The sequence below is a fragment of the Salvelinus fontinalis genome, chromosome 16 (genome assembly GCF_029448725.1).
Source record: "Salvelinus fontinalis isolate EN_2023a chromosome 16, ASM2944872v1, whole genome shotgun sequence".
NCBI classification, from domain to species: domain Eukaryota; kingdom Metazoa; phylum Chordata; class Actinopteri; order Salmoniformes; family Salmonidae; genus Salvelinus; species Salvelinus fontinalis.
In genome coordinates, this window is record NC_074680.1 from 29,722,841 (window position 1) to 29,794,929 (window position 72,089).

A 72,089-nucleotide genomic window follows, 5' to 3' on the forward strand; every position below is an offset into this window, starting at 1 on the left:
GTAGTAATCTGGGGCACCACGGGAAACGTTATTTAACGTTTAACTATCTCCCGACTAAACTCTAAAGATATAAATATCTATTACATCAGTCACAGTCAATTCATTCATTCTTATTTACCTTCAGTCTCATTCTGAATGTCGCAAAACTCTTACCATAAATGATGAATCAGCGATATACAAATTGGCGGAGTTATTTATTTACTAACTAAATAATCACACAGAACTACATAAACACACAAACAGGATAGCTTACACATTTATTACTACACAATGCAATGAAAAGTCCCTAGTGGACTAAACCGATATGATGGCTTGTTACACAAAATGGCACATTCAAAATAGAGGGAAAGGGAGAGACAAAAGAATTCCACTATTGTACAGACAGCTGATAATTATGCTCATGGAAATGCAAATACTTTGCACATGAACGACCGCTCATTCGAAAGAATTGCAATGTACATATTTACTTGTGTATGTCTTTGCTGTCTCTCTGTTGAAACACTCGGTCCATCTACGGGGATTAATTCGACAGAAAGTCTCTGGTTGTGTAAGTCTCTGGTTATCCACCAGAGATCACCATGTCTTTTGTAGTCGTAGATTCTTGATTTCGGAGTGTCTGTGAGAACGGATCTTCCAGGTTAAGTGTTCGTTAGAATGGATCTTTCAACGTATCACCCAGTAGTTTTTGGTCGAGTTTACTAGACTAAAGTACTTAAACAGCTGCAGACTGAATGTTCCTGTGTAGTCTTCTTCTTTTTTGTTTCAGAGTTTCTAACCATTTCAACGTGCCACCACGCTCCACGTTTTTCTGGTCTCAGAGTCTAACTATTTGTGACGTCCGGTTCAACAACCTCCGCCTGCTTGGTCTTTAGTCTTGTCGTTTTCTTAACCATTTGTAACGTATTCAGCTGGCACTGCACGTAACTGATCTATAGAGAGTTCTTCAGCGGGTCCTTTAAAACACTTGGGGGAAAAAGGGCGTTCCATTATGTTTGGCATAATGTCTGTGCTCAGGTGGTGTGGTTACTGACTGGATAAACTTTACATTAAAAAACATTTTCTCACTTAGAAGGCCAAGATCACATTTAATCTTCTCACAAATAGTTTCATATTTAATCCTATAAAATAATATAATAAAATCATGTGCGTGTCGTGTATATTAAGTACTGACAACCAAGTTTCACATCCTCTTAACTACATACCGAGATCAAGTGATGCAGTCATGGGGATTTCGCGCCCCGACTTCATCGTTTCAAATGTTACTGCTAAACGATGTAGAAGTTAGGATTAAACCCCCCCCCCCCCCCCATTTTTTGGTATGCAAACCCAAAGTTTCATCAGATGTCCAGTTGGCTGGTCTCAGACGATCCCGCAGGTGAAGAAGACTGATGTGGAGGTCTTGGGCCGGCGTGCAAGGCCAGGATGTACTGCCAAATTCTCTAAAACAACATTAGAGGCAGCTAATGGTAGAAAAATTTGCATTCAATTCTCTGGCAACAGCTCTGATGGACATTCCTGCAGTCAGCAAGCTAATTCCACGCTCCCTCAAAACTTCAGACATCAGTGGCATTGTGTTGTGTGACAAAACTGCACATTTTAAAGTGACCTTTTATTGTCCCCAGCACAAGGTGCACCTGTGTAATGATCATGCTGTTTAATCAGCTTCTTTTTTATTTTTTTATTTTTTTATTTATTTTTTTAACAGTATTTTTATTGGAATTTCACAATTTTCACCCATATTAAAGAGATACAACAACAGAGACCAGGCAAAAAAAAACAACAAAGAAAAACAGCACCCGCCTACACATACCTGCGCATACATATATATATACACATATACATATACATACACACACATACGCACACCATCTTCCTCCCCCCGCTTCTCCCACCCTATCCCCATCATTGCGTCTCTCAATACACACATTTTAAACAAACTTACAAACAGAAATTAAACAAAAAAAGCTCGGTTTAAACTAAGAAGTTAGGTTCCACACATGGAACATAGTGTAATTCTGAATACATAGATCACCACCATTCTAAGAGAATCCTTGCAGCATAATAGCTGATACCTCAGGTTCTAGGTAATTTAGATAGGGTTCCCACACTTTGTAGAACTGATCTGTTTTAGAATGCAATGTACATGTCAGATATTCCAGAGGCACCCATTCAAAAAGTATCTTATGCCAATCTTTAACCCTCCCGTTGTCTCGGCGGGTCAGAGCGACCCCGGGCAGTTCCGAGTTGATTGCCCGTGTCTGTGTGTGGGTCGGAGTGACCCCGGCAGCCTTAGCAAGGTGTATGTTGTAACCCTCCTGCCCCTGTGTGGGCGGGGTCATAGTGACGTCAGAGGGGTCAGAGTGACCCCGGCGGCGTTAGCAAGGTGTATGTTGTAACCCTCCTGCCCCTGCCCCTGTGTGGGCGGGGTCATAGTGACGTCAGAGGGGTCAGAGTGACCCTCGGCAGCGTCACCTGTCGCTTCCCCCGTGTCTGTGTGGGTCAGAGAGACCCCGGCAGGCCGGGGTCACAGTGACCCAACACCACCACCTGCTGGATACTAGTAAAAGGTCCTGCCCCAAAATTGACATTCTCAACATTCCGGGCAAGGGCCTGTGTCGAATACGGCGTGTCTGCCCTCCAACGGGCCCTTGGGCCCCGTGTGAGTTTGGATATCGAATCTAAAAACGCCCCCCTACAAACTACTTTCCCTTGGTTGTGGAAATTGTGCCTTTCGGGTATGGCTGTTGTTAGACAACCTTCCCCTTGCCTCGGCGGGACAGAGTGACCACCGGCCAGCGTTCTGAGTCGATTCCCAGTGTCTGTGTGGGTTAGAGAGACCCCGGCAGCGTTTAGCAAGGTGTATGTTGTAACCCTCCTACCCCTGTCTGGGCCAGGTCACATTGACCCGAGCCCTGTTGTAAGCCCTGCGTTATGAGTTGTTCCCCTCTGTTCCGGGGGCCTGGGGTCAGAGAGACCCCTGCGGCGTTAGCAAGGTGTATGTTGTAAACCCTCCCCTCCTACCCCTGTCTGAGCCGGGTCGGAGTGACCCGGGGCCTGTGTTAGGAGTTGTTCCCCTCTGTCTGGGCCGGGTCGGAGTGACCCCGGCAGGGACCAGTTGTCCCCACCAACTCTGTGCACGACCTCGGTGCTATCACGCGGTTAGTCCTGCCGAGCGTCCCGGATGGGACCGAAGGGGCCAAGGGGCCGAAGGGCCGAAGGGGCGAAGGGCCGAAGGGCCGAAGGAGCAGGCAGGGCCGACCACGCGCCTCGTCCATTCGCGTGCCTCGTTCCATTCACGTGCCCACCGTAAGCAGGGCGTAGAGAGGCTACTAATATTGTCAGGAAGAAGAAGAAGAAGAAGAAGAAGAAGAAGAGGACGACGACGAGGACGACAACGAGGAGGAATACGACCCCGCCGAGCGTGAGCCCTCCGCCTACGACAGTAAGCAGGGCGTAGAGAGCCTACTAATATTGTCAGGAAGAAAAAGAAGAAGAAGAAGAAGAAGAACAACAACAAGAACAACAACAACAACAACAAGAAGAACAAGATGAGGACGATGATGAGGACGACGACGAGGACGACGGCGACGAGGAATACGACCCCGCCGAGCGTGTTGCCTCCGCCTACGACGCCTCGCAGTCCCGGTTTCAGCGCGGCTCAGGTCCTGGAACAGATATCCTCCAGCGTCGACCAAGAAGACGAAGAAGACTACTGCGATTCCGAAGAGGAGGACGTTTCGGAAGATGAAGACGGTGAGGAATACAACCCCGAGCGCGACGCGGACGACTACGGAGACGACTCGGCCTCGCGGTCGTGCTCCTCTTCGGAGGAAGAGCCGGAGGAAGAGCCGGAGGGAGACGCGGCCGCTGCCCGAGAGCGAGACAGAGAGCCAGACAGAGCCAGAGAGCCAGAGCGAGAAAGGGAGACGTTGCTGTCGAAAAACGGCAAAATCAAATGGTCCTCCGCGGCCTATCGCGGCCCGGACCGACCCCGCGCCATCCGCCCGCCCTGCCCCGCCGTGACGCCGGGCCCCACGGCCTACGCCGCGTCGCGAGCGCTCGACATCGAGTCCGCCTTCCGGCTGTTTGTCACACCGGCGATAGAAAGGATCATCGTGGACATGACCAATCTGCAGGGGGTGAGAAAATACGGCGACGGCTGGCGACCCATGGACACCACCGACCTGCGCGCCTACGTAGGGCTGCTGATCCTAGCCGGCGTCTACAGGTCCCGAGGCGAGGCCGCGGCCAGCCTGTGGGACGCCGAGAGCGGCAGGACCGTGTTCCGCGCCACCATGCCGCTCAAGGCGTTTCACAAGTACTCGAGGCTGCTGCGATTCGACGACCGCCAGTCGAGACCCGCGAGACTCGCCACCGACAGACTGGCGGCCGTGAGAGAGGTGTGGGACCTGTGGGAGGAGCGGCTGCAGGCCCTCTACAACCCGGGGCCCGAAGTGACGGTGGACGAACAACTGGTCCCGTTCAGAGGTACCGTCTATGCATCTGTGTACGTACGCGTAGCGTAGAGAGCACGGGCAGTCTATGTATCTGTGTTTGTACGCGTGGCGTAGAGAGCACGGGCAGTCTATGTATCTGTGCATAGAGAGCGGTAGCAGTCAATGTATCTGTGTTTGTACGCGTGGCGTAGAGAGCACGGGCAGTCTATGTATCTGTGTTTGTACGCGTGGCGTAGAGAGCACGGGCAGTCTATGTATCTGTGCATAGAGAGCGGTAGCAGTCAATGTATCTGTGTATGTACGTGTAGCGTAGAGAGCACGGGCAGTAGTAGCATGGGCAGCGGTAGCAATCGGCAGTAGTAGCAATGGGCAGCAGTAGCAATGGGCAGTGGCACGGGCGGCGGCGGCGGCTGCGTGTAACGTAAACGCAGTGCGCCCCGATGGTGAGCCTGTAACGATGACGCTGCTGCTAATCTCCTGCTAATCTCCTCTCCCTCTCCTCTCCCTCTCCTCTCCCTCCCCTCTCCCTCGCCTCAAGGACGCTGTCCTTTCCGACAGTACATTCCCAGCAAGCCGGCCAAATACGGCATCAAGTCGTGGGTGGCCTGCGACGCCAAGTCCAGCTACGCTTGGAAGATGCAAGTGTACACCGGCAAGGCGGCCGGCGGATGCCCCGAGAAGAACCAGGGCGCGCGCGTCGTCCTCGATCTGACCGAGGGACTGCCGGACGGTCACAACGTCACGTGTGACAATTTCTTCACCTCCTACGAACTCGGGCAGCGGCTCCTCGAGAGGAACCTCACCATGGTGGGCACGGTGCGAAAGAACAAGCCCGAGCTCCCTCCCGCGCTGCTCCAGTCCAAGGGCAGACAGGTCTCGTCCTCCAGGTTCGCCTTCACGACCACCGCCACTCTAGTGTCCTACCTGGCAAAGAGAAATAAGAACGTGCTGCTTCTGAGCACGCGGCACGCGGAGCCCGACGTCAGCGATCGCCGAGACCGGAAGCCGGCCCTCATCCTAGACTACAACTGCAACAAGGGCGGCGTGGACAACCTAGACAAGGTGGTCGGGACCTACAGCTGCAGACGGATGACCGCCCGCTGGCCCCTGGTCATCTTCCACAACATCCTCGACGTGTCCTCCTACAACGCCTTTGTCATATGGCGAGAGATCAACCCCGACTGGATGCCCGGGAAGCGGAACAAGAGGAGGGTGTTCCTGGAGCAGCTCGGAAAGGCGCTCGTGAAGCCCTTGATCCAAAGAAGGCAGCGTCTCCCCCGCACCGAAGCCTCGTCCGCACTTGTCAAAGTCATACGGGGCGAGCGTGTATCCGCCGAGGCTCGTCCGCAGGCCCGCGAGCGAGCCGCCGGCCCGGCCGCCGCCGCCGCCCCGGCCGCACCGCTGGGGGCGAGTAAGAGGAAGAGGTGTCAGGTCTGCCCACCCAAGAAGGACGCCAAGACACACACAGCGTGCTGCAGGTGTAAGAAATACATCTGCAAAGGCTGTTCACACCCATACTGTCACACTTGTGCCCACTGGGCCTTTAGCCAAGACGGGACAGAGTGACCCGGGGGGGACACTGTGTGCTAGGCATAATAGAAGGACAACGGGAGGGTTAATAGAAGGAACCTTATCACTAATCCACCGTAAAAGGATGTTTTTCCTTGCAGCAAAGGTAAGGATGTTGTAAAGCCTCCTCTTACTCACAGAAGTAACATGCCTACTAGGGCGACCCAACAGTAACGAAACTGGGTCCAATTCTAGATCAACCCCTAGGATCTTTTCAATTTCTTGCAGAACACCAGACCAGTATCGTTGTATTTTGGTACATGACCATAAACAATGTGTTAGGGTGCCTGTATCAGTTTTGCATTTAAGACACTGAGGAGAAGAGGAAGAGGGGCTAAAGGCATGTCTGCGATTTGGGGATATATGCAATCTGTGTATTATTCTTAATTGGATTGCTTTAGTACGATTACATATAGATATTGTTTTTGCATATCTCCAAATGTCCTCCCACATCTCTTCGTCAATAGTCACAGACAATTCTTTCTCCCACACTTGTTTCACCCTCTGTGTGTCGACAGCAGGAAAGGACCTTAAAGCATCATAAAACAGACTTACAGACATTTTCCTTTGTGGAAAAAAAAGCATTCTCTCAATGACAGACATATCAGGGTTACCAATTAAGGTGGTGCTCTTCACAATATAATGTCTTACTTGTAGGAAGCGGAAAAAGTCCTGCTTTGGGAGTCGATATTTCTCCACCATCTGCTCAAATGACAATAGAATCTTATCAGCAAATAAGTCATTTAGTCTGCGTATGCCCTTATTAAGCCAAAAGTTAAAGCCAGCATCCAGCAATCCTGGACCAAAATCTGGGTTGTTAAGAATTGGGGTAAGAGCAGAGGTTAGTTTGGACCTTCCCAGGAAGCGCTGAACTGACCTCCAAACCTTGAGTGTGTTAAGTGTAATAGGATTATTGCAGTGATCTTCTACAGACTTGAAACTTCTGAAAAATAAAAGATCCTGTAAGGGGTATTTTGAAAGAGAAGTCTCAATGTCTAACCAAATAGAGGAGTCATCGTTTGTGATCCAATCAGAAATATAACATAGGTGGGCACACCACTGATAGAACCTGATATTGGGCAGATCCAAGCCCCCCATAGAACTTGGCAGCTGCAATATTGCCATCTTAAGCCTTGGCTTGCGTTTACTCCATATGAAGGAACTTAGCCATCCATTTACATCCTGTATTATCTTATTGGAGAGTAATACTGGGATCATTTGGATTGGGTAAAGTAGTCTAGGTAAAATGTTAATTTTCAAGAGGGATATTCTACCCAACCAAGAAATCGGGAGAGAGTTCCAGCGCTCCAGATCCTGTCTTATTGTATCAAACAAGGGAACAAAATTGGCTTTGTACATTTGCTGGAATTTAGGAGTTACAAATATACCCAGGTACGTAAAGCCTGAGGGAGACCATTTAAAAGGGAAGGGGGGAGAAGTATTAGGTACAGAGTGAAGGCTACCAAGTGGCATAGCCTCTGATTTAGTTAAGTTAATCTTGTAGCCTGAGAATTCGCTGAATAATTGAATAATATTAATAAGAGATGTAGTTGAGGTCTCGGGATTAGAGATGAATATCAGGACATCATCAGCATACAAGCTTATTTTATGGTGAACATCACCAATGAGCAGCCCCTGTATAGCAGGCGTTACCCTGATGGCCTCGGCCAGTGGTTCCATAGCGAGTGCAAATAGGAGGGGGGACAAAGGGCAGCCCTGTCTGGTACTTCTGTATATAGAGAAGCTATTTGACCTTAGCCCATTAGTAAGGACAGCAGCCTGAGGATCATCATATAAAACTTTCACCCATTTTATAAAGTTGTCCCCTAGACCAAATTTATTTAGAGCAAAGAGTAGGTAAGACCACTCCACACGATCAAATGCTTTCTCAGCATCTAGGGAGAGCACAAGACCATCCCTAGCACTTTGTCGGTAGGCTTGAATTACATTAAGAAGCCGCCTGACATTGTTGCACGACTTACGGCCCTTAATAAAGCCAGTTTGGTCTCCTTTCACAATTAGTGGCAGTGAGTCCTCTAATCTTGTGGCTAGAATTTTAGAAAGTAATTTTCTATCCACATTCAGAAGGGAAATTGGTCTGTACGAGGAACAAGACTCTGGACATTTTCCCTTTTTAAGAATAAGTGATATGTTGGCTTCCCTCAGCGTTTGAGGGAGCTGGTCATTTGAAAATGAGTGGTTAAACATATCACGCAATGGCTCAAGGATCAGGCCATGAAACTCTTTATAGAATTCACTACCAAACCCGTCTGGTCCTGGAGCCTTACCGTTTTGCAGATTCTTAATTGCGAACATTATCTCTTCCTCGGTGATAGGGGCATTAAGGAGAGACCTCTGTTCTTCGGAGATAGTAGGGAGCTCAATCTTAGAAAATAAATTCTCCATTAATTTGGGTGCGTCATTTGGCAGTTCTGAGGCATAAAGATTTGCATAAAATTTCTTAAATGAGTCATTTATCAATTTATTTTCATATAAATGATTGCCATCCGAATCAGTAATAGTAGCAATTGACTGTGAGTCAGCTCTCTTTTTAGCTAGGTACGCCAAGTACTTTCCTGGCTTATCGCCATGTTCATATAGCTTTTGCCTGACAAATCCCATTTTCTTTTCAGCGTCCTGTGTTAGGAGAGAGTCCAACGTTGATCTAAGAACTGATATTTCCTTTAATAGGGCAGGCGTGGGAGTTTTAATGTAGTCCTTCTCTTTAGTTCCCAATTCACCCTCTAACCTTTTTTGCTTTTCACGCTTTTTCCGCCTCTTAGTGGCTGTGTATGACATAATCAGACCCCTGGCGTACGCTTTACAGGTTTCCCAAAGGAGCGAGGGATTATCTGTTGATTGAGAGTTAATAGAGAAAAATGCTTTAAACTCTGTAATAAAATATGATGTGAACGTATGGTCTTTAAGGATGGTTGTATTCAACCTCCAATGTCTTGACAGATTGAATGCCCCGTTGAGTTTTATGTCCAGGATCACCTCCGCATGATCAGATATGACTATACTTCCTATCCTAGCGGATAAAACAGACTGCAAAGATGTCCTGGGCATAAAAAAGTAATCTATTCTAGTCTGACATCCATGAGGTGCAGAGAAAAAAGTGAACTCTCTGTTGGAGGGGTGAAAAGTTCTCCAAACATCCGCATACCCCAGATCATCACAAATAGCTTTAAGTGACTTAGCTCGAGGAGAGAGTGAAGCTATACCGCTGGGAAACTTATCAATAAGGGGGTTCAACAAACATTTAAAATCTCCTCCAACCACTGCAGTGTCTGAGTTTAATTCTGAAAAGTCTAGAAATACCTTAGTGAGGAAATCAGGGGGGTGGGCAGGGGGAAAGTAAATATTCATTATGGAGATTTTCTGCCCTTGTAAAGTACCATTAATTATAACAAAGCGACCAAATTTATCTTTCACACAATTCAAGACCTTAAGTGGTAAGTTCTTTTTCACAAGAATTGCTACACCTCTACTTCTGGATGTAAATGATGAGAAAAACACTTGACCAAACCCCCCTTGTTGTAATTTCAGATGCTCCTTATCATCCAAATGAGTTTCTTGCAACAGGGCAATATCAATATTTTCTTTTTTCAAAAACGACAGTACCTTCTGGATTATGGCTCCCTCTAATGTTCCATGTACATACCCGCAGTGTGCTACCTGCCATTGCACTTTGACCGTTTCATATTCAGACTGAATCCCACCGTAAAAATGGGGTGGTACCTTTTTCCATGTGTTGAACTCTCTTCTATCTCACCGAGCATAAACAAACGATATGAACCCTGAACTCTAACTATACTAAACCCAAAAATTAAACATGTAAAGATCCAAAAGGGGGTTTTCCCACTAGCTAACATGCAGGGGATTTCAACTTTCCAATGTAGACTCTTAAGTCTGCATTGCCACTCAATAGCCTCGTCCTTTATACATATGAAAATGAAAATCAATATATGAAGATTGAGGCTCTTCCACCTAAAACCAAGCCTGGGCAACAATGTAGATTCACCCATATCTCAGCCTGAGCTATAGCGGCAGTTACTTTAGCAAGAAAAATAATAAAAATACGAATATTACTGAACCGGAGCATGTGAGAACTCACACCACTGTTTCATGATCAGATTCAAAGAAGATAATAAAGTTATCCAATGCTGCGGCGGCGCAGCTTAAAGTTATTTACCCGAGAGAGTCAATAAACGCAGCAGCCTCTGCAGGTGTGGAGAGTTTCTTAGGCGATCCGTTGACCATAATCTTCAATGTGGCCGGGTACAACAGTGCGTAGTCCATCTTCATTCTCCTGAGTCGAGCCTTCGCCTCATCAAACCCTTTGCGTCTTCGTACAACCGCTGTGGAGTAATCATTGAAGAATGAGACCTTTGGACCTTTACGTTGGCTACCGTCAGAGCCGATGTTTCTAGCCGCATCCATAACGCGCTGCTTGTCGGTGAAGTTGTGGAACTTTATAACCACTGGCCGTGGGCGCTGGTTGGGACCGGGTATCGGTGCTTGAGAGCGATGGGCTCTGTCCAGCTTCACACGACCAGCCTTAGTGCCCATTTGTAAGTAGTCAGGGATCCATTCCTCAAAAAAATTTTACGGAACGTGTTCCTTCAGAATTTTCCGGGAGTCCCACAACACGAATATTGCATCTGCGTCCTCGATTATCCAAGTCGTCAATGTGCTCCGCCATTTCGCGCACCTGTTTTTCAAGTGCTTTCATCTTAGTGTCCATAGATGTAGTTGAAGCTTCCACTGTAGCAATTCTTCCTTCCGCCTCATCGACACGGTTGACCACCCTCTGTAATTCAGCTGAATGGCCTGCTATTGCTTCCAAGACCGTTCTTATCTTAACATCGATCACTTTAGTAATGTTGTCCGTCATCTTTTGAATCACCAGGTCCATTGTGCCTGGATCCGCAACGGTGTTAGCTTTCCAATGTAAGCTAGCTCCTCCTGCACCTCTACAGGGATGGTGGTTTTGGTCGAGTTCTTAGTAGTTCTGCTGGGCATGTTGTCGGAGATTTTTGAGAAATAACCGTCAAGACTCATTGCAGGATAACTTATTTAGCCAATTCTACCACTTTTTCAAGCTAGGAGATTAATGAAAGAATATACATTTACGAATGCCACGGGAGCTCGCTGAAACACAGTGTTCTCTCTACGGCGCCATTTTGTCACCCCTAATCAGCTTCTTGATATGCCACACCTGTCAGGTGGATGGATTATCTTGGCAAAGACGAAATGCTCACTAACACAGAGGTAAACAAATTAGTGGCACAACATTTTAGAGAAATAAGCTTTTTGTGCATATGGAACATTTCTGGGATCTTTTATTTCAGCTCATGAAACCAACACTTTACATGTTGTGTTTATATTTGTGTTCGGTGTACATGATTCCCTGAGAAGACTTCTCTATGAGTGAGTGGTTGCAGTCATATCATGTGCTGAATGTATGAGACTACGTTAATTGTATTTCGTTCCCCTATGGTACCATCATCCACCATACCTGCTATGTAAAGACCACTCTGTTTCCTTAGTGCCCTATTCAAACTTGAGATAAGTAGACCTTTATCCAATCTGTATTGGAAGTTCAGCGTTACAGCGTGATTGAAATTTAAAGGTAATGTTTTTTGACTGAAGTTCATGTTTAGGGCTCAACTCAATCCGTATTGCTGAAGTTCAACATTATAGCATGATTGAAATTTTAAGGTATTTTCCAATTGAGCCGACATATGCAGCGATGATTGTGAATGTAGTTTCCACACACGCAGGAACATTGCCTATACATTTCAATCGCGCTATAGTGCCGAACTTCAGCGATACGGCTTGAATTGAGTCTAGTCTACTTATCTTCCTCTACTTATCTGCAGTCTGAATCCAGCCCTAAGTGCACCGTGTGGGCCCAGGCAGCCACCTGCTGTTTGTACAGAGTTTATGTAAGATGTTCCAGCTGTTGGATCTTGGTGAAGATGTGTGTTAAGAGAGTGAAGATGATTAAAATGAACTCTTCAGACTAACATGTTTCTGCCTGAAGACAATGGAGCAAACAAATGAAAAGATGCCTTGTAACATTTTGAGTTTTAAGAGACCTATTCTTTTCTCTTTGTTATTTAATGAACACCCTTGAAACCGAGCTAATAGAATTGTGTCTGATCTGTGTACATGTCTTGACCAAACCCCCTGGTCTGCCACAATGTATTAAAGATGTCAATACCGTCTCAGCAATTCACCAATATCCCTCAAGTAAAATGAAATCCAAATGTTATTTTTTTATTTGAACCTTAAACTAATTGTAATTGGTAATGCATGATCTCTGAGGTACTTGAACTCTAATATTGTCATTTGTCAGAGAGGATGCAGAGAGAGAATGATCAATCTTTATTAAATCATGTTTATTTTTTACATTTATTAGAACAATATCTTCAACATGAAAAAGTGGAAAAACATGTTACTGTATTTTTGTGAGCATTTAACAATAATATGGTTATCTTTTTAATTGATTATTCAAAGGAATTATTGAACCACTACGTGTATAACATACTCTCAGTAAAGCATAAAATCACAACATGAAAGTTACATGTAGCATTTCTAAATCAAGTGAAATAGCCTTTAGCATTTTATGTAGCATTTCTAAATGAACTGGGTGTCATGTTTTTGTTTTCTATCAATGCCCAATTGCAATATGTAAGCGATGTCTTCAATCAATGAATATATATTTCTATTTTGCACAGAAGCTTTGATGCCATGTCCAGCACCTTTGATTCGTTCTCATAGTTGAACCTGTTATTGGGAATGTGTGGTGATGGGTGGTAGTTTGGGTATTGAGTGGTCTTGGGGTCGACTCCCAGCTGTTTCAGTTTGCTCACAATGTTGGGTAGAATGTCTAACTGGGGGCTGTAGCCAGACACCCGCTCAGCTAGGCTGGAGATGGAGCTGTCTTTGCAATGATGTCCATGTCTTCTGTACTCTGCTGCCACCAGAGCCTTCTCCACAGCCTGATGTACCTTGAACAGAGTCCACTCTGTGGTCTTGCCTCCTGTGTCGTTGTCAGCAGCGGCTAGGTCACACTGTGCTTGTCTCAGCCAGCGCTCAGCCTCTGCTCGGTTGGGTTGTGGTACGTTTCCATGATGTGTCCAGAAGTTGTATCTAGTATTGTGTCCCCTGTAGAACCTCTCTCTCCCACACCGGTGGCGATGAGCTTCTTGGTTCCACTGGTTGTAGAAGTTTCTGAAATTTGTGTTCCACTGCTGTGAGGATGGTTTCCCCGTCCTGTGTGAGGATGGTTTCCCCGTCCTGCCGTTTTCAAGATCCTCAATTCTGTTTTTCAGATACTTGAATGCCTCCGTGGCTAGCTGTTGGCAGTCAGGGTTTTTGTCAGGGTGCCACCTCAGGTAGAGGCGTCTGATGGCCTTGAACCGCTCCTCTGCAGACAGAATCCAAATCTCTGCCAGACACTTGTCTATTTCCTTTTTGGCTTCTTCCAGAGACTGTGGTGAGGTCTTTGCGGATGAAGACCGCTGCACAGATTCTCCCAGTTGTACCAGTTCCATGCACGTTGCTCCAGTGGAAGAGTATGAGAAAGGCTTCTTTTCCCGTTTAAATTGGTAGAGATCAAGGGCACTGACTTCTATGACTTCATCTTTCCCAATCTGTATTTTGTATCTGTAGGGACCCTGTCCTGATTGGCCAGATGGCACACACAGCTGTTCCACTATAACTGCATAGCAACAATGCTCCTCCTCTGCCGTATTCTTAAAGCCAACATATTCCCCAGATTCATAGTTGTTGAGGAAGCTCATATCCAGGGCATCATGCCACTCTTCAGGAACAGGACTTCCTGGTTCCGGTGGCCCTTTCAAGGAGTCCTCAGTATCAGCACTGTCATGGATTCCATTCTGTTCTAGAGTTGTCTTGACATCCTTCATGCTATCACACGAAAGAAGGTGTCCTAGAACTAGCAGGAGGTTTGAGCCAAGAATGTTATTAAGAAGGGCATTAATCTCTTTAGTAAGTCTCATGATGATCTCACTCTTCACTTTGTGGGCCTGGTCATCATTGTGTTTCAGGTAGAAGGTACAACCTTGCTGGCCCTTTTTTACATACACCTGTGTGACAGCAGTGGTGTCCCTCAATAGCTCCTGGCCAAGTTGAAGCACTGTTTCAAGGCTGTTGCAGCAGGTGATCTCAATGCCGCCAAAGGTTTTCTGACACATGGTGGCAGCATCGCCTTGTGATATCTTGCCCTGACACTGCTCTCTGATGAGACACACTAGACCATGCATGAAGGGAGCTGAGGACAGGTGTGCCCCAAACCATCCGCTGAACTCGCAGCCCTCCCCGTACTCACACAGTTGCATGTTGGATTCCACCACATTCTCTACAGTAATCTGAGAGAGCATTTTGGGTTGTATCTCCAGGGGCAACAACTGCATCATTTTACAATGTTCATACATGTCGTTCTCTAAATGGCAATTGCTCAGTTTCTCCAAGAGTTTCAATTTGTCTTTAATGGCACCCTCCAATCTACTAACCTTGAAGACTGTGTCATTGAAATACAGTGTGGCTGAAGGGTACAGTCTGCCATCGGTTGAAGGTAGATACAAGGTCTTGGGAATTTCTGAGGTTAACTGATTTTCTTGCAATTTGATTATCAGACGAAAAAGCTGCTCCACAGCACGCTTGACAGTTTTCTCCTGATTTGGCTGAAGGGTCTGCTTGTCGGTGGAATCTGCATGGATTTCTTGTAGAACATTGCAGTACTGCTCTGCAGTAGGCTCGTCTTTGACGCCAATTTTCTTGAAGAATTCTGCAAACCTGACATCCTTTGGAGGAATGCAGTACAAATATGGCCTGAACTCCACATAATGAAGCAGTACCAGAGCTGTTTGCTTGGTCTTTACAAGTGCAGAATCTTCCTCCACAAGCACCACAGGGAGATCAGTCAACGGCTTGGGGTCAAACTCTATTGTTTGTAGATAGGTGTAAGATGTCCGGAACACTTCAGCTCGTGTTCCAACCAAGTCAGCAGTTTGGCATGGTGACTGACAGATGTTTCTGAGGTTCTCTGTCACATATTCAGAAGGGGGTTCGTCAACTGCACCTGCTTCTCTAATAATTTGAATATGCTTTTCATTGCAGTTTCCTAAGTGCAGTATTGGCATGGATGTCCAAATCAGGCATTGGTGGAGGACATCTTTTTCAATCAGACAACCTCTGATTGAAACTACAGTCCTCTTTCCTGCAAATGACTGGTGGTAGTTGCACAACCTCGTTTGAATTTCCACAGGAAAAACAAACTTGATGTCAGCAATCGTTTTCAGAAAGTCTGGTGCTTGCTTTTTGACATTTATTTTCAAAATAGTTTCAAACAATGTAGACGACATCAGTTTCAGCTCTTTGAGGCTGGCAGTGCCTTTGGCATCCGATTCAATTTGATGAGCAAATTCAATTATTTCCTGATCTGACACAGTGCACTTCATTCCAAGTTCTTTGAGCAGTTTCCTTGCTTGACTCTTGACATTTATGTTCCCTCTAAGATTAAATTCATTCCAGAAGCTTTCTGGCACAAATCTTTCTTGCGGCAGCATCACCTTGTACAACTTTTGATTCTCATCAAAGAAGTAGGAGGCCATCTGCAGATTCCCATGGATGTCCTGAATGAATTTCACATTTTTCATTATAGAGATGATTTTATCATGGTACTGCAGATAGTCGTGTTTGAGTTGTAGTGACAACAACAGCTGGACAGAGTGGATCATTTGGTTGTTGTTTAGCTTGTGCAGGAAAGGCAGAATGAACTGGATATAGTACTCCAAATCACTTAAGATCTTAATGCTCAGGTATCCTGACAAGCTCTCATTTACAAAGTTGTATTTCAGGAAAATGTTGTTGTCATCTGCCATGTACACATCTGGAAAGCTTTCCCTGAACTCTGTTTTGAGGATGTATACATCTCTGGGTCCATCAATACGCTGCCGTCCACCCTGTATGGTTTCAAATAGTGGCAATGACTTGAGCTTTCTCTGGTAGTCCTGTTTGTTTTTACATTGGAATATCCCAGACTGTAGGACATTTTGAAGTGTCTTCAACTCATCATCTGAAAGATGCAGAAATTCTGAATGTTCCAGCTGGTGGACTTGGTCTAACACAGCACTGCTGTCGCTTGTCCTCAAGAGCTCAGGGAGTAGATATTGATGCAGATGCCTGTTCACTTCTTGGAAGAATGTAAGGTCCAGTTTCATGAGACCAAGTTTCATGAGAATTAATATAATTTCTTCTTTTGAGAACAGAATCACACTGGACATCTTCCTGATTGTTTGTAGAACATGTTTGTTGTTTAGTCTTGGGCACACAACAGGCAACATAGGGCAGTCAGAGAACAGCTCCTTGATGGCTATCAGAGCCTGGTTACCATCTCCATCCGTTGAAGCTGTAGGATTTATGTGATAACTAAAGAATTTCCATAGTTCCTTCAGCCATGAGTGTATTATCTGGTTTGGTACATGTAGCCTACAGTGTGGATCGGTTTCACAGTTTTGAAGGAGGTGCAAAAGTATAGGTTTCAAATACTTTGCTGCGACTGGAATTGTCAATTCTTTAAGAAAGTTCCCATCTTGTAGAACCTCAAAATGTTTGGTGTTGGTTTTGAAATCAGCGAAATCCTCATGATGTCCATGGAACATTCTGTAAAATGTTGACAGAAGCTTGGGAGAGTCAGGGTCAAACACTCTAAGAATCTGATCTTGAGTGAGAAGCAGTGGAAGTCCGGTGACTGAACTGGAACTCTTCTTGTTAGGATCTTTTTTAAGTCTACTGACTGAACTGGAACTGTCCTCACTAACTACAACATTTTTGATACAGTACTCCAAGAGAATGGAGCATCTCTCTTGGTCTCTGATCAAAGTCTGGCCAATGGGTAGAGGTAAACCCATTTCAGTGTGAGTTGGATCATTCAGTGGTTTCTTCCTCAGGTAGTTACCCACTGTCAAGGGACTGACTATTCTCACTTCAACCCCAGCCGTTTTGAAGCTGGTCCATATTTCTTCAATTTTTCTGGATGAAGGAACCAACTGCATTCCAAGATCATCTAAAATAGAAACCATAGATTTATTTTCTTTGCTCAAATGAGGTGCATCACTTGGTTCCGTCTTGCTCACACTAGACCACTCAACAGTGTACTCTATTATTGACCTGTGTTGAACTTGTCGAGTTGAGCCGTGTAGCACTGGAATAAGGTCAAGTTTTCTGTCATTGACTGACCTGTACACTTCATGAATCATTTCATGCCAATCTTGGCCAGTGTCTTTGGTGATGGTGGGGAAGAAACACAAGTATGAGCTATCAAGGACTGAATCAAGATGTATGGAATTGACTTTCACTTTCTTTAGGTCACAACGGATGTAATTGAGAAGGTCAGCATACAATGGGGCGATGACATTCAATTTCAGGGACTCATTCCAATCCATCTTCAGACTTTTCCCATCTTCTTTCCAGAAACCCCGTCTGGAGGAATCTACCTCAAAGTTTCCGTTGACATGGACTGGAAGTCCAGTTTTACCAGGCAAGGGCAGGGAGCAGAATGCTTGTCCAATGAAGTCATCCTGTTTAGGCAGAGAGCTTGTGCTGACAATTGTTCCTCTTTCTCTAGGCTGAGAGCTTACACATGCTGCCAAAGCTGCCTGGGGAACTCTGCCAGTCTGTCCTTCCGTATCAGTGTTTCCTTTAAAAGAGCCAAACTGCTCTGCAATGATCCACTGGCTTTGCCTTTTACCGGATGATGAAATCTTGACACTGTAAATGGCTTGCTGTGGTGTTTGTCCATGGGACAGCAGCGACTGTTGTACGTGGTTTTGAAAATAAACCCATTCTGCAATGCTCTTCTCATGTATACTTTTTTCAATCGAGAAGGTAGTCTTGAGAGTTCCTGTGCCTGGGTTGATTTCATGAAACTGGATTTTTCTGATGTTCTTCAAGAACATTATCAATCCCTCAGGGTCTTCACAGAGAGCTGAGGACAGTTCCGCCATATCTGTAACATTGACCCCATTGTCGGATATTTCTGAGGTTTTTGCCATGGCATCAGTCCTGATAGGCAACCTAAACATGGTGCCTTCTTTAAGAGAGAATTCTTTTGGGAGAAATGTATTGTAAACATCCATGAAGGTGTTCTTACATTCCTCTTTCCATAAGATTTTGACTCCTGGTGATTCTCGTGATCCTTCAACATACTTCAGATTGGGATCAGATATGCAGAGCCATTTGTCACCGGTCAGGATCGAAGGACAGTCAGTCAGGTGGTAGACTGAGTTAAACCCAAGTCCATATTTTCCGGTTTTCCCTGGAATGTGGTGCTTTCCACCTTCTCCCAGCTGCTGAATACCTTGCAGATCAGCATGAGAAAACACCTGGTTGTTGTACACACACAGTGCAGGGCCCTGAAGTGGATTCCATCTCTTTCCAAATGTTTTCTCTGTGCTGTGCTGTCTTTTGTCCCAAACAAAGTGAATTTCTGTGGCCTCTGCATCATCAGCATTTTGGATGAGTTCTTTCAGGATGTCCTTCTTCGAAGGATAAGCTGAGATTATGTTTTTAATGCGAACTGTCAGTTTCTCACGTTGTCCAAACTCTTCAGCAAATGGTGAGAAGTTTTCTACTGAATGCTTTAGCAGGGTGTGATGTCTTGTTGTGATCACCCCAAAATGAAGTGCAATGGCGCGAGATATTTTTGTATGGCACAAAGTGACATCTTCTGACACTTCCATCCAGGGGCTGTCATTGAAATACAGCTGGTTAGATGGCTGCAAAACATCCCTTTCATCAGGTATGAGACAGTCATCTTGTTTTTCATATTTGGCCTCATATAATCCCCTTTGGAGTATTGTCAGACAAATTTCTAGATCATTATTGGAAAGTGGGCTGATGCCATAGGCTTGGCTGAGTTTCTTCAGTACACCATGAAACTGTTCTGGTGTGAATTGCTTTTGGATGCATAGACATTTCCAGAGCTTCTTGAAACTGGAGAAGGCAGTTGGAAGCACATGAAGATAAGGTTTAGCATCAAATTCCTGATTCTTAGCCACAGACTTTACATCCACAAACCTGTCTTCAACAAGGATAAAGGGGAATGAGTGTGCCCTCTCAAAAATGGCAGTCAATTCCTTCTCATCATGCAGCCATTTGTTCAAAAAGTTGTAGCAATTATGGGCTGTGTTGAAGAGCGTCTGTTTGTCACATGTTTCCGAGTGCTTGGATGCTTCCTGTAGCTGCTGAAGCACTGTCTCGAGTGATGGGCTTTCACAAACTCCCAGTATGCATAGCACTGCATCGTCACTGTGTATTTTCAGATTTAAAGAGTCTACCACAGACTGTGTCATGTCAACTAGATGGCGACATCTGTCACTGTAAATGTCAATGGGCTTTTGAAGTCTAACTATTCCATCCTTCACTGCCCCACCCTTCCCTGCGTATGTATTAACTGGAGGACATGCTGGAATGAACAAGGTGTTTCTCAGAGTCTCCCAGTGAGGCGAGGCTTCATCCTTTAGGGAGTCCCTCATCAGCTCCAGGATGCAGTGAAGATGCTTGTATGCTTTGCTTTTGTCTTTTTGCCAGATGTTGGCAATGGTCTCTGCTCTTTCTGTGATGTCCTCCAAAGGGAGCTGGTCACTCAGCATCCCCAGTTCTGACAGACGTTGAATCCTTTTAGGAGAATGAAAGTCATTTTTGGTTCCACCGAGGAACCGTCCTTCCTCTTGCTCAAACAAGTGTGCCACTTTTCCAGAAGTATTCACAAGTTTTTTGATGTACTGAAGTTTTTCACTTTTCTTTGTAGGAATGCATGGGTAGCTCCTTAGTAGATTGTCAATGGCATCGTCCTTCAGGTCAATAGCATGCAACACAAGAGCATTCCTACTCTTCTGGTCCATAGTGTTCAGGTTGTTGAATACCACTTCTTGGTAAAATGCTTCCCAGTCAAATGTTCTCTGCTGGAGAATCTCATCTAAACCGGTCTGTATGAAACTCTGTCTCACCCACAAAGGCAGAGGAACAACAAGATAAGATGTGCTTGAATTGCTTTGACAGACCTTCATTGCAAGCTCTCCAACAGCTTTGTCCTCTTGAATAGTTGGGTGCAGAAATCTGGCTTTGTCCATTGAGCACCAGTTTTCCCCATCACTGAAGAGCTTCAGAGGTTTGCCAGAGAAGTGCTGACTGATGACCAAGTAAAATGTATCAACCAAGGGTTTGAAGGGTTTGTTCACGTTCTCTCCATTAGGCCAAAAGGTATAGTACTGATAACGTTGAAGGGTTCCATTTCTTGACATCTTCTTCAACACTAGCAGTGTACTGACATATGCGGTTGTAACAGCATCCTGAAGGAGAGCTCTATTCCAGTCGTATTTCACTCCACTCTCCCACAGACCTCTCCGATTAGAGGTCACAGCAAAGGATCCGTTCAGGTTCACTGGGAGCCCTGTGGCAACAGAGAGAGGGAGGAAGCAGAACGCCTGGCCAACCAGGTTGGTTTCTCCAGGGACCCATTTCCCTGTCTTTGGTTCTTTGTTTAAAGGTACAGCAACACCTCCGATTGGCAAGGAGAGCACTGTCTGCTTATTGTCTCTCTGGACCATTTGTAAAGAATTCTTTGTCCCAAAGCAATTGTATAGGAGCCAGAACTGGACATCAGATCCATCACAATGTTGTTGTGTTAGTTCAGCTATGTTGGCTCTATGGCAGTCAATGACCTCTTGGCATTTCGCATCACGCTTCATCAGACATTTCAGAGCATCATTCTGTAATATTCCTAGAGGAGTGTCCTCTGGAATCTTGATTGTGCTCACAACCTTTCTGGTGGCAGTGAAAATCTTCTCTATCTGGTCATCTTGAGGAGGAGTGGAAGCATCAACCGAAAGGTTTTGAAGAGATACCGTGTTGATGTTCTTCAGAAAGAGGAGGTGAGTTTGTGAGTTGTTTTTCAGGTTCTGTTGAAATGTCACTATGTCATCTCTGTCATAGACATTTCTGCTGATTTCTGACTTGACAGCCTCCTCTTGTGTCCTGAAAGGTAGTTTAATGAGCGTGCCCGGGTAGAAATTCTGAGTGCTGTCTCTTGAAAGATTGCAATTAAAAATCTGCTCATATGGTCTGAATTGACCAGGAAACCTGTGCAGAAGCTGCTCCCGAGATAAGTTGAGCTTGATTCCAGGAGTTGCTTTGTTTTGTATGTGCTTTTGCAGGTGTGTAACATTTGGATCAAGTATCAGAAGCGTGTTGCCACTGAGGATTGAGGGAATATCAGTCACATGGTACACCGCATTAAATCCAAGTCCAAATTTCCCTATTTTTTCAACCTGGTTTTCCTTTGAGGCAGATCCGAGTTTGACAATGTTTTTCCAGTCATCCTCTGTGAACAGCCCGTTATTGAAGGCCCAGAGACACGGTCCCTGACAGAGAACCATGCCTTGGTCTATGAGGCTGTCAGCAGGATCTTTGTGGTCCCTGAAATCCACCATGAACTTACAGGTGTTTGCCCCAGCATCTTCTGCATTCTGAATTAGCTCTTTGAAGATGTCATTTTCTTCGTCATACTCTTTCAGAATGTTCTTAATCCTCAGAGTTATGGGCTCTGACTGCCCACACTGTTCTATTCCAATGAACTCTGGACGCAGGATCCGGGTGCTGAGGAAAGGGATGTTCAGCCACTGTGCCGTCGCCGGTGGAATCTCCTCGTGGATAACATGAATCTCCTCCTGGTCATTCTGTAGATCCTCCAGACCATCCCTGCTTATATCACAAAACACTGTCTTGGACAGTGGTTGCAGGGTAAATCTCTGACTTCCTGCCATGACCGGCACTGGGATATTGCCCCTGACTCTCTTCTTCTCTCTCCACATCCAGTTCAGAATGGCTATTGACACTTTCAGCTCTGAGGGTTTTCCAAAAGATTGGGGCCTTTTTTCAATGGTCTGTTTGATGTCATGAAGGATGTACTCTATTTCTTTCTCTGAGAGTGATGTCTTCACTCCAAACTCTGTCAGCAACTTTTTGTATGGAAGAAATTCGTCTAGCACCTTCTCAATGTACGAGCTCAGATCCAAATCAGATGGGTAGTCCAAGACTACATCATGAGGAAAAACAAAATGATTGTGTATCCACAGCCAAGGTATGACTCTTTTGTTCATCACTTCCCTGACCTCACAGATGTGATCTTGCATGTATTTGTAAATGCTATGCAGCTTGATTTTAAACTGCACGTCTTTATCTGGATCTGTCATTGCCTTGGCCACAGCTGCCAATGCTGACAGATTCTCCACAACCTTCTCAGCAGGAGGTAGACGTAGAAGACCAAGTTTTCTGCTTACTTTCTGACTAAAGTCTCCTGTAAGAGGCATGACATGCCCTACAATGCCATCGTACTCTGAATGTCGTATCTCCTCCAGCTTGTAGAAACTTTTCTCCCTGTTATTTTCTTTCGTGATGTAAGGATTCTCACAAGGGACCCACTGCAGCTGTGATAGGTGCTGCAGCTGCTGATGTGAGAATTGGAAAAGCAGGTCATTGCCATTCAATAGTCTTTGAAGTGCTTCTGCTTTTTTGAAAGCCTTTTGTGAATGAACATGTGATTTATCAATATGGGTGCCAACATGCAACACGTTGTCTGCTGAGACGTCAGTTTCCTTTGTCTGCAATCCAAGACGTATTAAGCTGTCAAGCTTCTCTGGAGTATTTGTGAACACTGCGGGAGGAAAGAATTCTCTTTCAAAAAGGACTTTGAAGGCTTCATTGTTTGGATCAAAAATACTGGAGGTCTTCTTCAGCTCTCCATCTATTTCGATGAAGCTCAAATCTTGGCATTTTTTGTACAAAGTCCTATTCTGTGAGAAGAGGATACTGCCATGCTGTAATATCCAGGTCATGATTCCCTCTCTCTCTTGTTTCTTGAAATACTTCTTCTCAACTCCATCAATCAAATGAACGGCCACCTGAGCAGTATTCAAGAGATCAATCTTGAGCAACAATAGGAGCCTGCGATCAGCCTCAGTTGCACACCGGACAATGGAATCCGGCATGGGGAGCTCTGTGGGGAAAGCTGGGGTGGAACCCAAAACCACTGCTTGCTTGTTTTGGGTGGGGACATATTCTCCGGCCATTGATTGGAAGAGAGGCATCTTTGAGAGCAGGTCTCTCTCATGGACTGTGAGAGAATCCAGAGTAGAGAGGTAGGCTTTGAGTTCCTCTTTCTCATGGTAAGGAGCAGACCTGATTCCACTGATGACCTGACTAGCAGCTAAGTTCATGAACACCTGTAGAGTGTTCTGTGGCGATGGTGGTAGTACGTACGAGTCAAGATCTTGGTGTTTCAGGCATTTGTCTCTGTTAACGACTGTTCCCCCAACCTTCTTCATGACTTTCTCTATTTTGTCTGGTAAGATGGATTGCTTGCTTTTCTGAAAGATCATGGTTGGATGCTGTTGTAGTCTTGCAAGTATGACAGAATGGCTAGTATCATGTAGTGGTTCGATGGGTATCAGTGGCATGCCTTCAAAACGTCTCAGATCTATGCAGTGAGTGTTGAGACATTTCCAGAACTCTCTGAGCCATTTCAATGGTGGGTGCTGAGCACTCCCTACCTCCCAGGTGACATGACCTGTCTGTGTGACATGACCTGTCTGTGTGACATGACCCAGGTGACATGACCAGTCTTTTGGGAGAGTCTTCTTGGCAAATGTAGCCACAATTTCCACATCTACATTGAATACGTTGAATATATCTAAAAAGATGGAGATATGAAAATAATAGCCATGTGACAAACATGCAGGTATTTGCAATTTTACATGATATCCAACACCTTTCATTGTTAAACATAATTGTACAATATATTCCCTTACTTGTTGCGGCTAGTTGCTTCAAATGTTGGATGCTAGTGGTGCTGAGATCATCAGGCAGAAACAGGTCTTTGCAACCTGGCAGCAATACTCTGTATGAAGAGAATAGTTACTTGTAAATTATTAATGGAGAAAGGGAATGGATTATCTATATGAAAAATACTATAATGTATACAGGGATGGAATTTAAGGATTTTGCGCATGGGCCAGCCGGGATAGAAGACTACAATGTCTAATAGCCCAGATGGAGAGCAAAGGGTCCAAAATCTATGCAATGTGATATTTAAGAAGACACATTTCTGGCATATTTTCTACTAGCCCTGTCTAGCTTTATTTCCATACCTGACTAAGACAATTGAGAATTTACCTTGGAAATGCGTCGTTGTCAATGAGAGTGATGTCCTTCTCTTCATTTGTGAATGTCTTGAAAGTCCCGTCACTGAGAGGCAGCATCTTCAGACCCCTGAGGTCGTGGTAATTCTCATCAGTCAATATGTACTGCAGCAGAGACAGTTTGTCATTGTTGGAGAGATTAGACACAACACCTCTGCGGAGAACACCCCTTACAAGAGCTGGAGTCACCCATGTCAGTGTGTCAGGGCCTGGGAAGGCCAGCTGGACAGCTCTGGAGACATGATCTGGGAAGGTGACAAGTTTTTCTCCACCTGCAATCAAGGCCCTGGTCACGGCAGCCATCATTTCAGGTGGCATGGTGTCGTCGGATGGGCACACAGCCACGGCGGGAGAAACAAACTGTCTTTCGTCTTCAGCTAGAGAGAAGATGGCGGTATTCTGTTTGAGTAGACGTTTTAGAAGGTCTTCAGCAATTCCATGCCACTTGTCTTTGTGTTTGGTCTGACTGAGGTCTGGCCAGATGTTGTACACATATGAGACGGGGAGTGTGGAGCTCTTGGCTAGGTTGGTGGCATCCTGCAGCATCAGGAGGTATGTGTGAGGGAGGACCTCCTTCACCAGCAGCTCATTCCACTTCGCAGCTTCATCATACTTCTGGTCTTCCTCCTGCCATTTGATGTGTCTCCTGTTGTCAGTGAGGCCGAAGCAGGCGTTCACATGGACCGGGTAGCCAGTCTTGTTGGAGTCATTGTTTGGGAGGGGCAGGAAGACACTCAGTCTGCCATCAGTCAGGATACTCTCCTGGCTACACCGGAATGCCAAGTCAACTTGAGGGCGGAAACTCAGCTTCTTGGCCAGTAAATCTAGCTCCGGAACATTTCCCTCTTTCATGCAGCATGTTGTCACAAGCCACTTGGTCTTTGTCTGCTTCTTGCCTTCGGAAGTAGAGGTGATGGTTTTAAAGCAGGTTGATCCATCAATGTTTGACTCGTTCATTGTCTTCAGACTCAGATCAACTGTGGGACTTGAGGTCACTGTAAGCCGGACATTAACGGATCCTTTGGTGTTGATATGCTGCAAGGAGACTGATGACACATTCCTCAGGAACAGAGTGCTTATGTCTGCATCCGCAATGAAGCTGTCGAAAAGCTGAACTACTTTATTGGAGTCATACAGGTTGTCTGAGATCTCTGAGGCTTCACTGCGTAAAGGAAACCTAAAGAGTGTCCCTTTAAAGTGCTGCTCCTCCTGGATGATATCCTTCCACCTTTGGCCACTCACTAGTTTGACAACGTCTCTGAATGGTTGGAACTGATCTTGCAGATTCAGTAGAGTTTCCTTGTCTTCCTCTTCCTCCAGAGACCACCGGAAGCCTCCAGTTCGCTCCCCAAAGAGCTTCTCTTGGGGGTCCAGGAAGCCCAGGTACTTGGAACTGAATATGGATGGCACATCTAGAAATGATGAATATTACTGAGTGTGAATAAAATGCTCTAATGTAATGAAAAGCTGGCTATGAAGAGAAATTAAAACTTAGCAATGGGTGGTATGACTACATTTACAGTATACCGGTATAGATCCATGTGCTGTGATATGGATTTTGGCATATCAAGCAGACCTTGTGATATAGCTAGCGCATATTCATGGTTAGATTCTTTCATTGTAATAATAATACTCTGAGGTTCACCTGTTATATGGTAGACCGAGTTGAATCCGATCCCAAACCTGCCAACTTTATTTGGGTCGTTGCGTTTGATGCTCCGTCCGGTGGTCTGGATCCCCTGCCAGTCCTCTGCTGTGAACTCTGCATTGTTGAAGGCATACAGAGCAGGACCTGCTCACAGACACACCAACGTTCATAAACATCAGTAGAATAATTAATCAGGCTGTAATATACAATTCCTTGGTATACACAGCCTGAAGCTAATGCCTGCTAAATTATGTAAATGTTCCTTACAAGCCAGAATGTTAAATAAAATGACATTTACACTTACTCTATCGATTTATCTGTGCGGTTTGTCCTTCAGCTGCTCAAAATTTGCATCTGAATCTGAATAAAGGTATATAGTTTGGTTTGGCACAGAGGTAAAATTATATTGGATATTCGGGTTTCTCTTGCTATTGAACCAAGCACGCCATGACAATGACAAAATGTATATTCTGAATCAGGAGGATGGAGAACAATAAAGACAATTTTTTGTGTTCATCTTTTTATTTAAAATATTTTCTGGAGAATCCTGCATGGAATTCTGGGGAAAGGCTGTTTGCTGATCAAGCTCTGTGACAATTTTGTCCTAAATTGAACTTCACGAGTTAAAAGTACATATTTGACCTTCTAAATCGGACTGGCAATGAGTCAGGATAAGTATTCAAATGAAAGACGGCATCAAAGAGAAGATACTCCGCTATGTTATTATTTGAGTTGGAAGCAACCGTTCCCTGTTAAATAAGCCAGGTAAGGACCGACTAGACTGTGGTTCCCATAGACCAGTAAGTACAAATTGTGACTATAAAATCATTGAGGTAGTAACAAAATGATTCAAACCAGGTTCATTAAAGGACGTCACTCAACGTCGAATATAAGACGACTTCTGAATATTATCAATTACTCTAAGACCCAACTCAAACAAACGGTTATGCTATCTCTCGATGCTGAAAAGGAATTTGACCGCGTCGACTGGTCTTTCATTTAGCAACGTTAAAAAAGTTTGGTTTTGGGGAGTGCGTTTTGAAATGGATAGTAAATATATTCATGTCCAAAATCATCTGTTATAACGAATGGTAATATGTCGCATTCCTTTTCGCTACAACGAGGAAATCGTGAAGGAGATTCTCTATCGCCACTGTTATTTGCCCTTACCCTCTGTTCGGAAGCTGTTCGAAGTGCCATAAACATTCACAATATATCTCTATATACAGATGATGTCATCCTGTACTTGAGGCTGAGACAACAATTCCAAATATATAAAAATGAATAGGTGCTACATCAGGCTATAAAATTAACGTTGGTAAAACTATTGCAATGATGACATTTGGTGATGCACCCTTGAGTATAAAAGACAACTATGCATTTAAGTGGACTGATACAAGCATGCGTTACTTGTGTCTTAATATTACGTCAGACTATGGGAAACTATATGCTTTGAACTACCCTGTGATTAGTAAAATCACTGAAGACCTATACCGTTGGATGCCACTCTCTATATCTCTAGCAGGTCGGGTTGCTTCAGTGAAAATGAATGTCTTACCAAGACTGCTTTATCTGTTTTCAATGCTTCCTGTTAAAACTCAAGCTAAAACCTTTACTCGCCTAAATGCAGCAATAGGCTAATTTTAATGGCAAAATAAGAAGGCTCCTATTAGTTATAAAAAACTACAGTTGTTCAAAGAATTGGGTGGGCTTCGCCTCCCTAACCTTAAATCATATTACTGGGCGGTGCAACTTAATCCCATAGCAACAACCAAAGGATTTGTCATGGCTTGAAATTGAGAGTCAATATTGTGATATGCCTTTACATTGTATTCTCTTTATAGCAGACCCTATTTCTATTGACAGGGATAAACAAAACCCAATTATTACTCTTACATTGAAGACATGGAGGGAGGTTCAACGCCAATATTAAATGAGTAATGACTCACCTATATTCCACAACCCAGCCTTTCTTCCTGCTACTATGTCCCAAGGATTTAGGGACTGGGAAAAGAGACGGCTTTGTAGTCTCTCAACTATTCAAAGGCTCACTTGTTAAATAATTTCAAGAAATCCAGGAAAAATTCATTGTATGCCAAACAAATTTTTATAGGTACCTTCAAGTACTTGTTAAAACATTATTGTTACAAAAATGACAGACGATTACTCCTATTGACGAGATTTAATGACTTTATCAAGGGGAAAACATTGGAACCGTTTCAAATTTTTATCACAATATCCTTAAAACTTCTTAAGGCTAGGGTTTCCGCTAGCGGAACCCCTCGACAACATCTGCTGAAATGGCAGAGCGCCAAATTCAAAAATAGGCTTTACAGCGAAAGCACACCATACGATTATGTTAGGTCAGCGCCTAGTCACAAAAAAACATACAGCCATTTTCCAGCCAAAGAGAGGAGTCACAAAAAGCAGAAATAGCGATAAAATTCATCACTAACCTTTGATCTTCATCAGATGGCACTCATAGGACTTCATGTTACACAATACATGTATGTTTTGTTCGATAAAGTTCATATTTATATCCAAATATCTCAGTTTACATTGGCACGTTATGTTCAGTAATGTTGTGCCTCGAAAACACCCGGCGAATTTGCAGAGAGCCACATCAATTTACAGAAATACTCATCATAAACTTTGATAAAAGATACAAGTGTTATGCATAGAATTAAAGATATACTTCTCCTTAATGCAACCGCTGTGTCAGATTTCAAAAAAGGTTTATGGAAAAAGCACACCATGCAATAATCTGAGTACAGCGCTCAGCCACAAAAACAAGCCATACAGATACCCGCCATGTTGTGGAGTCAGTAAAAGTCAGAAATAGCGTTATAAATATTCACTTACCTTTGATGATCTTCATTAGAATGCACTCCTAGGAATCCCAGTTCCACAATAAATGTTTGTTTTGTTCGATAAAGTTCATATTTTTGTCCAAATACCTCCTTTTTGTTCGCGCGTTTAGTCCAGTAATCCAAAATGCACAAGGCACAGGCACTAGGTCCAGACGAAAAGTCAAAAAGTTCCATTACAGTTCGTAGAAACATGTCAAACGATGTATATAATCAATCTTTAGGATGTTTTTATCATAAATCTTCAATAATGTTTCAACCGGAATGAAAATGAACGGAGCTTGTGTTCACGGCCGTGCGCGTGACTAAACTAATGGCTTTCTGCCAGACCCCTGATTCAAACAGCTCTTATTCGCTCTCCCTTCACAGTAGAAGCCTGAAACAACATTCTAAAGACTGTTGACATCTAGTGGAAGCCTTAGGAAGTGCAATATGACCCCATTTACACTGTATATTGGATAGGCAATCACTTGAAAAACTACAAACCTCAGATTTCCCACTTCCTGGTTGGATTTTTCTCAGGTTTTCACCTGCCATATGAGTTCTGTTATACTCACATACATCATTGAAACAGTTTTAGAAACGTCCGAGTGTTGTCTATCCGAATCTACTAATAATATGCATATATTAGCTTCTGGGCCTGAGTAGCAGGTAGTTTACTCTGGGCACGCTTTTCATCCGAACGTGAAAATACTGCCCCCTATCCCAAACAGGTTTTAACATGCTAATATTAACTTTAGATTATCTTAGAAACTCGTGGCAGGTTGAATTACAGGTACAGATATCAGAGGAGAGGTGGGGCAATATATGGAAAAGACTACAGTGGAGAGAACAAGTATTTGATACACTGCCGATTTTGCAGGTTTTCCTACTTACAAAGCATGTAGAGGTCTGTAACTTTTATCATAGGTACACTTCAACTGTGAGAGACGGAATCTAAAACAAAAATCCAGAAAATCACATTGTATGATTTTTAAGTAATTCGTTTTCATTTTATTGCATGACATAAGTATTTGATACATCAGAAAAGCAGAACTTAATATTTAGTACAGAAACCTTTGTTTGCAATTACAGAGATCATACGTTTCCTGTAGTTCTTGACCAGGTTTGCACACACTGCAGCAGGGATTTTGGCCCACTCCTCCATACAGACCTTCTCCAGATCCTTCAGATTTCGGGGCTGCCGCTGGGCAATACGGACTTCCAGCTCCCTCCAAAGATTTTCTATTGGGTTCAGGTCTGGAGACTGGCTAGGCCACTCCAGGACCTTGAGATGCTTCTTACGGAGCCACTCCTTAGTTGCCCTGGCTGTGTGTTTCGGGTCGTTGTCATGCTGGAAGAACCAGCCACGACCCATCTTCAATGCTCTTACTGAGGGAAGGAGGTTGTTGGCCAAGATCTCGCGATACATGGCCCCATCCATCCTCCCCTCAATACGGTGCAGTCGTCCTGTCCCCTTTGCAGAAAAGCATCCCTAAAGAATGATGTTTCCACCTCCATGCTTGGTTGTGATGGTATTCTTGGGGTTGTACTCATCCTTCTTCTTCCTCTAAACACGGCGAGTGGAGTTTAGACCTAAAAGCTCTATTTTTGTCTCATCAGACCACATGACCTTCTCCCATTCCTCCTCTGGATCATCCAGATGGTCATTGGCAAACTTCAGACGGGCCTGGACATGCGCTGACTTGAGCAGGGGGACCTTGCGTGCGCTGCAGGATTTTAATCCATGACAGCCTAGTGTGTTACTAATGGTTTTCTTTGAGACTGTGGTCCCAGCTCTCTTCAGGTCATTGACCAGGTCCTGCCGTGTAGTTCTGGGCTGATCCCTCACCTTCCTCATGATCATTGATGCCCCACGAGGTGAGATCTTGCATGGAGACCCAGAACGAGGGTGATTGACCGTCATCTTGAACTTCTTCCATTTTCTAATAATTGCGCCAACAGTTGTTGCCTTCTCACCAAGCTGCTTGCCTATTGTCCTGTAGCCCATCCCAGCCTTGTGCAGGTCTACAATTTTAGCCCTGATGTCCAAACACAGCTCTCTGGTCTTGGTCATTGTGGAGAGGTTGGAGTCTGTTTGATTGAGTGTGTGGACAGGTGTCTTTTATACAGGTAATGAGTTCAAACAGGTGCAGTTAATACAGGTAATGAGTGGAGAACAGGAGGGCTTCTTAAAGAAAAACTAACAGGTCTGTGAGAGATGGAATTCTTACTGGTTGGTAGGTGATCAAATACTTGTGTCATGCAATAAAATGCAAATTAATTACTTAAAAATCATACAATGTGATTTTCTGTATTTTTGTTTTAGATTCCATCTCTCACAGTTGAAGTGTACCTATGATAAAAAATGACAGACCTCTACATGCTTTGTAAGTAGGAAAACCTGCAAAATCGACAGTGTATCAAATACTTTTTCTCCACACTGTATATAAAGCCACTACATGTAACCGAACAAGGGAGTTTCAATTCAAAGTACTACATTGTTTTTTTATGAGCCCTGATAAACTTAATAAAATGAAAAAAGGAATATCTGCTACGTGTTGGAGGCAGTGTGGACAAATAGGTACTTCATTACATATTTTGGCAATGTCCGAAATACCAGTATTTTTGGTCTGAAATTCTCCATGTTATACAGGACATCACAGGTATTATTATTCAACCAGACCCATGTCATCTCCTTCTAGGTATTGTTCCTATGAATACACTGCAATCCTCACCACTTTAATTGATAGCTTATCTTTTAGCAGCAGCAAGAACATGTGTAACAAAATGCTGGAAAAATGAACATGCACCCTCAAAAGATATGTGGTTACGTCTATGTGGGGAACTTGCTGACATGGAGAGAATGACATAAATCTTGCAACATAGACAGTATAGGTATGAAGGTGTCTGGTCAGAGTTCCAGACATATCTTACTGGTCTTATTCTGTCATTTCTTTTTGTTTGTTTCTGTTGTTTTTCTGTGGCTTTATCCAAATTGTATTCTTATTCAGACTCTTGAAATATTTCCACTATTCAGCCTAAATGTAACCTTAACATGTGAATGTAATTACCCTAATTAAAGACAGCAAAGATATGTTGTGTATGTATGGCACATGTTCTTTATGTGCTCTTGAATAAAAATGTATAAAAAACAAAATAAAACACAATTTTCAGATTTAATCTTTTAAAAAAGTTGAAGATTCTAAAAATAAACAAGTGTGGATTGTTCTCCATCCTCCCCTGATTCAAAATATACCATTGTCATGCATACATTGTCATGGCAATCTTGAATATTCAATATCAAACAAACTTTACCTTGGTGGCTTTTGAACAGCTGAAGGACAAACCACACAGACAACCGGTAAAGTATGTTTAAATGTAATTTTATTCAACATTAACTAGGTTTCCATCCAATTGGCGACAGATTTTCATGCGAATATTCTCAAATCTGCATAGAAAAAAATAGCTTGATGACATAGTGCACATAAAAGCACTTTTGCTCTTACGCTTTCATGTACCAAAAATGTTAAATACGTTTGTTTCCATCAAATGCTCAGTTCTACCATGGTTTTGTTACAAAAACTTGTGATAAATAACATACTTGCCCAATCTGGTTTTGTCCAATCATGCTCTATAGACAACAGTTTGCAGATAAAGTGGACAAGGTAGGTTATATGATGAGATACGGATAAAAACAAGATCATTTTATTAATTGGCAGCCAAGAACCAATCATCATGTCACCAGCATCATTCATATGATAGGGCCTAGCCTACCCTCAATATTTTTGGGAAATTTGCATGAAGCTCATCACCGTGCAGTTAACCACCATGAGTTAAGTTATTCAATAAATTATCTTCATGATAACTTATTCCATATGCATATGAACTCTGTATGCTTTTCCATGTCTTGGTGGTAGTATGCTACAACCATAGAGAATGATAGAGGCCTCTAGTGGCCAAAAGGCAGTTTTAGCATGGGCAGTGCCATAGAGCCCCACAGTGGAGGTGTCATTATACCCATAAAACCTAGAGGTCAACAGGGGTATGGTTCCAATCGTTTTCCCACCATCTTTCACATAGGGGATTTCAGAAACACTTCAAATAAGGGCTGTGTTTCGTGTAAGTTAACCCGGGCGTGACGCTTTGATAACCATGTAAATGTCTCTCGGACAATGTGACTTTTCTCAATATATTCGGCTCTATTTACTATCAGATTTGAAAATGATATAGTATTTGTCACATGCGCTAAATACAACAGGTGGACCTTATCGTGAAATGCTTACTAACAAGCCGTTAACCAACAATGCAGATGTTTTTGGCAAGAAAAAGTATGTGAACCCTTTGTAATTACTTGGCTTTCTGCATAAATTGGTCATAACATTTGATCTGATCTTCATCTAATAATTTAATAGTTTGTAACATTTGCAAGCCCTGCCACATCCGACGAGCGTCAGTTCTGGTGTAGTAGTTTTTAATCTTAATCCTGTATTGGCGCTTTTGCCTGTTTGGTGGTTCGTCAGAGGGCATAGCAGGATTTCTTATAAGCATCCGGATTAACGTCCTGCTCCTTGAAAGTGGCCGCTCTAGCCTTTAGTTCAGTTCGGATGTTGCCTGTAAATCCATGGCTTCTGGTTGGGATATGTACGTTTACGGTCACTGTGGGGACTACGTCGTCGATGCGCAAATTCTTGAAGCCGGTGACTGATGTGGTATACTCATCAATGCCATCGGATGAATCCAGGGAAAATATTCTAGTCTGTGCTAGCAAAACAGTCCTGTAACTTAGCATCATCAGACTACTTCCTTATTGAACGAGTCACTGGTACTTCCTGCTTGAGTTTTTGCTTGTAAGCAGGAATCAGGAGGATAGAATTGATGGCCAGATTTGCCAAATGGAGGGAGTATGAGAGCTTTGTACGCGTCTCTGTTTTGTAGTAAAGGGGGTCTAGAGTTTTTCCCCCCTATGGTTGCACATAGAAATGAGGTAAAACAGATTTAGGTTTTCCTGCATTAAAGTCCCCGGCCACTAGGAGCACCGCTTCTGGGTGATCATTCTCTTGTTTGCTTATGGCCTTATACAGCTCGTTGAGTGCGGCCTAAGTGTCTGCATCGGTTTGTTGAGGTAAATAGACAGCTACGGGAAATATAGTTGAAAACTCTCTTGGTAAATAGTGTCATCTACAGCTTATCATGAGGTACTCTACCTCAGGCGAACAAAACCTCGAGACTTCCTTAATATTACAGATCGCGCACCAGCTGTTGTTAAATGGATCAGACCTTTTTTTTCAATTTCCACCTAAAATGACATACCCAACTCTAACTGCCTGTAGCTCAGGACCAGAAGCAAGGATATGCATATTCTTGATACCTTTTGAAAGGAAACTTTGAAGTTTGTGGAAATCTGAATTAATGTAGGAGAATATAACACATTAGATCTGGTAAAAGATAATACAAACAAAAAAACATGCTTTTTCTATATATTTTTTTGTTCCATCTACAATCAGATAGGAGATTAGGTGTAATTTAGATTATGGCCACCAGATGGCAGCAGTGTCTGTGCAAAGTTTCAGACTGATCCAGTGAAGCATTACATTACTACACTATATTTTGTATCAAGTCTGCCAGTTTGCCAAAATGTGCCGAATTGGTCAATTGTCAATTTAAAACTTGCACAAGACAGTTTACAGAATTGTCAATTTAAAGAAATGTAGCCAATTTATTAATTACTACATTTAGCTAACATTAGATAGTTGATCCATAGATTCTTACCTTTGCCTCGATTTGGCAATCTCGTCCAGATCATCATGGCATTTGCATTTCTTCATGATAGCCACATTAGCAGCTAATTAGCATTTCATTTTTGGGGGGTAAATACAGTTGAATATATTGATAAAAGTCACCTTGTTCTAGAGAGATTTACACGGTTATCAAAACGTCACTTCAGGGTGTTAGGATTTATGTTTATGCACTATAGGCTATTAGCATATTGGTTTAAGGTGAATGATGTTTTGTTGCACACACACACACAATATAGAGGGGTGTGTATAGGTGGGTAAGGATTGACCACCACAGGCCATAAAAGCTGTGGACAGTCTGGAGAGGGGAGGGGTGCATCTCTCTAGACCAACCAGGATGGTGAAGAGACTGGACAATACCATATTAGGAATTGTTTGAGTGAATGGTCGAGGGGGACACAAGATGGAGCTGCTCTACCCAACAACCAGATGTGGAGAAGGAAAACGCCAAGGGGCTTGGACAAGTTTGGAGGCCCACAAAGGAGGAGCAAGAGTATGAACCATGCTAAACCTCTACTATGATAGGCCAACTGGACAAGTTGAGAATAAACTTGTCATAGTATAAAACTACTATTTTGAGTACATTCCACAGTTCTCTGATCTACCCTGCGCGGAGATCCAGTGAACCCGTATATACGAAAATTGCATTTACCATTTATCGTTTGAGTTTAATTAAAATACTTAAAATATATTCGGTGACTATGAATCACATTTTGTCCTGATGCCAGATTTGAACTGACGCAAAGCTCTTTCAAGGGTAAGCCTTCACGAAACACAGACCTTATTTTATTTTAAGTATTTCTAAAATCCCCTATTGTAAAAGTTAATTGGATCAAAAATGATTGGAACTATTTCCCTGTTTAATCGCTAGGTTTGATGGGTATTATGACACCTCCACTGTGGGACTCTATTGAGGGCTTCCACCATGCTTCCACCATTTTAAAGTAGTCAAAGTAGTCAACTGGGTGGGGATTCCTATGGTTTATAGCTTCAATGGCATTGCCCATGCTGTCACAGAAGCCACGATGGCACAGATATAAAGATTAGTCCTCTATCTATCTCTATGCCTACAACATAATTGCTTGATTCCAATATTTGCGCATAAAAGCATTCCCACTGCAATTGTTGCATCATGTATTTCACAGACCTCAAAAAATATCCCACCTTGTCTAACGTATTTATTTTGTCGACATTGGGACATTTTGTCGACAAATCTGATGTTTCCATAAGGTCTGTAGTGACTTTTTTATGCAGCAGGTCATTCATCCGCATTAAATGGTTGGATGGAAACCTGGTTATTCTGGCTTGTACATTTACATGATTTTGCAAGCATTAGCTTCTGCCGGTATATACCAACTAATTGTGTATTACAGCCTGATTATGAGAGTAAAACATCAGGACCTGCTCTCAGACACGACAACATTCATACAGGACAACATTCATACAGATCAGGACCTGCTCTCAAACAGGACAACAGTCAAAGTTTATCCCTCTTTTCAACGCTTTTGCTTCAATATTTGTTTTGTAACCAAATCAAAAGTGATGGGGCATTGCCACACCGATTTTAACGTTTTTGGAAATTGCCAGCTCACCACATGTTTGCTAGTGGCACTGCATGAGCCAGGGCAAGCATGTTTCCTAATACTGTGACCACTTGTATTTTTGCATTCCAGCATGATGATCAAGATCCTAATCAGTTCTGCACCTGATATTAATCTGGGCATCTTGCCCTCTGTTTTATGCCTTTTTTTCCAGATGTTGTGGTGGAAACCCCTTTCTACATTTACGGCCTAATGTGGGGTTATTAAAGTGAAATCACAACACTTTCATAAACCCACTGTCAAACATCAATGTTATTTATTTTCTAACTTCGCAAATATGAAACAACGGTACCTTGGTACTTCCCCAGGCCTTCAGTCTTGAGGCTCTGTCTGCCGTAGCATCTCTCATCATGGAGGAACACAACCTCCGACGCCCCAGCATCATCCGCATTCTGGATCAGCTCCTATAGTCACAGTACAGATAAGAATAGGGATGTTTACATAGGTGTCTTTAACTAACGTTTGCATAGTAAATTGGTCTATGGCCAACTTATACAAAACAAGATACTCACACTTCTCCTTTAAATATAGTGACTGTGATGATATTTAAGTTAGGTTTACATTTTGGTGATTTCGCAGATCAGATGATATGATTAATTGATTGATTGATCAAACTCACCTTTAATATCTGTCCTCCATCAGGGTACCTCCGCAGGATGTCCTTCAGGTAATCAATTAAAGGGGGCGCTGTTGCACCAAATGAATGTCTTAATAAAAACAGGTTGAAGTGAAAAAGTTGGATGTTTTAGTTTTCACAGTATTGTTGAAAATGTAAACTCATTCTTCTACATCTCTACATTCTATCTACTAAAATCGGAATAAATTGTTTTAATTCTATAAACTCGTAAAATATAACTGACATTTCCACACACACCAAGCAACTAGTTCAACTGGTTTAAAATAATTATACTGGTAAAAGTATTCTTCTTACTGTGTTTTTCTCTTACTCAAACTCATCCTTCCACATCGTAGGATTCTACAGAAACCAATGAATGAATTATAATAAATCAGGGTTATAATATGGCAGGACAAATATAACCATACTAATCAGACAGAAAAAAAAATGTCACTATAGTTCAGAAATGTAATAATCAATGTTCAAGTATCCTAGTCATAATTATAACCTATAACTAAATGAAAGTTATCATAAGACATTTGTTGTATTTAAGATACATAAATTGATCAATTTACCTCAATCATTTCACGGAGTGTGAAGAAGTCATCTGAAGCCACCTATGTCGTCAGACTAAATATTCTTAGTAGGCTAATGGTTTTATATGCCCATGTCTATACGTATGAGCCCCTCCATAACCCATCCCTACCAGACTGTTCAACAGTTTCAGTTTATCAACATTTCCTCCACAGTGGTGAAATGAAACTTTACAGACCATTTATCCTGTTCTGTCCGGTCAGATTCTGAATAACAAAGTTGTTTCGTTTTCATGCAATTCCGTGTATGAAACGAAACTTTGATCAGGATGTGAATGTGATTCAAACAAGGGAGCCTGTGAAAGGCAATAGCGCGGCGACTCCCTACGAAACACGCCACTTTGATACATGTGACTTTTCGTGACGCAAATCTCAGGCCATGCATATGCACAACTTCTAGTGATCAATTGTATTGCAAGCAAATATTGTTATTTTGAGGGGAATTGAGGCGTTTGGTGCACAGGAATTATAATAATGGCAGGCTAATAAAAACATTGAACATAGGCCTTATGATAAAACATGCATTTGCCATTGGTAAGGAGATCGCATAGCAGTTTGTAGCCTAATGTGTTTCTTTGAGTTTTATTGTAAAGGACCTACATCAAAATAATATTTTCTGACACGACTGTTATATTCCCACTACACAACAAATATCAGGCTACAATTTATCTATCCATTGCTCATTCAGCTAAGCATGCTCAAAAGTAAATAGACCGGTAGCCTAGACAGGGTATGCTCCAGTATTGCTGTGAGATAGTTCAAGGTTTATTTAAACTCAGAGCCTATACCATGACAGGCGATAGAAACAAACATCTATTGACAAACAAAATATTGAACAACAATTATTATTTTGCACAATGTGGGCTGTAGCATTTACTTTTAAATTGTTTCTATATATAATCAATCATGCCGTATGCCAGGCCAGTGTTTGGCACTTGCTATAGGCGGCATGCATTTTTTGTTTGAAAAAGTCAATTGCAAAGAGATTAAAACATTCTGCCCACACCTCTACAGAAATGTGCTAGAATTTGATTAATTAAGATACACCTAATTCCAACATTTCCAAATCATACAGCAAATTAGGACGTTTTATAACCATAAAATGAGAATTATGGGCGTTTTCCAGGCAGGGTAGCGCTCATTCACGAGTGCACATTTATAATATGGTTCTGATTTATCAATGGAAACATGCTTATGTTGTGTGCGACAGTTTAATAAATCCCAATAATTTGTGTGGCAAGCAAATCCAAGAATCTCCACTTGCCAGAATTTAGTAAGGCATTTATGTACGTTTCATAAATAATGCAGCAGGTGCCCAAAATTATGACGTGGTGGTTTGGAGTTAAAAGCCCCCCTCCCTGCTATAATTTGCACTTTGTCACCTAAAAACATTTACACATTTCTCCTGGATGGCACTAGTCTTGCTCAACTAAAAATGTAATGTGTCATCTCAACTTTTTAAATTAGGTTACTCCCAAAATATTTTGAGGTAGGCCTACATTGAGCTAATAATTTGTAGTTTAGAAAAATATATATCTAATTAAGTTTTAATATATACCAATGGGGAGCCTAAAGGTAAATAATCCACTTGGTTAGAGTCCCCAATTGAAAAAATATTTCTCACATGACCCTCCTCTTCAACCTGGTCGCAGAGCATTTCATATTATTCACTATGTAAATCCGAGACACTCCATTTAGTATTATATATTAAGTTTAATATGGTATGTATTAATTTATACATGTCCATCACCCATTTCTTAAATGTTACGAAATTACGAATTACAATTCGTATTATGTGTTACGAATTTGAAAACGTACTATAAGTTACGAATTTGCTAAACAAATGATTCAGTATGTTACACATCCTACCTAGGTGGTTAGGTTTAGGAAGTAGGTATTTTAAGGGTGAGGATAGTGACGCCCCAATGATCCAGAATAGCGCTAACCATGCGACCACAGACGTTTATTTCGCCTAGGCGAATTATGCTAGAAGCAAACCGAATCTATGTATGCAGACTCGTTTGGGACTATGCATCCCACTCGCAATTTTTTTCTGGTTCATATAGTCAATGAACTACGCAGACCAGACCCAGCTGCTATCGCATTAGTGTCAATAGGAGAGCCACCATGTTATAAGCAGACTGGAACTGACTTTTTAAAATATTTTTTTGTTATCGTAAACGGCCTGAGTAAACGATCTTCATTTCACCACCATCTTTGGTGAAAAAAAACAACACCGATTTTAGCCAACCATTGGAGCAGCAGCAGGCACAAACCCGCTGTCGCCTTTTCTCTGATTGCGGTCATTACCCTAATTATGGGAGTCGCCAGGGAAGGTGCGTCGTAAGTAGCCTATGCTAATAATATAGCCCACTACAGAATATGTATTCAGCATGGTTTATTTGTAGCAGTCGCTGTATTTAGCAGCATCAGAAAGGCTGGGTCTATTTTCCTTCTCGCTACACGACCATTTATGTTGTCCACTTCAAGCCAGGAAACAGAAGGCGCACACATAAGACAGTGTAATATGCGACCTCAACATTACATAGGCATATAGGCTACTATATGATTGTCGGTGAAAATGTTCCGTTTGTAGAAGAATCAGTGCAGTGACTGGTAGTCTACACCAGAGAGGAGGATGCGAAGCGAGAGGGTCTAATCCCGTCTAAATCTGTTTTAGCGATAAACAGACCTCCTACCTTCCCGCCTTTGGGACAACGACTCCCTTTGTAATGGCGGAGACAGACCGTCTCGTTATAATATACACCATCTCTGGCTACACCCGCCATGTTGGCCGCTTCTCATCACCCAGGCAAAAAATAGAACAAATATAAGGAAAGATGCATGTTGTTGTACAGATGCTCGTTGTATCAAGGCTAGATGGCGTGATTTCATGAACGTGTGCGGAAAATGTGATTCCTTGCCTGCCATGATTGGCATGCATTTTTTATTTTATTTAACTAGGCAAGTCAGTTCTTGCCTGACTGCTGTGCTAGAAGAGCCTTAAACCGAGAATTAAGTACATAAACATTTAAATAATCGTGCAACAGCCAGTGGTGTAAAGTACTTAAGGAAACATACTTTAAAGTACTACTTAAGTCGTTTTTTGGGGTATCTGTACTTTACTACTTATATGTTTGACTGCTTTTACTTTTACTTCACTACATTCATAAAGAAAAGAAAATACTTTTTACTCCAAACATTTTCCATGACACCCAAAAGTAATCGTTACATTTTGAATGCTAGCAGGACAGGAAAATGGCCCAATTCACACATTAGCAAGAGAACATCCCTGGTCACCCCTACTACCTCCGATCTGGCAAACTCCCTATGTCTGAGTGTTGGAGTGTGCCCCTGGCTATCTGTAAATAAAAAAATAGTATCTTCTGGTTTGCTTAATATAAGGAACGTGAAATTATTTCATATTTTACTTTTGATACTTAAGTATAATTTGGAAATTACATTTACTTTTGATACTATATTTAAAACCAAATACTTTTAGACTTTTACTCAAGTAGTGTTTTACTGGGCAACTTTCACTTTTACTTGTCATTTTCTGTTCATGTATTTTTACTTTTACTCAAGTATGACAATTGGGTACTTTTTCCACAACTGGCAACAGCTACCTCATATAGGCTAACAATGTCAGTGGTTAGATGGCACTTCAGTCCTTCACACACTTTACCCAGTAGGCTACTGTAGTGATTGGCAACCCAATTATTGGTCAAAAGAGACAATTTGATGCTGCACTGTGCATTGTTACCAATCTTATCAGCACATTTTGTTGTTAGAGCATTATTATAAGCAAGTTCCCATAGAAATTTCAACAAAGGTTAACATTGCTGCTTCGCTTGATAGCGAGAACTATCACTAATGCATACCTATATGTTTTTACTTTCAGGTTTGAAGAGGAAGAGAAACGCCTTGTCATGATGAAACCTTTGACTAACCTTCAGCAGGGTTAACGTGTGTTTCATCCAAACACAAACCCAGGTGTTAGTGCCACTACCAAACGCATGCCCAGGAGTAGATACAGGTGTTAGTGTCAACCCCATGTCAAGTAGACACACCTCCTCTCCAACCATGAGGCCTGACAATAACAACAACAACAGTATGCTGGATGGAGACGGAGTGGAGGACGGGTCTGGACCAATCAGCAGGCCCCGTCAGCCGCAGTGCCGTTCTCTCTCCTCCGGCCGGGCGCGTCAGGGCCACCGCCGCAGCAGCAGCAGAACAGACAAGCAGCCTCACACCTGTCCTCTCTGTTCCAAAACGTTCATCTCTTCCTCTCACCTGGCCTTACACCTGCGCTCCCACAGCGGGGAGAGGAAGTATAAGTGTGGCGTGTGTGGGAAGCTCTTCCTGCAGTCAGCCCACCTGATGCGCCATAAGACCACTCACACAGGGGACAGGCCCTTTAAGTGTCCAGACTGTGGGAAGGGCTTCGGTCGCGCTTCTCACCTGAAGACACACCGACGCCTCCACACAGGGGAGAAGCCATTCCAGTGCTCTGTCTGTGACAAGGCTTTCACCCAGAAGGCTGGGCTGATCATGCACCACCGCCTGCACACTGGAGAGAGGCCCTACAGGTGTGATCACTGTGGTAAAGCCTTCCGCTCCTCCACACACCTGCTGGCCCATCAGGCCCTGGAGTCAGCCAAGCAGAGCTTCACCTGTGACAGGTGTGATCAGAGTTTCAGGTCAGCCTCGTCCCTCAGACAGCATGTTAAGACACACAGCAGCACCATTGAGGACCTCTGCTGTGGGGTCTGCTGCCGGTCCTTCGTCCGCTCCTCCTACTTGCAGCTGTACATGAGGCTCCACAGAGGACAGAGGCCCTACCACTGCAGGGTCTGCAACAAGACTTTTGCTAAGATGACCACCTTCCAGAGACACTGTGACAAACACCTGAGGAGGAACGGGGACATGGACCAGGGGCAGCAGGAGGAAGAGGAGGAAGATGTCAAACCTACATTGCCCCCACCCTCCACCCCTCCTTCTCCTGCCCTTCTACCTCCTCCTGTTCCTCCATCTACCCTTCCTCTCTTGTCTGAGGTCAATACACGCTCTAAAACTAGAGCCAAAATTAGGATAGAATGACTGGACTTGGAGTATAACAATGGGGAAAGAACATAAGTGGCAACCTTAAACGTGCAATTACTTGCAACAGTCATATTATGTATATTTACTGATAGGGTATTGCAAATTATTTAAAGTTTTTAATTATACAAACTCTACTGTAATGTAGTTTATAGTATTGTTACATTTTAAGCATGCTTTTGTATTTACTAATACACACTTAGACTTTCCCTGTGTGACTTCAACACTCTTCAATGTGCTATACAATCCTGATGCTTTTCATACCATGGTCCATATCGTACAGTACCATACTATACCATAACGTAAAGTCTGTATGATCATATCACTCCATCCTTGGACCAAGTATTAACTTTTTTATAACAATACATGTTGATTGGACACGTTACAGTATTTTATCTTCTCAATCATGTGAGTCTTTAATGTTGCTCAGTATTCTGTGTATCTGATCTGAGTTCCACAGAAGAAACAGACATTAAACAGATTATCAGTATTAGAGGTCTGCCTGCTACATCCATAACTATGATGTCATGGGGAAACTCTTTGTCAAGACCTACAGGGGAGAAAATAGCTACAGGTTAGGTGGCTCATATCTATAACTTATTGTATATTTAGATCTACAAAAAACGATTGAATTTGAAATATGTTAATGTCAGAAGACAGAGAATGCTAAGTAATTAAGTTACTGTACACACTGGGACAAGTTGTAACTTCCACTTAAGTAGAATTTTCTCAAAATTACCCAGGGCCGGCTCCAGGCATAAGCGGTCACTTAGGGCCCCAGGCTGCTAGGGGGCCCCGAAAAACAAAAACAAATTTAGGAACTCAGTCAGGGTCTCAACTTACTGTTGAGAGTTAGAATAGTATAATACACAAGGTGCAAGTTAGAAATATGGTTGTGCATCAGCAATTTCTCTTATGTCAGTCACTGACTATCACTCAATTAGTCATTCCACCTAACAATTTTTTGATTGTTAAATTAGCCAAGGCAGCCATCTAATGTGGCAGACCAGGGGGGGTTGATCTAGACGTTTACACAGATCAGACACGGACAGAAGGTGATACCTGTTTTAAGGGTTTTTATTTAAACCAATAAAGAAAAGAAACAGGTGTCCTCCAGGTGACCTCTTCCGGGTTAATGCCATCCGGGCTCAGGGGAATGCTGTCTCCTCTGGAGTAGAACACAGAGCTCCTAGGTTCTAGCAGACCGTGAGGACGTCTATCTGGTAGCAACCTCTCACTACCTCCATCCCTCCCATGTGCTGCCCTCCTGGCAGTTTTATTGGCCCAATACGGTTGGTGAGCAATCAGCCCCTTGATTACTCACCAGCCTAAATCAGCCCCAATTAGTCCTGGCCAGTGGACCCGTTGAGACGTAGCACGTCCAGCAGAGGGAGCCACCGCCGCGTGATGCAGACTCCGTCTGTCACCAGGCCTTGACGAGTCTCCCCCTGGTGGCTTGTCCGCGGTATGCCAGGGGCCATCTAGACCAGGGTGAAGTGCGTGCCCAACAGGTAATACTTAAGCGTGTTAGCGCCCACTTCACCACTAGACACTCTTTCTCAACAATCAAGTACTTATTTTCTTAGGGGTATCAACTTCCGGCTTATGTACATGATGGGGTACTCCTCCCCATCGTGTACTTGGGACAGGACGGCCCCTAGCCCCGTGTCGCAGGCATCCGTCTGCACCAGCATCGGTACCTGGAAATCGGGCGTCACGAGAATCGGTAAAAATACTTTAAAGTACTACTTAAGTAATTTTTGGGGGGTATCTGTACTTTACTATTTATATTTTTGACAACTTTTACTTCAATACATTCCTAAAGTAAACTATGTACTTTTTACTCCATACATATTCCCTGACACCCAAAAGTACAATTTTAATGTTTAGCAGGACAGGAAAACTGTCCAATTCACACACTAAGAGAACATTCCTGGTTATCCTTACTGCCTCTTATCTGGCGGACTCCGGAAACCCAAATGCTTCGCTTGTAAATGATGTCTGAGTGTTAATAAAAACATTGCTTAATATAAGACATTTTACTTTTGACACTTAAGTATATTTTAGCAATTGCATTTACTTTTGAAGCAAAAGTACACTGCTCAAAAAAATAAAGGGAACACTTAAATAACACAATGTAACTCCAAGTCAATCACACTTCTGTGAAATCAAACTGTCCACTTAGGAAGCAACACTGATTGACAATAAATTTCACATGCTGTTGTGCAAATGGAATAGACAAAAGGTGGAAATTATAGGCAATTAGCAAGACACCCCCCAAAACAGGAGCGATTCTGCAGGTGGTGGCCACAGACCACTTCTCAGTTCCTATGCTTCCTGGCTGATGTTTTGGTCACTTTTGAATGCTGGCGGTGCTCTCACTCTAGTGGTAGCATGAGACGGAGTCTACAACCCACACAAGTGGCTCAGGTAGTGCAGTTCATCCAGGATGGCACATCAATGCGAACTGTGGCAAGAAGGTTTGCTGTGTCTGTCAGCGTAGTGTCCAGAGCATGCAGGCGCTACCAGGAGACAGGCCAGTACATCAGGAGACGTGGAGGAGGCCGTAGGAGGGCAACAACCCAGCAGCAGGACCGCTACCTCCGCCTTAGTGCAAGGAGATGCACTGCCAGAGCCCTGCAAAATGACCTCCAGCAGGCCACAAATGTGCATGTGTCAGCATATGTTCTCACAAGGGGTCTGAGGATCTCATCTCGGTACCTAATGGCAGTCAGGCTACCTCTGGCGAGCACATGGAGGGCTGTGCGGCCCCACAAAGAAATGCCACCCCACACCATGACTGACCCATCGCCAAACCGGTCATGCTGGAGGATGTTGCAGGCAGCAGAACGTTCTCCACGGCGTCTCCAGACTCTGTCACGTCTGTCACGTGCTCATGTGCTCAGTGTGAACCTGCTTTCATCTGTGAAGAGCACAGGGCGCCAGTGGCGAATTTGCCAATCTTGGTGTTCTCTGGCAAATGCCAAACGTCCTGCACGGTGTTGGGCTGTAAGCACAACCCCCAAATGTGGACGTCGGGCCCTCATACCACCCTCATGGAGTCTGTTTCTGACCGTTTGAGCAGACACATGCACATTTGTGGCCTGCTGGAGGTCATTTTGCAGGGCGCTGGCAGTGCACCTCCTTGCACAAAGGCGGAGGTAGCGGTCCTGCTGCTGGGTTGTTGCCCTCCTACGGCCTCCTCCACGTCTCCTGATGTACTGGCCTGTCTCCTGGTAGCGCCTCCATGCTCTGGACACTACGCTGACAGACACAGCAAACCTTTTTGCCACAGCTCGCATTGATGTGCCATCCTGGATGAGCTGCACTACCTGAGCCACTTGTGTGGGTTGTAGACTCTGTCTCATGCTACCACTAGAGTGAAAGCACCGCCAGCATTCAAAAGTGACCAAAACATCAGCCAGGAAGCATAGGAACTGAGAAGTGGTCTGTGGTCACCACCTGCAGAACCATTCCTTTTTTGGGGGTGTCTTACTAATTGCCTATAATTTCCACCTTTTGTATTTTCCATTTGCACAACAGCATGTGAAATTTATTGTCAATCAGTGTTGCTTCCTAAGTGGACAGTTTGATTTCACAGAAGTGTGATTGACTTGGAGTTACATTGTGTTATTTAAGTGTTCCCTTTATTTTTTTGAGCAGTGTATATTTAAAACCAAATACTTTTAGACTTTTACTGGGTGACTTTCACTTTTACTCCAATAGTTATCTATGAAGGTATCTTTTACTCAAGTATGACAATGTACTTTACTTGGACCTTCCCCCCCTGGGGCTTGACGTTCCCCTGTCCAATCAAATACTCCACTTCCTCGAACCCTAGCTTGCATTTCTTGACATTCGCTGTCAACCCGGCTTGCCTGAGCGCGTCCAGCACCGCCTGGAAGCACGTCAGGTGATCTTCCCAACCTTGGCTGTGGATGATAATGTCATCCAAATAGGCCGTGGCGTACTGTTGGTGGGGTCAGAGGACTCCACCAACCAGGAACTTACTTTCTACGGTGGAGATTAAAACTAGCACCTTGTCACCCACATGGAACTCTTGGAGCTGGGTATCATCCACCGCAATCACTTGGGCCATGGCGGCTTTCAAGTTCGGATCCTCCCACTGGCTTTTTCCCAGCTCGTGCCTCCACAATCACAATCATCCCACGAGGAGGGGGTACCGGCAACTCAGGTACGACACCCACCACCATCTGACAGCTCCCTTGTTGTGCCACGATGATGGCCTGCCCGGTCGATTACCGCTTGGTGTCGACGTTGACACAGGAGACAGATATCCCCTCACCACGGTCAGTCGGATGGTCCAGCAGGCTTGGTTGTACGAGTTTTACCACACTCCCATAATCCAACAGAGTGTGGGTGTCGTGACCGTCGACTTTCACCGGGACCATGGGTGCTGGTGGTTCGTTGTGTACCCAACAGGAGGTTGGAGGCCCAGCTCGTCTTTGGGCACACTGATGGCATCGACTACTCTCGACCCGGGAAATTCCATGCGAGGTGTCCCCGGGCTCCACACTCAAAACAACTCCTTTGGTCTTCATCCACCTGGGGTCATCGTCGGCGGGTCAACTCTCCCCTGGCTGTCTCTCCGTGGGTCAGCAGTCCTTTAGCCTGGCTGACTGTTGGATTGGGGAGTACGTGGTGGGGTCGTCTTTCCATACCCTCTGACGGCTCCTGGACTCGGCCTGCGTCCTCTTCAACAGGGCCTCTGTATTCTGGTGTGTCTCCACGGCTCCCAAGAGGTCGTCCAAGGCCTACCTACATATACAAATTACCTCAGCTAATCTGTACCCCCGCACATTGACTCGGTACGATCAGAACTCAGGATAAGACCCAGATGCAGACAGCTAGAGTCACAGATGTTTATTGACCCAAACAGGGGGCAGGCAAGTGAGCGAGGGCGAAAGGGCACAGATTCCCTCTCCCTCCTACGTTCTCGAAGCCGCCCTTCGATCCGGATAAGGCTATGAGGGAGTCAAGGTCCATGGGCAGCTCCCGGGCTGCGAGCTCCTCTTTGATCACCTCCGATAATCCGTGAAGGAACATGACGAACAATGCTTCCGGGTTCCAGGCACTCTCAGCAGCCAACGTGCAAAATCCACCGCATAGTCTGCCACACTATGGGAGTCTTGACATAGCTGGAGTAGCTTACAAGCAGCCTCTCTCACAGGCAAAACGGAGAATCAAACACCTTCAAGAACTTCCTCCACGAACTTCTCCAGACTGAGGCAGACGGCGGAATGTTGCTCCCACACCGCCGTGGCCCAGGCGAGTGCCCTCCTGATCATCAGCGTTATGATGTATCCTATCCTCGAGCGGTTCGAGTGGAACGAAGAAGGCTGCAGCTCGAAAATGAGGGAGCACAGGGAGAGAAAAGCCTGGCAGGTTCCAGAATCTCCAGCGTAGCGCTCTGGAGGATGTACTCGGGTACTCGGGTAGGAGGTACTCGGGTAGGCTGGAAGATTACGGGTGTGACCTGCTGCCCAGTGGGGAATCCGCGGAATTGCTCCAGCAATGTATCGAATGCCTGGTCATGGCGTTCTGCCAGGGTATGGAGTCCCTCCATATAACATTGCAGTAACTCTTCGTGTCTTCCAATGGCGGCTCCTTGCACGGAGACAGCATTGTGGAGCTGGTCTGAATCTGCTGGGTTAGTCGTGGCCAGAACTCAGGATAAGACCCAGATGCAGACAGCTAGAGTCACAGATGTTTATTGACCCAAACAGGGGGCAGGCAAAAGACAGGTCAAAGGCTGGCAGAGGTCCGTAATGCAGGGCAGAGTCAATAAGGTACAGAACAGCAGGCAGGCTCGGTGTCAGGACAAGCAGAGGTTTGTAAACGGGTCAGAGTCAGGCAGGTACAGAACGGCAGGCAGGCTCGGTGTCAGGGCCGGAAGAATGGTCAGAACCGGGGTAACTAGGAAACAGAACTTGAGAATGCAGGGAGACGGGAAAACATGCTGGTAAGACAAGACGAACTGGCAACAGACAAACAGAGAACACAGGGGATAATGAACAAGATGGAGCGACACCTGGAGGGGGGTGGAGACAAGCACAAAGACATGTGAAACAGATCAGGGTGTGACAGGTACCAGTACCCCCTGTGTAAATATTTTTTGAACTCTTTCTTGAACTGCATTGTTTTAAGGGCTTGTAAATAAGCATTTCACGGCAAGGTCTACACCTGTTGTATCCGGTGCATGTGACAAATAAAGTTTGATTTGATGAACATAGAATGTATAAACTGGAAGTAGAAGCCCAACTATTGTTGTCCATTAGTTTACTCCAATTAGGGGTGGAAGGGTTAGGGGGAAATAATGAAGAAGGAAAATATATATAAAAATATATATATACAGTATTTAAAATAATATATTTAGAAAAAATATATATGGGGGATTGAAAATGATGCAGACAATTACATTGATGGAAGCCACATTCTATGTGCAATATTACATCTAATCTACACCCCCCAAATTTTTCTAATTATCTATCTTGTGGTTTCTTGTAGACTGCATATTACCTGAAATAATTTTAAATACATCACATCCCACTGGGCACAGATGTCAATTCAATGTCTATTCCACGTTAGTTAGTGATGTTTTTCAGTCTCTCGGTCCCAACTTTGATGCACCTGTACTGACCTCGCCTTCTGGATGATAGCGGGGTGAACAGGCAGTGGCTAGAGTGGTTGTTGTCCTTGATGATCTTTTGGCCCTCCTGTGACATCGGGTGCTGTAGCTGTCCTGGAGGGCAAATAGTTTGCCCCCGGTGATGCGTTGTGCAGACCGCACCACCCTCTGCGGTTGTGGGCGGAGTAGTTGCTGTACCAGGCGGTGACAGCCCGACAGGATGCTCTCGATTGTGCATCTGTAAAAGTTTGTGAGTGTTTTAGGTGACAAGCCAAATTTCTTCAGCCCCCTGAGGTTGAAGAGGCGCTATTTCGCCGTCTTCACCACGATGTCTGTGTGGGTGGACCATTTCAGTTCGTCTGTGATGTGTACGACGAGGAACTTTCCACCTTCTCCACTAATGTCCCTTCGATGTGGATAGGGGGGTGCTCCCTCTGCTGTTTCCTGAAGTCCACAATCATCACCTTTGTTTTGTTGACGTTAAGTGAGAGGTTATTTTCCTGACACCACTCTCCGAGTGCCCTCACCTCCTCCCTGTAGGCTGTCTCGTCGTTGTTGGTGATCAGGCCCACTACTGTCGTGTCATCTGCAAACTTGATGAATGAGTTGGAGGCGTGCATGGCCATGCAGTCGTGGGTGAACAGGGAGTACAGGATAGGGCTTAGCACACACCGTTGTGGGGCCTCAGTGTTGAGGGTCAGCGAAGTGGAGATGTTGTCTCCTACTTTCACCACCTGGGGGCGGCCCGTCAAAGTCCAGGACCCAGTTGCACAGGGAGGGGTTGAGACCCAGGGCCTCCAGCTTGATGATGAGCTTGGAGGGTACTATGGTGTTGAATGCTGAGCTGTAGTCAATGAACAGCATTCTTACATAGGTATTATTTTTGTCCAGATGAGATAGTGCAGTGGGATGGCTATTGCGTCATCTGTGGACCTGTTGGGGTAAAAGGTGGCCGGTAAGGTGGTCTAGGGTGGCCGGTAAAGTGGAGGTGATATGGTCCTTGACTAGCCTCTCAAAGCTCTTCATTTCATTATACATTTCTTTTCTCAAAGCACTTCATGATAACTGAACTAAATGACTACCGCACCGTAGCACTTACTTCTGTCATCATGAAGTGCTCAAAGCAGTTCATGATGACAGAAGTGATATGGGGAGGTAGTCATTTAGTTCAGCTATCTTGCCTTCTTGGGTGCAGGAACAATGGTAGCCATCTTGAAGCTTGTGGGGACAACAGACTGGGATAGGGAGCGATTGAATATGTCCATAAACACACCAGCCAGCTGGTCTGCGCATGCTCTGAGGACGCGGCTAGGGATGCTTTTTGGGCCAGCAGCCTTGCAAGTGTTGACAAGTTTAAATGTTAGCGAGTCTTTGTCTTTGTTAGCGAGCCGTGACGATGGCGCACTGTATTATCCTCAAAGTGGGCAAAGAAGGTGTTTAGTTTGTCTGGAAGCATGACGTCGGTGTCCGTGACGTGACTGTTTTTGCTTTTGTAGTCCGTGATTTCCTGTAGACCCTGCCACATATGTCTTGTGTCTGAGCCGTTGAATTGCGACTCCACCTTGCCCTTGTACCGGCAAATCGCTTGTTTGATTGCCCTGTGGAGGGAATAACTACACTGTTTAAATTCATATTTCTGGAGCTCTTTCCATGGTTATAATAACAGAGAGTATCAGCAGCGTAGAGGGAGGGGGGGGGGGGCAATGCATTTTGTCTGGGTAGCCATTTGATTAGATGTTCAGGAGCCTTATGGTTTGGGGGTAGAAGCTGTTTAGAAGCCTCTTGGACCTGGTGCTCCGTTACCGCTTGCCGTGCGGTAGCGGCGAGAACAGTCTATGACTAGGGTGGCTGGAGTCTTGGACAATTCTTCATGAATCAATGGGTATACAGTACCTTCAGAAAATATTCAGACGCCTTGACTTTTTCCCCATTTTGTTAGGATACAGCCTTTTTCTAAAATATACATATATTGTTTTATTCCCTCATCAATCTACACAAAATACCCCATAATAACAAAGCAAAAATATCACAATTACATGAGTATTCAGACCATTTACTTAGTACTTTGTTGAAGCACCTTTGGCAGCGATTACAGCCTTGAGTCTACTTGGGTATGATGCTACAAGCTTGGTACACCTGTATTTGGGGAGTTACTCCCATTATTCTCTGCAGATCCTCTCAAGCTCTGTAGGGTTGGATGGGGAGCGTTGCTGCATAGCTATTTTCAGGTCTCTTCAGAGATGTTCGATTGGGTTCAAGCCCGGGCTCTGGATGGGCCACTTAAGGACATTCATCGACTTGTCCTTAGTTGTGGAAAAAGTATCCAACTGTCATACTTGAGTAAAAGTAAAGATGCCTTCATAGAAAATGACTCAAGTAAAAGTCAAAATCACCCAGTAAAATTCTACTTGAGTAAAAGTCTAAAAGTATTTGGTTTAAAATATACTTAAGTATCAAAAGTAAAAGTAAAATGCCTTATATTAAGTAAACTGGATGGCACCATTTTATTGTTTTTTAAATTTACAGAAAGCCAGGGGCACACTCCAACATTCAGACATAATTTACAAACAAAGCATGTGTGTTTAGTGAGTCCACCAGATCAGAGGCAATAGGGATGACCAGGGATGTTCTGTTTATAAGTGAGTGAATTGGAATATTTGCCTGTCCTGTTAAGCATTCACAATGTAACAAGTACTTTTTGGTGTCAAGGAAAATGTATGGAGTAAAAAGTACAATATGTAGTAAAGTAAAAGTAAAAGTAGTCAAAAATATAAATAGTAGAGTACAGATACCCAAATAAACTACTTAAGTATGTAGTACTTAAAATTACTTTTACTAAGTACTTTACACCAGTGCTTGTCCTGAAACCACTCATGCATTGTCTTGGCTGTGTGCTTAGTGTCATTGTCCTGTTGGAAGGTGAGCCTTCACCCCAGTCTTAGGTCCTGAGCGCTCTGGAGCAGATTGTTGTGACTCCTAAAATCACATCCATATCTTAACAAAAATATGGTCATCATTTATCATATCCTATGCACGACTAATTCGATGCAAAATTGACAGATAAATCCTTTCGAAGTTTCAGTATTTGGTCCATACAGCTTTTAATAACATCACAAAATGAAAAGCAATATTACATTCGTTTTCCATGGTTCCCCACTGACCATTTCTCACATCGTTACGTTAGAAATATTGTTCCATTATTCACTTTTTGGACGTTAGAATTTTGGGCAGGCAAAAGTGTCTGTGAACAAAGACATTCCTACTGAAGAGCAAGAGAGAGCCGTCTCCGGCTTAATTTACAACCGAGTGTGACCTGTCAACCCGGCAGTTCCCTCCTCCCCCTTAGTGGGTGGGAGAGGGTCTGGTTATTGTCAGCCATTGCCAAGCTGATCTGACCCATTGTGATCCTCACAGGACAGTCATGACAAGGTTTTCATCAAGGATCTCGTTGTACTTTGCTCCATTCATCTTTGCCTCAATCCTGACTAGTCTCCCAGTGCCTGCCGCTGAAATACATCCCCACAGCATGATGCTGCCACCACCATGCTTCACCGTAGGGAAGGTGCCAGGTTTCCTCCAGACGTGACACTTGGCATTCAGGCCAACGAGTTCAATCTTGGTTTCACCAGAGAATCTTGTTTCTCATGGTCTGAGAGTCTTTAGGTGCCTTTTGGCAAATTCCAAGCGGGCTGTCATGTGCCTTTTACTGAGGAGTGGCTTCCGTCTGGCTACTCTACCATAAAGGCCTGATTGGTGGAGTGCTGCAGAGATGGTTGTCCTTCTAGAAGGTTCTTCCATCTCCACAGAGGAACTCTATAGCTCTGTCAGAATGACCATCGGGTTCTTGGTCACCTCCCTGATCAAGGCCCTTCTCCCCCGACTGCTCAGTTTGGCCGGGCGGCCAGCTCTAGGAAGAGTCTTGGTGGTTCCAAACTTCTTCCATTTAAGAATGATGGAGGCCACTGTGTTCTTTGGGACATTTTTTGGTACCCTTCCCCAGATCTGTGCCTCGACACAATCATGTCTCGGAGCTTTACGGATAATTCCTTCGACCTCTGACATGCACTGTCAACTGTTAGACCTTATATAGACAGGTGTTTGCCTTTCCAAATCATGTTCAATCAAGTTGTAGAAACATCTCAAGGATGATCAATGGAAACAGGATGCACTTGAGCTCAATTTCGAGTCTCAAAGCAAAGGGTCTGATTTACTTATGTAAATAAGTTATTTCTGTTTTTTATTTTTAATACATTTGCAAAATTTTCTAAAAACCTGTTTTAACTCTGTCATTATGGGGTATTGTGTCTAGATTGCTGACATTTTGTATTTTTTTAGTCCATTTTAAAATAAGGCTCTAACATAACAAAATGTGAAAAAAGGGGGGGTCTGAATACAGGGTCTGAATAATTTCCGAAGGCACTATATATAATTATTTTATCAGTCCTAAAATGGAAGTAGCAACTAAGAATTCTAGCTTTAACCAACATGTAGTTGGACCCTGTTCATACCGTTCTCATTCTTTCACAGGAAAATAATCACTGTAGAGAATGACCTGCGGTTTTATTGGACATGAGTCACACAAGGCTGTTGGTGTGCACAGTCCTTGTTCTGTGGACTCCATGGAATCTCACACCAAATGGTGAAGTGATCTGGAACGTCACCCAAATACACATGAGCGCAGGACAGTATTTGTGTCATTTTTCTGCTTGTTAAATACTATAGCTTGCTTCATGACCCTTGGCCTGATTCTGCTCAGAGGCAAGAGCTCACTGTCCTGATGGTTTGTTCTCCTTAGCCAATTCTGTTTCTGCACATGTCACCCCACCACTTTCTGTCAACAAACCTTTTCCTCTATTGTGAAATCAAGTCAAATCAAAGTTTATTTGTCACGTGCGCCGAATACAACAGGTGTAGACCTTACAGTGAAATGCTTACTTACATGCTCTAACCAATGGTGCGGGAAAAAAAGGTATGTGTGTGTTTGTGCGTGTTTGTGTGTGTTTGTGTGTGTGTGTGTGTGTGTGTAGGTAAGTAAAGAAAAAAACAACAGTAAAAAGACATTTGAAAAAAGAGTAGCAAGGCTATATACAGACACCGGTTAGTCAGGCTTATTGAGGTAGTATGTACATGTAGGTATCGTTAAAGTGACTATGCATATATGATGAACAGAGAGTAGCAGAAGCGTAAAAAGAGGGGTTGGCGGGTGGTGGGACACAATGCAGATAGCCCGGTTAGCCAATGTGCGGGAGCACTGGTTGGTCGGGCCAATGAGGTAGTATGTAAATGAATGTATAGTTAAAGTGACTATGCATATAAGATAAACAGAGAGTAGCAGCTGTGTAAAAGAGGGGTTGGGGGGGCGGCACAAAATGCAAATAGTCCGGGTAACCATTTGGTTACCTGTTCAGGAGTTTTATGGCTGGGGGGTAAAAACTGTTCAGAAGCTTTGCCCCAGTGATGTACTGGGCCGTACGCACTACCCTCTGAAGTGCCTTGCGGTCGGAGGCCGAGCAATTGCCGTACCAGGCAGTGATGCAACCGGTCAGGATGCTCTCAATGTTTCAGCTGTAGAACCTTTTGAGGATCTCAGGACCCATGCCAAATCTTTTTAGTTTCCTGCGAGGGAATAGGCTTTGTCGTGCCCTCTTCACGACTGTCTTGGTGTGTTTGGACCAATCTAGTTTGTTGTTGATGTGGACACCAAGGAACTTGAAGCTCTCAACCTGCTCCACTACAGCCCCGTCGATGAGAATGGGGACGTGCTCGGTGCTCCTTTTCCTGTAGTCCACAATCATCTCCTTAGTCTTGGTTACGTTGAGGGATAGGTTGTTATTCTGGCACCACCAGAATCTGTCAATGGGATAAAAGTCTGTCTTAAAATACTCAAATGATTAAAGCATTGTTAAGATCATATGAATGTATGTGGGAGTGCTGTCTCTATAACTCATACGTTTCTAAGCTGTTGTTGTTCCTAGGACATCATTGCTGGCTTCCTGTACAGCCTCCTGATCCTGGTGGTGTTCCAGCCGGCATTGGACCTGATCGACAACTTCAAGCTGATGTATCACTACGCCCCCTCATCATCATCTCCCTGCACCTGGGCATGGTCTTCTTCTCCTTCACTCTGGACACCTGGAGCACTTTACGGGGAGACACCACTCAGATCCTGGGCACCGGCGCTGGCGTGGCCCTGGCCTCCCACCTCAACCACCAACTGGGCCTGATGTCTGACCCCCCCCGCTGGACCTGCTGCCCCTGTCCCCATCGGCCCTCAGGACCGGCCTGCTGGCTGTGGCAATGCCGAGGTTCTGCCTGGGCATGCTGGTGTTGCTGGCCACCAGGGCCCTCATGAAGGCCATCACCATTTCTGCAGTATCTAAGGCATCCCAAGTAGAGACGTGAGGAAGGCCTGACAGCACATGGAGGTGGAGCTGCCCTACAGGTCCTGATGAGAGAGCCCTGTGGATCTTCCAGTGCCCTGCCCTCGCCCTGCCCTGCTCATCCAAAACCAGGCCATAGGAACATGGGAAATTCACACCCTAGATGCACTGAATGTACAAAACATTAAGGACACCTGCTCTTTCCATGACAGAGACTGACAAGGTGAATCCAGGTGAAAGCTGTGATCCTTAATTGATGTCACTTGTTAAATCCACTTCAATCAGTATAGATGAAGGGGGGGGGGGACGGGTTAAAGAACGATTTTTAAGCCTTGAGACAATTGAGACATGGATTGTATATGTGTGCCATTCAGAGGGTGAATGGGCAAGACAAAATATGTAAGTGCCTTTGAACAGGCTATGGTAATAGGTGCCAGACGCACCAGTTTGTGTCAAGAACTGTAACGCTAATTGGTTTTCCACGATCAACAGTTTCCCATGTGTATCAATAATGGGCCACCACCCTATGGACATCCAGCCAACTTGACTCAACTGTGGGAAGCATTGGAGTCAACATGGGCCAGCATCCCTTGTAGAGTCCATGCCCTGACAAATTGAGGCTGTTCTGTACAGTTTTTTACACTCAGTGTATACTGTTCATCCAACCCTCCTACGCCTCTAGCCCTTGTCCCTGCCAGCTCTGACCACAGAAACCTCTTATCAGGGATCTCCTAAAGACTAAGTTGACAGGATGCCAGTACTGATCACTAAATCCTATTCCCTACTTAGATTTTCTATTCAGAATTTGACCTCTTGTTGATCTTAATCTCAATTTGAAAGGAAACACTAATGATTTTAGTTCAAAGTACAAAGTCAGTACAAGTTAGTACAAAGTCAAGGGCCTTTGTATTCGTCTGGCATTGGGCGTCAGGGTAAGTTATGGGTCAACCAGACTAATAATTGTCTTTCTATTATTAGTCACCCCTTTCCTAATCATATACATTGTCTATACTGAGTATTTATTTATAAATTCAATCCGTTTCCTGGTTGTGTTCTCTTTATCTATTTTTCTAAAGGGCTCTTTTTATTTATTATTGTTGAGTTTCTTGCCTTGATTTTGAAGATTAACAAAAATATAAATGCAACATGTAGTGTTGCTCCCATGTCTCATGAGCTGAAATAAAAGATCCCAGAAATGTTCAATATGCACAAAAGCTTATTTCGCTCAAATATTGTACACCATTTTTTAAACATTCCTGTTAGTGAGCATTTCTCCTTTACCAATATAATCCATCCACCTGACAGGTGTGGCATATCAAAAAGCTTATTAAACAGCATGATCATTACACAGGTGCACCTTGTGCTAGGGCCAATAAAAGTTCACTCAAAAATGTGCAGTTTTGTCACACAACACAATCCCATGGAGGTCTCAAGTTTTGAGGGAGCGTGCAATTGGTATGCTGACTGCAGTAACGTCCACCAGAGCTGTTGCCAGAGAATGTAATGTTTATTTCTCTACCATAAGCCGCCTCTGACGTCATTTTAGAGAATTTGCCAGTACGTCCAACCGTTCTCACAAACGCAGACCACGTGTATGACGTTGTGTGGGTGAGTGGTTTGCTGATATCAACGTTGTGAACAGAGTGCCCAATGGTGGCGGTGAGGTTATGGTATGGGCAGGCATAAGCTACGGACAAAGAACACAATTGCATCTTATCTATGGCAATTAGAATGTACAGAAATACCATGATGAGATCCTGTCATTTTTTTTGTAGTTATCTGTGACAAACAAATGCATATTTGTCATGTGAAATCCATAGATTAGGGACAAATTTATTTATTTCAATTGACTGATTTCCTCATATGAACTTTAACTCAGTAAAATCTTAGAAATTGTTGCATTTTGGGTTTATATTTTTGTTCAGTAAAGATTTTTACTGTGGACTGATGGGAGAAAAACCATGACTGGGCACATATGATGCAGAGGGTTCACTTCGTCACTGAGGGATGTATAGATATATAGAGGACATTGTCCCTATAGGTCCTCAGGGGGTTAGACGTGGGTTTGTTTTGAGCATCAGGGGGACTTTACTCAGACACACAGTGAGGAACTTTATTTTACAGGAGGGGATGCCCCTGACAGCATGCAGTCACTTCCTCTGAATCTCGTGTTTGGAGGGGCCAAGGGGAGATTAGAGGAGATAACACCAACCCCAAGGGTACAGGCATTCGTCCCAAGATGGCATAGCGGTCAGACGTCCTTTGTCCTCGTCTTGTCGTGTCCCGTGTATATATACACTGCTCAAAAAAATAAAGGGAACACTTAAACAACACAATGTAACTCCAAGTCAATCACACTTCTGTGAAATCAAACTGTCCACTTAGGAAGCAACACTCATTGACAATAAATTTCATATGCTGTTGTGCAAATGGAATAGACAAAAGGTGGAAATTATAGGCAATTAACAAGACACCCCCAAAAAAGGAGTGATTCTGCAGGTGGTGACCACAGACCACTTCTCAGTTCCTATGCTTACTGGCTGATGTTTTGATCACTTTTGAATGCTGGCGGTGCTCTCAATCTAGTGGTAGCATGAGACGGAGTCTACAACCCACACAAGTGGCTCAGGTAGTGCAGCTCATCCAGGATGGCACATCAATGCGAGCTGTGGCAAGAAGGTTTGCTGTGTCTGTCAGCGTAGTGTCCAGAGCATGGAGGCGCTACCAGGAGACAGGCCAGTACATCAGGAGACGTGGAGGAGGCCGTAGGATGGCAACAACTCAGCAGCAGGACCGCTACCTCCGCCTTTGTGCAAGGAGGTGCACTGCCAGCGCCCTGCAAAATGACCTCCAGCAGGCCACAAATGTGCATTAGCTTGAAGAGTTCCATCAGCCACTCCTGGGCTAAAATCACCTATCCGGACCCGTTTTACTGCCAATGCGGAGATCCACCGGGCCTTCACGACTGGACTACCGACGGTATCTGCCCGAGGGAGTTATCCAACTGGCCCCTCCGTCGCGACGTTACCTGAACGCCCATCTGCGGCCCACTAATCGTTAGCTGTCTTATTGGCTGCTATCTGAATAGGTCTATCTATCAGACAATTTTTATTGGGTCACTATAACTATATCTATTTTGCCAATTGGATTGATCCCCTCTACCACACGGAACCCCACTAATCTACCGTCGGAAACGCACGAGGTGGCTAAAATCAGACTTCCATCCTATGCTAGCTTGCTACCGATGGCTCAGCTTGTGGCGAAATCCTGCACGGAGCCTTCACCGTGCGCTGCCACTTTAAGAGCGCATGAGCAGTAAGAACGAGGAAATAAAAGAGCTCGTTAAGCTCTTTGGGGAGGAGCTCTTTTGTGGCGTGACAGTTTTGGTTGTGTGTGCTATGCTGCACAGTTTTTTTTGTTTGTCTTCAGCGTATGTGGTTGTACAGTGTTTGGATCAATCCTCGGTGTGATCGCTCGATGACGTGGTTGTTCTCATTTGGGACCGCGACGGTTATGGATCAAATGGATTAGTAGCAACATTGTTGCGAAGCGTTCAACTACAACCCAACACTCCATCGGACAGTCAGACCGTACACCTGCAACCTCAAGACCACAGCTAAGCCCTCTCTTGTTCCCTTTCTCTCTTTCTCTTCCCGCTATGTTCCAGTGCTTTACACTGCAACAGACTCTATTTTTCTAAATGCATTGAAGTTTCATTGGAGCTGGACTAGTGTGTATATGAACACCACACATTCATACCCTCTGCACTCCTCCCCTGGAAGAGAATACAAACTATTGCAAATCCTCTGTGTGATGACTGGGTTCATTCTTTATTGTATGAAGTTGCTGTTCATTTGTTCTGCCATTATTATTATATGAGGTATGCTTGGTGGGGTTACCAAGAATTGTGGAAGGACTGATGTGATGTGGGATCTATAGGGTGTGTATTCTTTTTTCTCTCCGCTGGCTATCTGGTCAACAGGCTACACTCTAGGCAGTCTCTTCTGTTGATGTGTGTGGGTCTGGTAGTGGTACTCTCACTGTTCTACTATTTTTTTTCTTTCGGCATGGTTAATACCTGCCTGGCGCCCGAACAAAATCTTCTTTACCCTTCTCTAATTAATACCGCTACAGAAGTGGCGCCCAAACAGGGACTTGAAGAGAAACACCCATGACACCTTCCACACAAGGTTGAATCATGTCTTTTGTTGGAACCCCATACTGTGTCAATGTGGACACACCTAATGGTAATCGTGTTCAAGATTCTTTCATTGTGGAAGGATTCGATGAACTAAAGGAGTTGGATAGCACTGACCCTAATCCCCAGGTTTCTGGCTCGCCTATAACCTCTCCACTATTAACCTCACCTCAACCTCTTCCTGTTACCCTGCCCAGAGAGACTGGGAGAGGTGTCTCTGTGATCACTGGACGACTGGAACATCAATGGACACACACCAATCATAGTTTGACAATGCAGGAGAATACCATTCGCAACCTCGGTGAAGGTGTGGAGGCTCATCAGACAGATGTGCAGCTGAGGTTGGATTACCTTCCCTGTCAAATGGAGGAAAACGAACAACAAATTGTTCAGAGAAAGAAATATTTACACGATTCTCTGAAACAGGATATTCAGGGACAACTGCACCAGTTCAAAACAGAAATGGAATCTAACCATCAGCAAGTCCTAATCTATCTTGAGGAGGAACAAAAACAGAGAGCAGAGGAGTCAGCCTCTGTTGTGAAGGGAGTGTGTTCTTATCTGAAGGAAGTTATGGAGGACATGAAGAACTCTCTCACAGGGGAACTACGATTGTTGATTGAACAAACTAAAAAGGACACCGTTAATGAGATGGAAAAAGCACAGAAGGCCACAGACCTTCAAATGAAAGAGCTGCACCAGGAGGAAATGAAAGGCTTTTCCCTTCTGGACAAATCTTCTGTACCTCCCTTAGGTTTTACCTCTGCCACTGGCTTGGTCAGTAACGGAATAGGAACGGGTAGCACTACAAAACCCCTATGAAGATACTGTTAAACAGAACTCCCGCTGAAACTGTCATGCCTCCTCTAGAGCGCTCCCTCCCTATCAAACTACTTTTCCCCACTTTTGGCAGCCCAGAAGATGATATTGATCCACTGTTTTTCTTATCTAAGTGCAATGATTTTCTTTCTATCCGGCCCCTTACTGACTGGGAGGTTCTTGCCACCCTCCGCAGTGTTCTCCATGGTACAGCAAGAGACTGGTGGGAGATAGCCTGTGAACATGTGAAAACCTGGGAGGAGTTTCAAAAAATTTTCCTCTCAGCCTTCCTCTCAGAGGACTATGGGGATGAACTGGCGGAACGTGTTCGTAACAGAGTCCAGGGTGAAGCAGAGCCAATACGGGACTTTGCCTTCTATCGAGTTCTATGTAGGAGATGGAAGGCTGACATTACTGAGCCGGAGATGGTCAAACTCATTCTCAAGAACATGATTCCCCGCCTTGCTAGTCAACTTCGAGAACGTGTGCAGAATGTGGATGATCTGGTGCGTCTGGGGACTCAGTTTGAGAAGGACTGGAAGCACCACCTTCAAACTAAAAACCCTGTTCCCTCATCCCAGTATACCCATAGCTCTCTGGGGGCTAAACCATCTCAGATATTTGTACTTAAGAGCCAAGACAAAAGTCCAGTGATGTGTTGGAGGTGTAAATTCCAACATCCTCCAGGTTCTTGCCCGCTCTATGTCCAGCGTCAGGATTCCGGAAAAGGTCAGAAAGGACAGAAGACCGACAGTCTAGACAGACGTGGTGGCTTGCATACCATTGGGTCAGCCTTAATGCCCATGAAGCCTTTAGACATCACCCCTAGCTGTCTTATTACTATTCCGCAACAACTATTGGTGCCCCTGACTGTTAGGAACTGGAGAGGGAAGGCCATAATTGACACAGGAGCAACTTACACCCTGATGCAAGAGGCCCTGAGGCAGAACATGGCATTACCTCATGAGGAGCTACAAACATGGGAGGAGGGACCATTGTACTTGGCCAATGGAGAACCTACCACCCCTTTGGGCTGGATTAGTATAATAATACAACTGCATGATGAGACTATTAAACTTCATGTGGCTATTCTTGCAGAGTCAAGCCTTGCATTTGCTGTAGTCCTTGGTCTAGACTTCCTGTTCTTCAGTGGACTGACCATCTCGATGTCCGAACCCTCCTATCGGCTGCACTCTGACTATTCCCAGCCTCATCAATTTCAACCTGGTAATGCACTGATTTCAGGCTGGAGCCTGCTACATTATGCAGAGTCCGGACAAGGTCAAGTCAGAGACCGAGAAAATCTAACGAGACAAAAACAAAAACATGTTCCATCAGTGAAGTCGGAGAACCCAACTATCACCCTGATTACCGCCGTACCCCCCCTTCTATCCGAGAGCAAAAGCAAACCTGATGCTGATTTCTACATCAAACAAGCAGTGGAACAGGCATGTCTGTCGGATGATGAAAGCTGGAAGCTCTTCCAGATGTTGGAGATGAACAGTGAGGTCTGCACTCTTACACTCGGCCGTAACAACCATCTTCAAACACAAAATCTATACCCGGCATGATGTCCCTATTAAGCAGCGTACCTACAGGTTGTCCCCCGCCAAACTGGCAATCCTCAATGAACTGCTCAAAAGCATGTTGGAGAATGGAATTGTGGAACCGTCTTTTTCCGGATGGGCTTCTCCGGTTGTCCTGATTCCTAAGAAAGATGGTGGATATCGATTCTGTGTGGACTACAGGAAACCGAATGGCATAACCAAAAGCGATGCCTACCCTCTACCAAACATAAATGACATACTGGAATCTCTGGCAGGAGCATCCATCTTTAGTCATCTGGATCTGAACAGTCGCTATTGGCAGGTGGCAATGGATCCCGCTAGTCAGGACAAGACTGCCTTTGTCACCCCTGCTGGTTTGTACTCCTTCAAAGTCATGCCTTTTGGTTTGAAGAATGCTCCAGCAACCTTCCAACGGTTGATGGAGACTGTCCTGGGAGATCTGAGGGGTAGAAATTGTCTTGTGTATCTGGATGACATCATAATCTACTCTTCCTCTGTCGCGGATCATCTGAAAGACATACAGTCCGTCTTCGACAGACTAAAGGCTGCAGGTTTGACCTTGAACTTGAAGAAGTGTCGTTTCTGTTCGCTAGAACTCAAGTTCCTTGGTCATGTGGTTAATGCTGAAGGTATCCATGCAGATCCAGCCAAATTAATACCGCTACAAGCTAGCTGTCTGAATCGCCGTGACCCCAACCAACCTCACTACTCACTGGACTCTTATGATCACTCGATTAAGCATGCATCTCCTTAATGTCAATATGCCTTGTCCATTGCTGTTCTGGTCAGTGTTTATTGGCTTATTTCACTGTAGAGCTTCATTATACCTTATCCAACCTTTCAGTTCCACCACCCACACATGCGATGACATCACCTGGTTTCAATGATGTTTCTAGAGACAATATCTCTCTCATCATCACTCAATACCTAGGTTTACCTTCACTGTATTCACATCCTACCATACCTTTGTCTGTACATTATACCTTGAAGCTATTTATCACTCCCAGAAACCTCCTTTTACTCTCTGTTCCGGACGTTCTAGACAACCAATTCTCATAGCTTTTAGCCGTACCCTTATCCTACTTCTCCTTTGGTGATGTAGAGGTGAATCCAGGCCCTGCAGTGCCTAGCTCCACTCTTAATCCCCAGGCGCTCTCTTTTGATGACTTCTGTCACCGTAAAAGCCTTGGTTTCATGCATGTTAACATTAGAAGCCTCCTCCCTAAGTTTGTTTTATTCACTGCTTTAGCACACACTGCCAACCCGGATGTTCTAGCCGTGTCTGAATGCTGGCTTAGGAAGACCACCAAAAATGTTGAAATCTCCATTCCTAACTACAATATTTTCAGACAAGATAGAACAGCCAAAGGGGGCGGTGTTGCAATCTACTGCAAAGATAGCCTGCAGAGTTCCAGGTCTGTACCCAAGCAATTTGAACCTCTACTTTTAAAAATCCACCTCTCTAAAAACAAGTCTCTCATCGTTGCCGCCTGCTATAGACCACACTCTGCCCCCAGCTGTGCTCTGGACACCATATGTGAACTGATTGCCCCCCCCATCTATCTTCAGAGCTCGTGCTGCTAGGCGACCTAAACTGGAAAAAGCTTAACACCCCAGCCATCCTACAATCTAAGCTTGATGCCCTCAATCTCACACAAATGATCAATGAACCTACCAGGTACCACCCCAAAGCCGTAAACACGGGCACCCTCATAGATATCATCCTAACCAACTTGCCCTCTAAATACACCTCTGCTGTTTTCAACCAAGATCTCAGCGATCACTGCCTCATTGCCTGCATCCGTAATGGGTCAGCGGTCAAACGACCTCCACTCATCACTGTCAAACGCTCCCTGAAAAACTTCAGCGAGCAGGCCTTTCTAATCGACCTGGCCGGGGTATCCTGGAAGGATATTGATCTCATCCCGTCAGTAGAGGATGCCTGGTTATTTTTTTTAAATGCCTTCCTCACCATCTTAAATAAGCATGCCCCATTCAAGAAATTTAGAACCAGGAACAGATATAGCCCTTGGTTCTCTCCAGACCTGACTGCCCTTAACCAACACAAAAACATCCTATGGCCTTCTGCATTAGCATCGAACAGCCCCCGTGATATGCAACTTTTCAGGGAAGCTAGAAACCAATATACACAGGCAGTTAGAAAAGCCAAGGCTAGCTTTTTCAAGCAGAAATTTGCTTCCTGCAACACAAACTCAAAAATGTTCTGGGACACTGTAAAATCCATGGAGAATAAGAACATCTCCTCCCAGCTGCCCACTGCACTGAAGATAGGAAACACTGTCACCACTGATAAATCCACTATAATTGAGAATTTCAATAAGCATTTTTCTACGGCTGGCCATGCTTTCCACCTGGCTACCCTACCCCGGTCAACAGCATTGCACCCCCCCACAGCAACTCGCCCAAGCCTTCCCCATTTCTCATTCTCCTAAATCTAGTCAGCTGGATTGGGGGTGCCACAGGGTTCAATTCTTGGACCGACTCTGTTCTCTGTATACATCAATGATGTCGCTCTTGCTGCTGGTGAGTCTCTGATCCACCTCAACGCAGACAACACCATTCTGTATACTTCTGGCCCTTCTTTGGACACTGTGTTAACCTCTCTTGGGCACGTGAGACGGTAGCGTCCCACCTCTTCAACAGCCAGTGAAACTGCTGGGCGCCAAATTCGAATACAGAAATACTCATTATAAAAATTCAGAAAACAAAACATATTTTACATAGGTTTAAAGATTAACTTCTTGTGAATCCAACCATGGTGTCAGATTTAACAAATGCTTTACGGCGAAAGCTTACCTTACGATTATTTGAGAACATAGCCCACTAGACAATTAATTACAAACAGTAACCAGCCAAGTAGAACAGTTACACACGTCAGAATTAGAGATACAATTAATCCCTTACCTTTGATGATCGTCATATGGTTGCACTCAGCAGACATTCGTTTACTCAATAAATGTTCCTTTTGTTCGATAAAGTCTCTTTATATCCAAAAACCTCAGTTTTGTTCGCACGTTTTCTTCAGTAATCCACAGGCTCAAACGCAGTCAAAACAGGAAGACAAAATCCAAATTGTATCCGTAAAGTTCATAGAAACATGTCAAGCGATGTTTATATTCAAACCTCAGGTTGTTTTTAGCCTAAATAATCGATAATATTTCATAAAATCGATATTCTGATATTCTTTGAGTTAATTTGGGAAATAGAAACTCAATAAAACAAATTTTCCCATGGTGCCCCAGGTTAATGAGTTAATAATTGCTTGATTCAGTTAATCACGCAATTATAAACCTTTAATCCTTCGATGAGCAACAGTCGTCACATTAACAAATACAACGTCACGACACTTCAATACCCTACTCAATAAATTGGATGCAGTCTATCAGTGCCATCTGTTTTGTCACCAAAGCCCCATATACTACTCACCACTGCGACCTGTACGCTCTCGTTGGCTGGCCCTCGCTTCATACTCGTCGCCAAACCCACTGGCTCCAGGTCATCTACAAGACCCTGCTAGGTAAAGTCCCCCCTTATCTCAGCTTGCTGGTCACCATAGCAGCACCCACCTGTAGGACGCGCTCCAGCATGTATATCTCTCTGGTCACCCCCAAAACCAATTCTTCCTTTGGCCGCCTCTCCTTCCAGTTCTCTGCTGCCAATGACTGGAACGAACTACAAAAATCTCTGAAACTGGAAACACTTATCTCCCTCACTAGCTTTAAGCATCAGCTGTCAGAGCAGCTCACAGATTACTGCACCTGTACATAGCCCATCTATAATTTAGCCCAAACAACTACCTCTCCCCCTACTGTATTTATTTATTTTGCTCCTTTGCACCCCATTATTTCTATCTTTACTTTGCACATTCTTCCACTGCAAATCTACCATTCCAGTGTTTTACTTGCTATATTGTATTTACTTTGCCACCATGGCCTTTTTTTGCCCTTATCTCACCTCATTTGCTCACATTGTATATACTTATTTTTTCTACTGTGTTAATGACTGTATGTTTGCTTTACTCCATGTGTAACTCTGTGTTGTTGTATGTGTCAAACTGCTTTGCTCTAAATAAAGGTGAAATAAAAATAAAATAAAAAATGTAACAGGGGTCTGACAGATAGAGGGGATGGGGCAGAGCTGCACTAGAAATAAGTATAGGAGTGAAGTTCTGCTTAAATGCAGGTTCTGGTCATCTCTTGTTCACAAACATTCTGTGCATCCACAGAGGAATTTCACATGGAAAGCCCCTCAGCAGTGTTGGCTAAAGACAGTTTATCTTCTATGTGTATTTGAATGAACGCTTTGGTAACTCTTTTCTCTCACTGCATGTTTCATTCACCCTCTTGCCTCTTCCTCATTTCCCCCCAACCATCCGTTTGGAACTGTTCATAGTGACTGGACAAATGTCATGGAGATATATTATAGACAGAAATATCTATATATTGCTCAGAACTGGACCATACACCCAGGCTATAGTTAGGTTTTTTGGAGGAGAGACAGCATAGGGTAAAGTTACACTTACCGTGTTCTCACTATATCACTTTTAAGAAGTGACCAAGGATTTCGCTGCTTTAAAGTGGTACATAACATATAGTAAGTATATCATAGTATTTAATATTTCCTCTTGCTTATTAAGTATCCCACCCCCTTTATTCAATTTTCGCCTAAAATGACATACCCTGACTGCCTGTAGCTCAGGCCCTGAAGCAAGGATATGCATATTCTTGGTACCATTTGAAAGGAAATACTGAAGTTTGTGGAAATGTGAAAGGAATGTAGGAGAATATAACAATAGAAAACCAACTGTTCTTTTGTATTTTTGTGCAAGAGAAAGGCCATTATGTATTATTCCAGCCCAGGTGCAATTTAGAATTTGGCCACTAGATGGCAGCAGTGTATGTGCAAAGGTTTAGACTGATTCAATGAACCATTGCATTTGTGTTCAAAATGTTGTATCAAGACTGCCCAAATGTGCCTAATTTGTTTATTAATAACTTTTCATGTTCAAAATTGTGCACTCTCCTCAAACAATGGCATGGTATTCTTTCACTGTAAATTGGACAGTGCAGTTAGCTTAAATTCTTGTTAATCTTTCTGCCAATATCAGATATATCTATGTCCTGGGAAATGTTCTTGTTACTTACAACCTCATGCTAATCGCAATAGCCCAACTGTCCCGTGGAAGGGACACCGAAGAAGTTAAGGGTTTGTTTGATAACAAAAGAGCACTGACCGGAATAATTTCACTAGCAGAGAAAAGACTGGAGCCCTTTTCTGTGCTCTTGTATTGATCAGCTAGGGGACCAGGAACCACCGGGCTGAGAAGGGAGACATGAAGAGGGTGAGATACGGTAGTGACTGGGTAATCATAACCTGTATGTTACCTCATTGACCCTCCGGAGAACCTTGAACAGCCTCACAAACCAGGGGCTCAGTTTCTTGCAGGGCAGGTGGAGTGGGAGGTTCCTGGTAGAGAGCCAGATGCGATCCCCTAGGATGGAACACAGGGGTCTCACTGCGGTGATGGTCTGCCTGCTCCTTCTGACGATGGACGGTGCGCTGGACTCTCACGTGCGCATTGTTCCACACCTACTCCGCGCGCCGGAACCACTCATCTACCGCAGGAGCCGCGGTCTGGCCCAGGGTCCACGGGGCCAGGGCTGGCCGGAAACCCAAAACACACTGGAAGGGGTCCAACCCAGTGGAGGAGTGACGTAGAGAGTTCTGGGTGTACTCTGCCCAAGGAAGGAAACGTGCCCACCCACCCTGCTGGTCCTGACAGTGACTCCTCAGGAATCTCCCCAGATCCTGATTCACCTTCACCACCTGCTAGACTGATGCCAATACCCGGATGTGAGGATAACCATGAGCCAGAGCTTATCCAATAAGGTTTTCCATACTTGGGATGTGAATTGGGAGCCACGGTCCGAGACAATGTCCTCCAGAAGGCCATAATGCCGGAAGACCTGCTGGAAGAGTGCCTCAGTGACCTGGAGAGCAGTGCGAAGACCAGGAAGAGGGATTATCTATCCACTAGTACCAGATTGGTGGTGAAACCATCAGAAGGGGGATGATCAGTAACAAAATCAATGGATAGATGGGACCAAGGTCGCTGAGGCACGGGAAGCGGCAGGAGCTTCCCTGCTGGAGCATTCCAGGGGGGGGGGTGGGACTTGGTTTGAGCACACGGAACAGAAGTTGACATACCGCGTAACATCTTGCACCAAGGTGAGCCACCAGTATTTCTCAGTGATGGAATGGATGGTGCAAGAAATACGTGGATGTCCAGCGACGACAGCTGTGTACCCAGGTCAGCAGCCGATCCCTGTGGGAATGTAGATGCGTGCGGGAAGACAATTCTGGGGTGCGGGCTCCTTCGATAGAGCCTGGCGAATGTCCACAGCTACGTCCCATACCACTGGTCCCACGACCCGGGAGGATAGGTTTATGGGTGCCATCTGGACAGGAGCCTCTCCCGAATCATCTGGCTTGGTGCGGATTCAGTCTCCTCGCTGTCCATATGTACTCAAGGTTCCGATGGTTGGTGAGGATGACGAATGGTTCCTTGGCGCCCTCCAGCCAGTGTCTCCACTCCTCTAATGCCAACTTCACCGCCAAGAGCTCCCGATCGCCGACGTAATTCCTCTCTGCGGGGTACAGTTTATTGGAGAAACACAAGGATAAAATTTTAGGGTGTCCCCCTTTCTTTGTGACAAAACTGCCTCACACCCACCTCCGATGCGTCTACCTCAACCACAAAAGGTAACGTGGGATCTGGGTGTTTCAGCAAGGGGTCGGAGGTGAAATGCCTCGAGGAGATGAAAGGCCTCGTCGGGTGCAGGAGACCAAAGCAACCTACGAGGCCCACCCTTGAGGTGAGAGGGACGGCGACGGCGCAGAAGTTCCTAATGAAGCGACAGTAAAAGTTGGCAAAAACCATTGTAACCCCTTGATGGTGGTTGGAAATGGCCATGACCTTACTGCATCTACCTTCTTGTCCTTCATCCTCATTCCCTGGGGACTGATTTGGTAGCCCAAGAAGGAGACAGCCCTCTGGTGGAATTGGCACTTCTTTGCCTTGACGAACAGGTGGTTAGCCAAGAGGCATTCCAGGACTGCTCGAACGCAAGTGGTGTGATCTTCCAGGTCGGTCGAGAAGATCAAGATGTCATCAATGGATACAAATACCTGACATCCGAGCATGTCCCTGAACACCTCGTTGACAAATGCCTGGAACGCTGACAGCATTAGCTAAGCAATGAACAGACATCGTGCTGAACACTATCTTCCACTCACCCCCCTCCCGGATGCGAATGAGATTGTAGGCACACCGCAGGTCCAGTTTGGTGAAGAACGGGCCCTGCAGAGTTGATCGATGGCTAAAGGCACAAGCGGGACAGGGTACTGATACTTCGTGGTGACGTCATTGAGTCCACGGTAATCGATACAAGGGTGTAATTCTCCCTCCTTCTTGGCCACGAAGAAGAAACCAGCCGACGCAGGGGACGTCGACCTGTGGATGAAACCCTGGAGGGCCTCTTGAATGTAGTCCATTGCCTGGGTCTCAGCCACCGACAGAGGGTAGATGCATCTGTACAGAGGTGTAGCACCGGAAAACAGATCAATGGCACAGTCCCAGGGGCGATGAGGAAGGAGACAGGTAGCGCGGGTCATGGAGAATACCTCCCTTAGATCCTGATATTCCTCTGGGATGTTGGGTTGGAGGGCAACCATAGGACTCTCAACCAACGTGGAATCACAGGGGACAGGAAAGCAGGTCTTCCGGCATTCAGGTGACCAGTCGGTGATTCTCATCCTCGACCATGAGATGGTAGTTATGGCGCTGAAGCCAAGGTAGGCCGAGGATGATCTTGTGAACTGGTGCACTGGTGACGAAGGGGATGTTTTCCTTGTGATTGGGCTCCACAGTGAGGGTGAGCGGTTGGGTGATGTGTGTGATGGGTCCGGATCCTAGAGGCCGGCACTTTGAACCGGAAAAGGAGAGGAGAGCGGGTAGTATTATTGAGAGAGGAGGCAAGGGTCTGATCCATAAAGTTCCCTGTGGCGCCGGAATCCACTAAAGCTGTAGACACAGCGCATGAGGGACAGTCAACCAGAGTGATGGGTACTAAAAAGAGTAACAGAAAGAGCAGTAGATGTAATACTCACTCCTGGTCCGGGGGATATAACATCACGTGACCGCCCCTCTGCTCTAGTGGATCCCGGTTTCTGAAGTAACGGACACCACTTGTTCTTGTGTCCTCCCTAGCCACAGTACAGACAGAGCCCCAGCTGTATCCGTCAGCGTCGTTCTGCCGCGGGAAGGTGTGTGACCCCTACCTCCATGGGTTCAGGCTCTGATCCCGAACACTCGCCGAATGAGGGAGAGAAGCGATGGAGATTCCGACGCTCCCGGAGGAGGTTATCCAGATGGATGGCCATTGCAACTAGTGCGTCCAGGGTGAGGGCATCATTTCGGCAGGCCAGTTTTGTCTGGACCTCCTGGAAGCTACTACTGTCCGGAAGATAAGCGCATACTCAGCAGCCATCTGATTCCCCTGCTGGAGCAGTCACTCACCTCCCTCTCTGCCCATCGCAGGATGATCAAAAATAGATTTAAAACAGAGCCATGTACCCCTCAAGCTCCTCCTCGCCGCTCTCCCAGACGGCCGTAGCCCATTCCAATGCCCGCCCAGTCAGCAGAGAAATAACCGTGGCAACCTTAGACCTCTCGGTGGTGGGAGCTCCCATCCCTCCGGGAGGGATAGATGTGCATTGAGGGCACTCTTGTGGAGTGTGACAGTTGAACTAAGCTCATGAGGCATTTATAAGTTATATTCGTCAAGAATCAATGGATATATATATATATATATATATATATATATATATATATATATATATATATACAGTTGAAGTCGGAAGTTTGCATCCACTTAGGTTGGAGTCATTAAAACTTGTTTTCAACCACTTCACAAATATCTTGTTAACAAACTATAGTTTTGGCAAGTGGGTTAGGACATCTAATTTGTGCATGACACAAGTAATTTTTCCAACAATTGTTTACTGACAGATTATTTCATTTATAATTCACTGTATCACATTTTCGAGTGGGTCAGAGTTGACTGTGCCTTTAAAAAGTTGGAAAATTCCAGAAAATAATGTCATGGCTTTAGAAGCTTCTGATAGGCTAATTGACATAATTTGAGTCAATTGGAGGTGTACCTGTGGATATATTTCAAGGCCGATCTTCAAACTCAGTGCCTCTTTGCTTGACATCATGGGAAAATCAAAAGAAATCAGCTAAGACCTCAGAAAAAAAATTGTAGACCTCCACAAGTCTGGTTCATCCTTGGAAGCAATTTCCAAACGCCTGAAGGTACCACGTTCATCTGTACAAACAATAGTATGCAAGTATGAACACCATGGGACGACGCAGCCGTCATACCGCTCAGGAAGGAGAGATGAACGTACTTTGGTGCGAAAAGTGCAAATCAATCCCAGAACAACAGCAAAGGACCTTGTGAAGATGCTGGAGGAAACGGGTACAAAAGTATCTATATCCACAGTAAAACGAGTGCTATATCGACATAACCTGAAAGGTAGAAGACACTGCTCCGACCGGAGATCCGTTCATCCGCCGAGATCGTCGAGACCATCGTATTCGACCAGTTTCAGCGAGTTCTACCTCAAGAAGTGCGACGATGGGTTGGCCAGAACGAGGTACTTTCCGCCGACCATCTCATGTGCCTGGTTGAACGGTATTGTACGGCAGGAACAGCTGAGCATGCACAGGAGGAAAGATTCCCATTCCCGAGGCCTGGGCGAACCAGCGGACAGGGTAAGACTGTCCCAACATGGGAAGGGGGAAGAGAGCAACGTGGGGCCGTGAGGAAAGAATCAGAATCGGGCCAAGACACTAAGGAAAAAGCCGGA

At 44.5% G+C, this 72,089-nt stretch overlaps 3 protein-coding genes across 4 annotated transcripts; 2 read left to right on the forward strand and 1 right to left on the reverse strand.

The window, feature by feature from the left end:
• The first annotated feature begins 2,200 nt into the window (after window positions 1-2,200).
• Window positions 2,201-6,560, forward strand: LOC129813359 (piggyBac transposable element-derived protein 4-like). Its single transcript, XM_055865714.1, has 4 exons — window positions 2,201-4,488; window positions 4,996-5,831; window positions 6,128-6,132; window positions 6,545-6,560. The coding sequence occupies exons 1-4, from the start codon at window positions 3,549-3,551 to the stop codon at window positions 6,558-6,560; spliced, it is 1,797 nt and encodes a 598-aa protein (XP_055721689.1). The 5' UTR covers window positions 2,201-3,548.
• Window positions 6,561-12,412: 5,852 nt separating this feature from the next.
• Window positions 12,413-37,714, reverse strand: si:dkeyp-118h9.7 (sacsin). The gene is made up of 8 exons (XM_055865013.1): window positions 37,404-37,714; window positions 37,144-37,188; window positions 36,832-36,919; window positions 36,505-36,616; window positions 25,965-26,111; window positions 24,294-25,731; window positions 23,930-24,018; window positions 12,413-23,811 (listed from the first exon to the last, which is right to left on the reverse strand). Exons 2-8 carry the CDS (start codon window positions 37,167-37,169, stop codon window positions 12,743-12,745), a joined length of 12,969 nt encoding a protein of 4,322 aa, XP_055720988.1. The 5' UTR covers window positions 37,170-37,188; window positions 37,404-37,714; the 3' UTR covers window positions 12,413-12,742.
• A 1,631-nt stretch (window positions 37,715-39,345) lies between these two features.
• Window positions 39,346-43,011, forward strand: LOC129812971 (zinc finger protein 239). Of its 2 annotated transcripts, none has more exons than XM_055865015.1 (2): window positions 39,346-39,764; window positions 41,323-43,011. In XM_055865015.1, the coding sequence occupies exon 2, from the start codon at window positions 41,475-41,477 to the stop codon at window positions 42,519-42,521; it is 1,047 nt and encodes a 348-aa protein (XP_055720990.1). In that variant the 5' UTR covers window positions 39,346-39,764; window positions 41,323-41,474; the 3' UTR covers window positions 42,522-43,011. The 2 variants fall into 2 exon arrangements, with proteins under 2 accessions (XP_055720990.1, XP_055720989.1); XM_055865014.1 differs by having other exon boundaries at window positions 39,346-39,757.
• Window positions 43,012-72,089: the final 29,078 nt, after the last annotated feature.

Coding starts and splice junctions, on each gene's coding strand:
- LOC129812971 (XM_055865015.1), top strand. CDS start 41,475: ATGTCAAGTAGACACACCTCCTCTCCAACCATGAGGCCTGACAATAAC.
- LOC129813359 (XM_055865714.1), top strand. CDS start 3,549: ATGAGGACGATGATGAGGACGACGACGAGGACGACGGCGACGAGGAAT. Junction 4,489..4,995: donor ACAACTGGTCCCGTTCAGAG/GTACCGTCTATG, acceptor CCTCGCCTCAAG/GACGCTGTCCTTTCCGACAG.
- si:dkeyp-118h9.7 (XM_055865013.1), bottom strand. CDS start 37,169: ATGAGTTTGAGTAAGAGAAAAACACA. Junction 25,732..25,964: donor CTCGGTCTACCATATAACAG/GTGAACCTCAGA, acceptor CATCATTTCTAG/ATGTGCCATCCATATTCAGT. Junction 23,812..23,929: donor GAAGCAACTAGCCGCAACAA/GTAAGGGAATAT, acceptor CCATCTTTTTAG/ATATATTCAACGTATTCAAT.